At 40.2% G+C, this 57,645-nt stretch overlaps 2 protein-coding genes across 5 annotated transcripts; both read right to left on the reverse strand.

Moving 5' to 3' along the window:
* Nucleotides 1-4,182: 4,182 nt before the first annotated feature.
* On the reverse strand, nt 4,183-50,545 carry LOC114708219 (UDP-glucuronosyltransferase 2B31-like). Of its 2 annotated transcripts, none has more exons than XM_028891456.2 (7): nt 50,504-50,545; nt 14,135-14,912; nt 12,194-12,342; nt 10,078-10,209; nt 8,434-8,521; nt 7,458-7,677; nt 4,183-5,847 (listed from the first exon to the last, which is right to left on the reverse strand). In XM_028891456.2, the coding sequence occupies exons 2-7, from the start codon at nt 14,856-14,858 to the stop codon at nt 5,568-5,570; spliced, it is 1,593 nt and encodes a 530-aa protein (XP_028747289.1). In that variant the 5' UTR covers nt 14,859-14,912; nt 50,504-50,545; the 3' UTR covers nt 4,183-5,567. The 2 variants fall into 2 exon arrangements, with proteins under 2 accessions (XP_028747289.1, XP_028747200.1); XM_028891367.2 differs by lacking the exon at nt 50,504-50,545 and adding an exon at nt 16,302-16,482.
* Nucleotides 26,212-50,591, reverse strand: LOC114708159 (UDP-glucuronosyltransferase 2B31-like). Of its 3 annotated transcripts, XM_037209131.1 has the most exons (7): nt 50,504-50,591; nt 43,942-44,710; nt 41,987-42,135; nt 30,947-31,078; nt 28,718-28,805; nt 27,720-27,939; nt 26,394-26,673 (listed from the first exon to the last, which is right to left on the reverse strand). In XM_037209131.1, the coding sequence occupies exons 2-7, from the start codon at nt 44,663-44,665 to the stop codon at nt 26,394-26,396; spliced, it is 1,593 nt and encodes a 530-aa protein (XP_037065026.1). In that variant the 5' UTR covers nt 44,666-44,710; nt 50,504-50,591. The 3 variants fall into 3 exon arrangements, with proteins under 3 accessions (XP_028747078.1, XP_037065026.1, XP_037065028.1); XM_028891245.2 differs by lacking the exon at nt 50,504-50,591 and having other exon boundaries at nt 26,212-26,673; nt 43,942-44,665; XM_037209133.1 differs by lacking the exons at nt 27,720-27,939; nt 50,504-50,591 and having other exon boundaries at nt 26,557-26,673; nt 43,942-44,665.
* Between the last annotated feature and the right edge of the window lie 7,054 nt (nt 50,592-57,645).

Raw genomic sequence — 57,645 nt, forward strand, 5'->3', positions numbered from 1 at the left:
AGATCTGGATGGATCTCTGCCTCCCAAGTGATAGAATTAAAGTCGTGTGTGCCACCATTTTCTGGCTTCTATATCTATCTAGTGGCTGTTCTGCCTTCTGACCCCAGATAAGTTTATTAGGATGCGCAATATATTGGGGGACACAATATATTACCACACAAGATAGTGCATTTAATTTTATTTTTTGAGGCTATTTTGAAAGGTGTTTTACTGATTTCCTATTCAGTCTCTGTCATTTGAATAAAAGAAAGCTACTGAATTTTGTGAGTTAATTTTTTATCCCACCATTTTGCTGAAAGTGATTATCAGCTGTAGAATTTTCCAGGTTTTATTTTTAGGATCTTTTCTGTATAAAATCATGTCATCTACAAATAAAGATAGTTTGATCTCTTCCTTTCCAATGTATCCCCTTTATCCAACTAAGAGTTAGTAGATATGGAAAGAGAGGACACTCTTGTCTTGTTCTTTATTTTAGTGGCAATGCTTTGAGTGTCTCCACATCTAAGTTGATGTTGGCTGTGGTATTTTTTAAATTCATTTATTATATTAGAGATGTACCTTGTATCTCTACTTTCTCCATAATTCATATCATGAAGGGATGTTGGAGTTTTGTCAAAGAACCTTTCTGCATCTAATGAGATGATCATGTGCCTTTGACTGTCAGTCTGTTTATTTGGTGGATCACATTTATCCATTTATGTATGTTGAACTATCCCTGCATCTCTGGGATGAAGCCTACTTGATCATGGTGGATGATCTTGATGTGTTATTGGATTCTGTTTGCTAGATTTTCTTGAAAATTTTTGAATCTATATTCACAAGGGAAAATTGTTCCCTAATTCTCTCTTTGTTGGGTCTTTTTGTGGTTTGATATTAGAGTAATTGTGGCCTCATACTAAAATGAATCATGCAATTCTCCTTCAGTTTCCATTTTGTGTAATAATTTGAGAAGTATTGGCATTAACTCTTCCTTGAGGAGCTGGTAGACTTCTGAGCTGAATCCATATAGCTCTGGGATTTTTTGTTGGAGACCTTTAATTACTGTGCCTATGTCACTAGGGGTTATGGGTTGGTTCAAATTGATTATCTGATCTTGATTTCACTTTAGTGCATTGTATATATCAAGAAATTTATCCATGTCCTTTAGGTTGGTGCTTTTTTTGTCCATATTGTAGTGCTATGAAATTTCATTTTACAATGCTTAAATCCATTATTCAGCATAGGACTTGAAAATGTATTCTTCAGCTTTATGTCTTGTCAGTTAATTTTGTACTATTGATGATCTTATTTGACATAGAAATGCTTTAATTTTCACAGTAGCTGCCAGGATGCAATGATTTTTGCAAGCTATACAGGGTACATAAAATAAATGTCTAAGCATAATTGTGTCCTGTCAAATTTCTATATGTGTTGCTGACGTCTAAGAACACAGAGAAACACAAAGTGGCCTGACTGCTTCACTGCCTGAGGAAGTGCCTTGGCTTCTCAGAAACTGAAAGGCACAAAGTGCCCCAGGAGCCATGGATTTTAACCTGAAAAACCTATGGTACATGCCTATCAAAACAGATAGACCAGGCCAACTCCATGTGTCCCTGCAGCCAGTGATAGGCTAGCATTAGGGAAGGGAACTGACTGAGTATTTAATCAGGACTTGGGGTCTTGTGTCACAAAGAGCAACAGAAGAAAAACTAGGGTATCTTGGCCCAGAACTGCAGTGAGTTTGTAGAGGATGGAAATGGGACAGAAGGAGTGACTAGGCAGTAGACAGGTCCAAAATCAAGGCTGACAAGGTTAGGTTGCCTATCTGGGTTCCAGCCAAGTGTGTGTAGTATGTGTGGGGTCCCAGGTAGAGAGAGTAGTTCTGCAGGACTTTGGGGATTCACAAAAGAACAGAGATGGGCTAGGGGAAATAGCTAAAGGATTCCCCAAGAGTAACTAGTGGTATTGTGGGTCCAACTCTTCAAATCTTTTAAAATAGTGTGTGTGTGTGTGTGTGTGTGTGTGTGTGTGTGTGTGTGTGTGTGTGTGTACTATAGCACTCTTCTGGTTGGAACAGTAACTGTGGGACTCAGTTATCTTCTTACTGCATGTTGGTCCCAGGGATTGATTGATCTCAGGTGGGTAGGCTTGGAGGAAGGTGCCTTTATCAGATTAGCCATCACAGGAGGCATAATATCATAGAATGCTTTCTATTACTTTAGAAATTTTTTTTGTTACCTTGACACAGGCCAGGAGCATTTGAAAAGAGGAAATCTCAATTTGAGAAAAGGACTATGGAAGAGTGGCCTCTAGGCAAATTTGTGGGGCATTTTCTTGATGATTTATGTTGGGATTCTCAGCTCACTAAAGGTGGTATTAACCCTGGGCAGTTGGTTGTGGGTTACATATGGGAGCTGGGTAAGCAAGCCAGTAAATATTCCTCTGTGACTTCTGTTTCACTTCCCGCCTCCTGGTTCCTTTTTTGACTTCCCTCAGTGATAGGTTAACCAGAGAGCTACGAACAAAAGTGAAACCTGACTTCTCCAAGTTGCTTTTAGTCATGCTGTCATTCACAGCAGTAGAAAGCAAACTAAGACAGAAATTGGTACCACAATTTGTATGTTTCAGGTACTCTAAACGAACAGCACTGATAGACCCAATATACATCCGCCCATGCCTCATTCTAATAATTGCCATTTAGGAAAAGATGAAAGATTTCAGTTTTAGCTTCTGACAACATAGAAGAAGAACTCAAAAGAAGTGTATGTATGACATTTGATTTATATCTATTAAACAGTAATATGTTAGATTAGACTGGTTCAACGTTGTCTGGGTAGTCCAACAGGACCCCTGTGATGACACAAAAGCTGAGAATCTGGTAGTAGTCTACAAGGCTGGAAGTGTCAGCAGTCCCAATCTGGCACTGGTGTACTGGAAGATTCCTGGAGAGTTGTTAGTTTTCAGTCTATAGTGGAATCCTGAAGTTGAATGTATTGATAAACCTGCCAACAATCATGAGGGCAAGCAGTCAAAATCCAAAGTTTCCTTTGTCCACGTTGTTTTCTGTGGGCTGTAACAAGGTGTGGCCCAAACTTAGGGTGAGACTAACTACCTCAGCTAATATGATTAAGAAAACCCCTCATAGTTGTGTCCTACAATTGGGTTTTAGTTGATTCTAAATGCAAATTGACAGTTAAGATTGGCCATCACACATGATTTTCACAATTATAGGTTATGGAGTATTGATCATTATTTCTCTGTATGTGTTGTGTGTATGTCTATGTGCGTGTGTGTGTGTGTGTGTGTGTGTGTGTGTGTGTGTGTGTGTGTGTGTTTGTATATACCTATACCATGTGAGTAGGCATGTGTGTAGATGTAACCAACCGTCTTATTAAATAAGAAACACAGAACCAATGTAAAAGAGAAAGCCAAGAGGTCAGAGCTCAGAGCTAAAACCTTACCCTTACTCCTGTGGTGCTCCTACCTCTCCAAAAGAGAGCTACTTCCTGTGTGTTTGTCTTTAATATAGTCTTTTTGTTCTGCCTTCTCATTGGTTGTAAACCCAAACACACGACTGCCTCGTCACTGCCTGTATGTACAGCCTTCCAGGTCTTAAAGGCATATGTCTCCAATGCTGGCTGTATCCCTGAACACACAGAGATCTACCTAGCTCTGTCTACCAAGCACTGGGATTAAAGGCGTGTGCCGCCGCCGCCGCCGCCGCCGCCGCCGCTGCCGCCGCCACCACCACCATGCTCTTGCTATGGCCTAATAGCTCTGACCCCTGGGCAACTTTATTTATTAACTTACAATGAAAATCACATTTCAGTACAAATAAAATACCACCATACATGTGAATATGTATGCGTGCACTAATATATGTGTATGCAGAAGACAGAGGACGCCCAGTCTCTTGCCTGTTCTCTTACCTGCTATCTTATTCACTAAAGACAGTATATATCACTGAACCTGAGGTTGGCCACTTCTCTTAGGCTGGGTGGCCAGTAAGTTCTGGGATCCACCTTCCCAGGATGTATGTTATAGACATTCCCACAAACATGCCTGGTTTCCGCACATGTGATGGAAACTTGACCCAAGTCCTAATTCTGGCACAGCAAACACTCTAACCACTGAGCTATCTTCCCAGCATATAGTCATTATTTCAAAACATCTTCTATAGAAATACTGAAGTCACAACATAAATGTGAAGAACATAGGTAAATTATATTCTGTAAATATATAAAAAGGGACACACAGACATATACACAGCTACCCACTAAAATAGTGAAAACATACATTTTTGAATTTTTGTTGTGCTATCAAATCATAAAATGGAAAGTTTACATCTGTTCCCAAAGATTAATTATGGTAATGAGGCAATTTCATTATTCTTTTTAAAGGGTTAAGTGGAAACAAAATTCTTTTCATGAGACCAAGTATTTTCTTTAATATTTATTTTTATTTAATATGTATGTGTGCTGAGTCTGAATTGTCTCTGCAACACATGAATGCAGTGCCAACAGAGGCCAGAAGAGGGCATCAGATCCTGTGGAACTGGTGTTACTGAGCATTGTGAACCACTATATGGATGATGGGAATGGAATCTGGGTGCTCTGGAAGAGTAGCTCGTGTTCCTAACTGCCGATCTTATCTCTCTAGCCTGAGTCCAATCTTGGTAGACTCTTAAGTAGAAGGTCATCCAGAGGCTTCGTGCCTAGCATGAGACCAGCACCAATACTGGTCTCCCAAAGACAAATGTAACATCAGGATTTTTACACAGCTCCAATCCTGAACTCTTTACCTAGAAATTCATACTCCAAAGTCTACAATAAGTAAAGTTAAAACTTGTTCCATACTTGCAAAACCATGTTGATAGCATAGAGGGCTTCTTGGCGATCTTGCATCCACAAACAACCTCTGAGCCCCCTTCATTCTTTAGAGTGTGTGTGAGTTTGAAGTGTGTGAATGTGTATTTTACATGGGTGTGCTCATTTGAGAGTTGGGGCGCACCTATAAAATGGCAAGCAACGGGATGTGTGAGTACAACATCCAGTGTTATTTTTCTCCTTCCACACTTTATGAGGCAGGGTATCTTTTGCTCAACAGCAGGCTACTTGGCCTGCAAGCTTGAGGCAACTCTGTTTCTGCCTTGCCTGGTTTGCTTACACTGGGGTTATAGATGCTACTAGAGACAGCTTTCATATGGGTTCTGCAGATCCAAACTAAGGGGGGATGTCTGGACAGACAAGTGTGTTACCCATGGAGCCATCACCTCAGCCATAGTATTGTTTGGCATAACTTTAAAACAGTAAAAATGAATTTCTAAAATTCCTTTGCCTACTCATGTTGACTATTTCAATTGAACTTTGTTTACTTTTCAATTTTATCATTGGCTTGAAATACAATTAAGTGCAGAAGAATTATTAATTCCCTGGGAGAAAAAAAATTCCTATGACTAGACAAAGAAGACTGAAAACCTGTCTCATCACAGGATGAAGGACCCTGCCACCACAGCATCGCTTGCCGGGATACACTGTGTGTGTGTGTGTGTGTGTGTGGGGTCCGTGTGTCCATCCTACCCACTTCAGCTACTCCCTTTTCTTCTTCTTTCCAGCTTTAGCAAACTTCTGACAACAAAAGAGGCAACACTTCATGATGATGAGCATCACAGTCACCACACAGGCCAGCAGGAATCCAAGCACATCCAGAGAGTGGTACTGGAACCAGGTGAGGTCATGTGCTGCCACACGAAGGTGCTTGGCTCCTTTGTTGCGCATGACATACTCAATCCAGAAGACGGCTCTGTCCAGGGGCTTCACTGGCTGATCGTGGTGGATTCTTGATAATCGCATGGCATTCTCCTTATAGCTAAAGATAGCAATATGGAAAACCAATTAGTTTAGTTAAGTGCATCAAGCCTATGGAAGGTTCAGGGAAAGCATCACAAGACTCAGTACATTCCTTATATTAGCTCTAGATACAGTGTGGTTTTGATTGGGACATGTTTGAAAGTTTGCCTCGAGGTTGGCATTTTCTGAAAAATTCTTTCCAAAACCGAAATGGGATATCATTTGGGGAAGTAAATCTTTCCAGCAGAGGAAATATTAGTAAGCTGTTTCAAACACTGCAAGGTGGATGGTTCAACCCAGTCTGAAGATGATCCATTGATGCTTTTGTGAAGATACTGTGCCAACATTCTTTGTAAACTCAATAGAAATGCTATGAATTAATGAAAATGGGTAGCTGGTGAGAAAGCGACATACTTTACACAAAGACGACATAAGGGCTGAGATGCAGCTCATTGTTTGCTTGTCTAGAAAGCTCAAGGGCCTAAATTCCACCGCTAGTACTTCTAACAGAGGCAGAAGCACAGGAATGACAAGGATACAGAGGATGTGGTACTTGTCATTTAATTTTTACCTTTCCACATTCTAATTGTGCCTCTATGGGGCCCTGAGGGTGTGGCGTGTACCATGCAGCATGTGTGGAGGAAAACTTATGGGAGTCAGTTCTCTGCTTTTATAATGTAGCTTCTGGGAATTGAAAGTCAGGCTGACAGGCTGATCAATGGCAGGAGGATGAGTATTACTAACAGAAGTGAATGCTGGAGTCTAATTCAGTACAGTAGCTAGTACATTGAGGGATGATGGAGAAATAAAACGTGGTATGAAAACATAGTTGAATATTATTCAACAATTATAAAGAAGGAAATCTTGTCTTTATAATAATAAGGATGAAACCAGAGGATATTATACTAAGTCATACAAACTAAGCTCTAAATGAAAACACTGTACAATCTCATCACTGTGTGGAAACTGCAGAGTTGATTTCTAGAAGGAGAGTGTAGAACAGTGGTAAGCAGAGTCTAGGAATGGAGAGAGTTTGTGGGGATAGAGAAACATCAGCTAACACATGCATCCTGTCACTGGCTAGCAGGAGAGCACTCTATAGTGAGTCAGTGACTGAATTACAAGTTACATGTCTTCCTGTAACTTGTGGAATGTGGAAGAGGGGACTTTCTACACTGACAAAAATAAAATTATAAATGTCCAAGGAGATGGAAATGGTAAGTATTTTATTTGGTCATTACATATTATACATATATATATATATCTATATACATATGCACATATATGCACAATTATTCTACTTTGGTCAGTGAGTAAGTATTATTTAAACAAACAACAAGAGTTTCAGAAATTTTAGTCATTGACTTGAAATATTTTAAATTTAGCTTCATTATCCCGTTTGTTGATTTGATCATCTTTGGAGAAATTGTGTCCTTTCCATCATCAAATCATTCTAAACTAACTTCTGGTACAGCAAATCAACAGGGGTAGTTTGCAGTCTTGATTGACAGAGTGAGTTGTATATTGTTGTTGTTTTCAAACTTAGACTAATGATCAGATGAATTCTACTGTGACCTTGGAGAGAACCTATCTGGACCAGTGCCACTTGAACAAAATCACTGTACTTACGAAGGGTCATTAGTGACTGTCTTCACTGCACCAACCAAATCTGTACTGGACATTGTGAGAAAGTCCAGTCTAACACCTGCTCCTTTGGTCTTCATACGAACAACATTATCAAACTGGTCTCCAAACAAAGGAATGCCAACCACAGGGATCCCGTGGTGGATTGCCTCATAGATGCCATTGGTGCCACCATGAGTTATAAAAGCTCTGGTTTTAGGATGACCTAGGAAGGGTAGAAATTAAAGGCAAGCATTCATCATGACTCTGAGATAGAAAATGAGAGGCAGGGGAGAAAGGCACAGAAAGGGTTAATATTCATTAGATAACATTATCATAACCTCAGGACTGCACTGAATTCCTCCCATGTCTTAGATCAAGGAACACCACAAGTCCACAGAGATTAAGTGAAGGCCACATAGAGGAGGTGCAGTGTGGAAGCAGAATGATTTTGTGCAATGGACAAAAAGGGCAGAGCTCCTCTCAAGTGCAGCAAACAGCTTGTGCAAGTACAGGCTGTGGTTCAGGAGAGGGTGTTCTCTTAAAGGAACAGTGAAGCCACTACTCTGGATGGGTTGGCTTCACACAGGAGGGTTGGGTGCTCATTGTGATGGAATCAGACTGAGGAAATTTCATCACGGGGTACTATTTCATGTTGTGGGGTCTTGGGAGGAGCATAGTAAATGAAGAGTCATTAATGAAAGAATACCATCCCCACTGGCATTTACAATTGCTTTCCAGTAGGGGAAATGGTCGATGTAAGTTATAGACATAGGAGGTGGAGAGAAAGAAGAAGTGACTTCATGTATCTGAATGGCAAATACAGTAGAGATAAAAATAGATTCTCCCATCTCAAATGTTACTAGAAGAATATTTCCATTAGTTCTTGTATACATTCTCCCCAGGACTAGATCACAGCTGTCATAAATGCATTAGTGTTGACCGGTCATTCCTCATGTCTCAGGTCTTTCCTGATGCTTACCGAGAAGGTCGTTCTGTGGGATCCATTTGTAGAGCCTAGTGTTGGAGCCCAAGGTGTCTGGCTTCTTGCCTTCAAATCGCCAAAGAACCTGTTAAGATGAAGCTAGCCTCTTATTACTTTGATCAAATGTCAAGGTACTCCTGCTAAAATTCTGGATAGATTAGCAATCAATGAAGACAAATGCCCAGTGTCAAAGAGCCAGGAGGTGAGGATGGATGATGGGAATCATAAAGAACTACTGCAGCAAGGATGCAATACTCTTCACTCTCCTGCATTTATTCTCATGTTTATCCAAGTGTCAGCATGCCACCTTAACATTTAATCAACAGCAACTTAGACAAAGGCAGGTCCAGCAATGTCAAGCAGTAGGTAAGAAATGTGTGAATGTTAATTGCAGTTTAACAATACATGAAAGTTACTACTATAAAGCCAATTTTGTTTTTCCAGCATATATTTACAGCACTTTTTATTTTCTAAATTTACTATAGCTGTTGTCCATGGTATCTGAGTTACTTATAATTACTTTTGTCATAGGTATTTTATTGGCTCAGGCCCTTGAAATGTGACACTGTCTAAGCACGTGGTCCCTTTAAGAAGCAAGTCCCCAAGTTACCCCCTTTTCAGCATTAGCAAGCTCAGTCCCAAAGGTGAACTTGGGGGCTGGAAAATTCTCTCCTACCTATGTCTTGGATTAGCAAGGGAAATATACCAGCATAGCCCTATTTTCAGTACAGGTGATCACATTGGCCAAAATTACACAGGAACATAGGACTATGATACAAACCCCATCTTTTGATTTTGCATTTTATTTCTTTTGTCTATTTTCCATTTATTGAAAAGAGATTTTTTTATCCATAAAATATATTTTCATTGTGGATTCCCCACTAACCCCTTCTGGATATTCTTCCACACTCCTCTCATTGAAATCTATGCCTTTTTCTCCTTAGAAAAACAAATAGGCATCTAAATAATAAAATTAAAATAAGATAAAAGAAAAACAAAGAAACCAGAAGAGCAAAAATTCCCTTTTTAAGATAAGGACTTCCTTTTATTTATGTGTAAGTTAGCCCCCCCCCCTGTTCATATGTATGGGATGGGTGTGTAAGTGTCATCTGAGGCCCAAAGAGTGCTCTGCATCCCATGAGATGCAGTTATAGGCAGCTGTGTGCTGTCAGGCATGGGGGCTCAGAACTAAGTTCAGGTCCTCGGGGTAAGCAACACATGCTGTAAAAGATAAGCCACCTCTCACGTCCCACCACTGTCAATTTTGAGTGCCTGCTTACTTACAATTTAATTGCAGTTTGATTACAGTGTGGTGTGTGCAAAGTCCTCAAACATGCTCCAAGAGAACAGAGGAAATATCAAGGCAGATTCTGTGTTTCTGCCTATAACACCTTCCTAACATCAAGTTCACAAACACTTGTTAAGTTTTGTTCTGAACACAATGTTAATAACAAAGTTATTAATCAAAACACCACCTACTATTTGGCATTTGTCCCCTGTATTTCTGTGTCATAGGTGACTTCAGAGATGAGCTAGAGCTATCAAGACAGCTTCAGTTTCACACAGGCGGTTTCTGCCCTCACACCGGAACAGGAATTGACCATCTTAGTGAGGATACAACACGGAGACACTGTATCTCACCTTCTGTGGAATCTGAGCAAGGCCTGCTGCAATCACATTGGCCCTTTCTTCTGTTAGGGCACCCACCATGGACCCCAGGGAAAACACCACAACACCATGTTCTCCAGAAGACTGGACGAAGTCTTCTATTTCCTGTTAATGAAATATCAGCTCATCACTAACAGCAGCAACACCAAATAATGTGCATAGAAACTGACACCAACATTCATAGGAAGATGTAGTTGGAAGTTTTCCTGTGTCCCAGGTGGCTGACAGTTGGGACAAATCTCTCCCACTTGCATCCCCCAAGTAAACACACAGAGGCTTATATTAATCATTACTGCTCAGCCATTAGCTCAGGCTTATAACTGATTAGCTCGTACACTTAAATTAACCCATAATTCTTATCTATGTTTAGCCATATGGCTTGGTACCTTTTCTCAGTTCTGCCTTGCCATCTTGCCTCCTCTGTGTCTGATTGGCAACTCATGACTCAGTCTTCCTCTTCCCAGAATTCTCCTTGTCTGCTTGTCTTGCCTATACTTCCTGCCTGGCTACTGGACAATCAGCATTTTTATTTATCAACCAATCAGAGCAACACACATTCACAGCACACAGAATGACATTCCACAGCAGAAAGAAACTGAGCAGCATTAGAGATGATTAGGGTAGTGGGTGCTTAAAAACTATTCACATCCACATATAAGATGTACAGTTGTAGCCAACTGTAAGGTTACAGTTCTCTGTGTTACACATATTCACACTCATACAAACAGTTCTGGAACATTTTCATCTTAAAAAGCAAGATTTGTTGATATTAAATTCAAGTTCTCTTTCTCCTTCCTCAGTCCCTTGGCCACCAAATACCTGCATTCTGTTTCTATTACTGTGACAAGTCTAGGGAATTTATGTAAGGTATCTTTTTTTAATTTCTGTTTTGTTCATTGGCTAGTTTACTTATTATACTGTCATTAAAGGTAATACCATGCATCTCTAGACCCTAGATTTTAAAGTTTTAGTGATATTTGTTTGTATTTGTATACTATCTAATTTTTATCAGCAATTCTAGTGATATCTAGGTTGCTTCAACCTTTCTTACTGTTTTAATATTGTGAGGAGACACCATGATTAAGGCAATTTATAAAAGAAAGCATTTAATTGGAGGCTTGTTTAAAGTTTCAGAGGGTTAGTTAATGAGCATCATGGTGGGGAGCACCATGCAGGCAGGCAGGCATGGCACTGGAATAGTATCCCAAAACTTAATCTGAACCCTAAGCTGCAGACAGACAGAAAGAGACCAGGCATGGTTTGGCTTTTTGAAACCTCATAGTCTACCTCCTGAGACACATTTTCTCCAAATAAACCACACCTCCTAATCCTTCCTAAACAGTTCACCAACTGGGAACCAAACATTCAAGTTTTTGAGCCTATGGGAGCCATTGTTATTCAAACCCTTAGCACCCATCCCTTCAGGAATAGTGATGCTATGGCCATCCTTGCATTACTGTCTCATAGAGGTCCTCCATTCAGTTCTTTCACATACATACTCAGGAGTGGAATTCATGGACCACAAATCTATTCCTCATTTTGTTAAGAATGTCCACTGTCTTTTCATTCATGTTCTTTGTAACAGATGTTAGTTTCATTGGAAAGAATTTACTTTATGCCGTCAATTTACATTATTGTGTCTGTTACTGCAAATGTGTGTGTGTGTGTGTGTGTGTGTGTGTGTGTTTGTGCAGGAGTGTGTTTTCACTTGTGTGATTGATCAAGAAAGTAAATAGAGCCATTGTGACTTATGAAAATGAGTTTTTCTTTGTTCACACCCATCTATGATTTTCTCAGATCACTTTGTATAGGACTTGGCTTTTGGACCTCTCCTGCATTTAGTACTTTTGTGTTTTTTTACACTCAAATATAAGAAAACTTTTTAAAAACAGATTCTTGCTGAATTAATGTAATCCAAAGGAAATTCTTATCTTGTGATGGAATAGATACGGGTGTTTCTGTAGGCAGCTTTCTTTATCTAAATTCCTGTGATTCTCTGAGTTTGACAACCATTCTGAAGTAATAAAATATAATCACTCTTGCTGAAAATGCAAGGCAAACAGAAGCAAACAAATGGCACTATGTTTACCTTAGGCAGAGGCTTGGCAGGTCTGCAGTGGAGTCCTCCAACAAAATCAAAATTGGGTAAGAGAGGGTGAGGAAATTCCAAATCCCAGTAGGTTCGAATGAGCCATATATCTGCCTTCCCCATCATCTCGGTGAGTGTTGTGGGTCTTCCTGAAGAGGGATCAGAACAGGGAAGGTTTAACCCATGACATAAGTGTCAGGGGAAGATGAATATGCCAGGAAGTCTCCTGAAACACTTTTGATAACATAGCCAGAGTTGTTTACAAGTATGTGGCTGGGATATAAAACACATTTGCATATCTATGTATCTCTCTCTCTTTCTCTATCTATGCATATCTGAGTGTATAATGTTTGACACAAGTTTGTAATATCTGTGTTTCTCATCCTTATGCTTAGAGATATATGACGTCACTGTACAAGTAACTTGGGAAAACATAACACATCTGCAACACACCTTGGAAATTCATGACTACCATATATCTAAATATGCTATTTAAGCATAATCAATGCCATTATCTATGAATCCTGTATGTCATAGGGAAATACTTTTCCCTGCTATTCTCCATCAAGATTTCCCTGTTTAGCTGCTGGAACCTTGATTTGTGCTCCTCTAAGGGAACTGAGATTTTGTGCTGTTTTGCGTTGTTTTGAGATAGTCTGATGGAGTCCAGGGTGGTCCCTATGTTACTATGTAGCCAAAGCTGACCTTGAACTCCACATCCTCTTCCTCCATGTCTCAACTGCAAGGACCAGGTGTGTGCTGTCACGCCCAGTGTACACATTTGTGGGGATTCAGCTTCAGCACTTCATTTGGAGACATATTCTCTCTATATTGCTCTTGCTGATCTACATGATAAGTTCTATTATGCATGAGTTCCTTGTCCTCATACTGCTCTTGATTCCCAATTGACTGTGTAATAATTATGTCTGGGTATGTTTGTTTGCAGATAATAAGGATAACAAGTTTTAAAATATGAAAAGAGAGATGTTTAGTCATTAGGTATATTTTAAAACACTGTAATTAGTAGCCTTTACTTCTATACTTTAATGTTATACATTTTGAACACAATTTCAACACTCCTAATAAATAAACATAGATTCTCCAAAATTTTAAATTCACACATTTTCTGTGCTCATTATATAGACAGTGTATTCACAGCTGTGCAGAAATTTAGCAGGTGAAATGAGAAAATATTTCAAATTATAAATGAGAAAACTAATGTATAAAAGGGAAAAGTTCTCAATGTTGTGTAGATCCCTATGCTAGAGATACTTAATGGTCTTCAGTCTAATGTGCACATCATGAAAACATTGAGTTTGTTTAAAGCTACTGTTTTAGGGACAAGTGAAATGTGTTAAATGGTTAAAGTGTTTAACATGCATGCTTAATGACTTGAATTCAGTCCCCATGCACTTCTGAACACCTGAATTGATCCTGAGCATCCAAATAAAGATGGAGGTAAAAACTCAACAAATCTGAATCTGACATCCACATATGTAACACAGAGCAAAAGCATCCCACCTATGACACAAGTGTTTATGTGCATAGTCATGATAATAAAAGTAATGACAGCAATAGGATGATGATGGTGGTGGTGGTGGTGGTGGTGATGATGATGATGATACTTCACCTGTAAAGCTATCATTTTAAAACATGAGGTAAAAATGTCTTGTGGATATGTTATTTCTTAGAGAAATTCTCAAAACTTTGTTTTGTGGATGTATGCCTTTCTGAAATGTCCTGTGCTAGTCATAGAAAAGGCTTTGCAACTGATATTGGGACATAAGTTTTTCTACAATGCTTTGAATTTGGCAGAGAATTTCACAGAATTTTTACTTAGGAGAGATAAATTCTTCTTGTTGGCAATCCTGTTCTATCAACATCACTTTCAATAACACAGCAAATTTAGAAAGCAACAATCCAAACTAAATAGGCACTTACCCAATACTTGACTGTAAAGCTGATTCCACTTCTTCTCATTAAATGTTTGAAACCAAAGGTCAAAACAAAGCACATAGATTACATTTTGCACCCGCTCCATGAATGTCATTCCATCACTCAATTCTGACATAGCAGGAGGCACATAGGAAGGAGGCAGTGGGAGTCCTCCACTGTACTTTTCATATGTGGATCCAGGAAAGAAGCGGAGACTGTACACAAGTGGTATCTTGAGAATCTCAGCCAGCAGGTCACCGCAGGGTATGAAAGGATCTGCTACTATGACATCAAAGCTTGAATTGTGTAGTTTTGTCATGAGTTCCTTGTTCAAAACCACATCTTTGCAGAGACTTTCAAAATAATCTGAATCTACCCAAACCACTTCTTGCAACATTAAAAAGTATCTCCAAAATGATTGCTTTGGCAATTCATAAATGCATTTCCTGAGTGAGTCCATGTAAAGTTCCTCCAAATCAGCCATGGAAAAGGATGAAGGATATGTCTCAAACTCAATAGCAGATGTGTTCTCGACCTCATAAGAAAGGGAAGCTGAGGGTATCAGAACAGTCACTTCATGTCCCTTCTTCACAAGTTCATCTAGGATTGTCTTTAAGTTGAACCAATGGCTGTATTCCATTGGCCATACCAGTACCTTCCCACCACTCCCAGATCCAAAGAAGCCACTCAGCTGGAGCAGGAGCAGGGCTGCTGTCATTTTCACAGACATCTTGGTTAAATCCAGAGCTGCCTTTCAAATGGCAATCACCCAGCTCTTGTAGATCTAGACAGAGTAATAGTCAATTAGTTAAAGTATAACTTGTACCCACCAAAGCAAAGATAGTCACAGCTTCTGGATGCCAAGTGCAAATACCAGGAGGCAGATGTGAACATATGAAGCGACTCCTCAGTGACCTTGAATGTATAATGTACTTGGAGAAGAGTGGAAAGAAAGAGCTCCCCAACTCTGTCTCTTTGCTTTTAATGTAGCCTCCTTGATAAAGAACTTACAGAAAAGACATAACTGTTGAGTCATATTTTTAAAATATCACAGTTCAGTGGGTCTTCATATGAATGTTGGCAACAGCATTCCTTTACCATACTATTGTATAATTTTAAATAAATGGTTCATAGTTCCATAGTATAACCTCAGGATTATAAACCTGCAATTAAATTAAAACTGATTTTTAGATAGAAGCCCTGTTCTTTTAGACTTTCCAATGGTTCCAGCCAATCGGGATTCTGATTTCTTGTAATTAGACACCCTGGCAGGAGTGAATATATTCTAATGAGACACTCTGCCTCCCTCTTGATTATTAGAGTATTGAGAGAATGAACAATAAGAATTAGAATTTCCCTGGTTACCTTCTGCTGGGAAAAGAATTGTCCGATGCTTTGGGGGTACCCAGGAGGAATCTGTCCTCAAGGGCCATTTACAAGCTAGGGGGGCACTAACATTTCTGAGGAGCATAGGAGCTAAGATAATGATGGGCAAGGGACCACATTATGGCTGGACTGCTTAGCTATGCATATGTCTTGTCAGAATCCCAAAGATGGAGTTAGGCAATGGTGACTGGTTTTCTCTGTCACAGGCTTTGACTTCTGTGTGTCATAAACATCCTTGTTTCTGAGCTTTTTGTGTAGCTGGTATAAAATGGGTGGTGCTTTTGTGACTGGCTTTGATGTTTATAAAGGTTTAAAGTACTGCCATGTTATAGGAGGCAGCCAAGTTTCTTTTATGAAATATTCAATCCATTTTGTAACAGAAAGTCCACACTTCCTCATTTCTAATTAGCTTTAGAAATTAGCTTTGTTCCCAATTTTTGACTACAATTGTTTTTTATTAATATTCATGTACCATATATTTGTCCTGTTCTATATTTTGATATCAATTCTTTCTACAGTCCATGTATCTTTTGCACACATCACCAAGTACATAATCTCTTATTTTCATTATTCCCTCAGTGAGGCAAAATATCATTAGAAAAAGTCCAGGGTGCCTCCTTGCTTAAGCTCCAGTGGTGTCCCACACACAGCACCAAGCAAACCATGAGCTCCTATGTGGGCTCCACCTCAGAGAGCAAGGGCAAGAGGTCTGAGCAAGCTGGGACAGGAAAGGGGGGATGGGTGAAAGCACCATCACGCTCTTGGGCGGAACCCAGTTTACTCTGACCTGTGCTCTCTGGGAGCCCTGCAGTGGGAACCCCCCGGAGTAGGATGGCAGAGTTGCTCCTGAGTGGGCAGCGAAGATAGGGACACCCGTGCAACGCGTAGCTGTTCTTGGAGTGAGCAGAAAAGTGCTGGGCAACAGGGAGTCCAGGGAGCTGGGCAGGCAGGCAGCATGGGCGGAGACTTCTTTCAGGACCTCGCGGGAGTTTAACAGGCTCTGGGCGGGGACCTGGGAAAATAGGGATCCACCCTGCCTGCTACTGAGTCTCTATCCCAATTCCCTGGGAGAAGTGTGTGTGTGTGGATTTGTTCTTACTTCTCTTTGATATGTAACTACAGGAGCCAAATAATCAGGATCTTTAAAGTCTGTGGTAGTGGCAAACTGTTTCCAAGGAGCTGCTCAGATTGCCATCCACAGCACAGTACAGCATATACTGATATTCCCCCTTGCTCTCTACTGTTTCTCTCTTGATTACAAGAAGTTAAGAGGATGAAGCCCTATCTCATTGTGGCTTTCAATTGTTTTGAGCTGAGCCTGAATAACTTTAATGATGTTTAATGATGCTGAACATACTTCCCCATGCATTTTGGCCAGCTGTAGCTCTTTCATGGAAAATGTCTATTCAGATCCTCTGTCCATCTGAATAAGTTTTGATGTGGGTTCAGATTTGTTTATATGGAGTCATGCCATGTGTTTTCCCTTCCACATTATGTACTTATGACCTTTCTTTTAAATCTAAGTTTTTTTGGGGGGGCTGGAGGTATATGGCTTCCAAATGCATTCTCCAGCTTTGTGATTTTTTTCTTTTCAGTACTTTCAATGACGTTTTTTTGATGCAGATAATTTTTCATTTTTATGAGTCCAATTAATGAAGTTTAGCTTAGCTGTTCTTGCTTTTGAGTTCAACAGAAAAACCATTTTCAAATTTGATAACAAATATATTATCACACATTTATCAACATCTTATATATAAGTTTTACCTTTATTTTTTAAAGCATGTTAAATGAACATTTGCATATGGTAAGAGGTGGAGGTCCATTTTCAATTTTTCATGCCAATAGTTTTCTTAGCAGCCTTTAGCTCTTGATAATTAAAGAAAAAACAAAACAAGCAAACAAAAACAAACTCTACAACTCTTCCATGGATAGTTTTGTGATCATTATTAAAATTCTCTATAACTTTAGCACTTTCACACAATATATAATAAAGCATATAAATGAAAAAACACCATCAAGCATTAAGAATAATTTAATGCCAATATGTGAATTAATATCATTATGCGTTCAAAAAAAACTGTAGATGTTACCTATGCCAAAGAACCTAATATATTGATGCAACAGTTGTCTTTTAAATAAAGCTAAAAGCAATCCCAGATCAGCAAACAATTGTGAAATTATTATTTCCCAACACTATACCACTGAAAATGGAGAGGAATCCTAAACACTGTCCATTTTCACTTTGGAGCTTTGGATGACTATTTAAAAAGACTTATCTAAAATAAAAATCTTTTGATAAATGTTACAAGACAATTGGTTAGACAGTTTTTACTTGCCTCCAATTTGAAACATATTCTGAAATAAAGTGATGTGTTTTGTGAAACAACACTTACTTTTTTTTGCAAATTATGCTAACGTAAATGAAGTCAGAAGTGTTTATTATTTGCAAATAAGTACTTTCAAAATGAGAACATCTTCTCATGTTGATAAAAAGAAAACAACATTTATGAAAGTGATACTACATTACTTTTCAAACCAAAGAAACAAAGTCTGTGAATCTTGGAGCTGGGGTCACTCAAAGTCTGAGTGCTGTCAAAAAAGCAAAAGATCTTGAGTTCAGATATCCAACACCCATAGGAAGTGTGCGAGTGTGCCCATGTGCCGGAACACCCAGTGTTGGGTGTCAGAGAGGGATAGATGCTGGTATTACAATGGTATTGGATGCCCATTAAGGGAAAGTTATTTTCTTCTGGTCAAAAGTGTGGAATCTACCTTTGGGTGTGGACAGGCTATTGTCTCCTCCCTTAAGCTTGGTCCAGTTGGGTTACTCAGTCACCTGGCTAAGGATCCACCCCTCAGGAAGACCGGTTCTCCTTAAGCTGAGTTAAAGTGCTGGGAGAAGTAATTACTCCTTTAATGCACTTTTTTCTTCCCAGTATTCCTCTGTCTGTGCAGTGCAGCAGCAGCCATGTGCTTTGCCTGCTGACTTTCCCAGATCCTTACTCAGAAAAGTATAGCTTTTCTGTTTCCTGCTCTTCGTTTTCTTTTTTCAAATACAGTATTTGAAAAAAGCCTGGGCATGCTTTCCTCAACGTTCTGGATTTCTTATTCTAATACTCAAGTTACCTCACCATCCTTCTCCCACGTGGTTGCTTACAAACTGTAGAGTTTATTAGTTTGCCTTCCTTATTACTACCTTTCCCTCCCAATGTTACCACATGGGCGAACACACACACACACACACACACACACACACACACACACACACACTAAAAAGAAATCTGTGTATTTTAGTTTTGCAGGAAAGCAGTTAGAGAAAATAACACAAATTTTTCACAAAGGCAAAACAAAGCAATATTTAATTAGAATTGTTCTTCTCTGCCTTCCATATACATGTCCTGGCTCATGAATACCTCAAAAAGCCCATATTTACAATAACACAATAAAAAATTCAAAATACAGTAAACATCTATATTCTTTTCTAATATAAGAATTCTGGGTTAAAGAATAGATACATTTTCAGTATTATTGTAATATTATCAGATACCCTGGGACTGGAGATACAGGTTGTCATGAGCCACCCAAACTGGGAGCTTCTTATCGTACTCAGGTCTTCTGCAAGAACAGTATGTGCTCTTATTCCTGAGCCATGTGTCCAGCTTTGTTTTCTGGTCATATCAGCTACTGCTGTTTCATAGCCATGGATCATCCCACCATCAGGTTTCCTTTCTAGTCACGTTAGTAAAAATCCAGGAATCCTAAACACCAGGAATACAACATCAAATGGCAGTCATGTCTTAACATTGTGGTAGGGTGTAACACTCATTTGCATTTTCAGCAACAGCTTACACCCACACCACACTAAACTCCTCTTGGGCAGAGGCCACGCCTTACTCATTTTTATATCTCCCCTTCATAGAATGGCTTTTGAATAAAGTCATGTATCTAATTCTATAATCCTCCTGTATATTATGTGTTTCTCCTGGGTAGGATCAAATTCTAAGTGTAAAAACAGGACTGTACTACTCAGGTAGCTAATTCAGACATAACTTGATAGTACTAATCTAGAATGGGAAGAATGCTTCTAGCCATAGTGTGATTTCTGTATGTTGAGGAGACTATTTTTTATTCATTTTTTTTTTAAAGAAAAAGTAGGATTTTATTTTCAAAGTTGCTGAACCTAGGAGCTACATACTGTCAAAACAGTTTAATGCTTACCAAGTTACATGGAAACTAATGTCTCTGACAGACATACTCTGGGATTCAAATGAACTATACTAAATAACCAAATACAAGTGGTCTGTTCATGTAGCTGTTTGAACGTATACTTTATATTTAACTTCTCAACTGGGGCCACCAAGTACAATTCCAATTTAAAAAAAATTAACCGTCACCAAAGAATAGCATGGTTTTTATAGTCCAAGTGGTCGTTTGGAGTGCTTGACCCTTAGAAACTGTCCTTCCTTTGAATTTATAAGAGAAGCTCATAGTTGATACCAGTTTTGGGTCAAAAATCTGTGTCCAGACTGGACATGTAACAAAGGGGGAAACTACTGCTATATTCTGCTAAATGACTATTGCATTAAACTGATTCCTAATGACTAATAGCTATACCAATAGCTTAAAGAATCTCAAGTCTCACCAAGAATCTTTTGGAGTAGATAGTGATTAGTGTAGAGTCCCACAACTGGCTCAGGTACAGAGCATAAACAATGCTAAGTCATAAATGGGACATCTACATCACATACCATCCCTCCAAGGCTCAGGTTATTGCTGAAAAAAGCTAGCAAGAGCTAGAGGTGGTAGATAACTACAAGGAACCTGTGTGCTTCACGTGGCATCTGTACTATGACTCCCATGGATTGTGACAGATTGTGACAGCAAGGTCAAGCCAGAACAAATCTCAGCATGGAGAGGAGAGGTGAACCTGGAGTCCCACCCCTAGCTGGGCAGCTATTAGTAATTGATACTGTTGGGAGAAGAGCCAGATCTTTTATAAGAATATTGCTTGTGGCAAGTCTACCACACTCCAGTGGAAGGCTACATATCCAAGAATATCTGGGCAGCTCACATTGAACTGGAAGGGTGGGGGAAAAGGACACAAACTTGGGTGGCTAATGAGCAGAGGTGAATCTGAACAGTTAGGAGAGAGGTTTAATATAATTCAAACATAGTATACCAACTTCTCAAATAGTAAGACTTTAAGGAAGACTCAATGGGCTCAAGAGATGACTCAGTGGTTAAGAGCAATGACTGCTTTTCCTGAGGACATGGATTCAAAACCCAGTACCACCATGATGACTCTAGTTCTGGCCTCATGGACACCAGACATGCAGGTGGTGCAGAGGTATGCATGTAGGCAAAACAATTTGTGTGTGTGTGTGTGTGTGTGTGTGTGTGTGTGTGTGTTGATTTATTTGTTTGTTTGTTTATTTTTTGAGAATGGGTTTTTCATATAAACATTGGCTGTCCTAGAACTGTCTCTGTAGCCCAGGCTGTATTGAAACTCAGAGATCCACCTGCATCTGCCCTTGGAGTGCTAGGGTTAAAGGTGTGTACTACCACGTCTGGCTACTGTTTTATTTATTTTGTCATTTATATTTTATTTTTACATAAAATAACTTTTTTCTTTTTTTTTTTTTTGGAGACAAGTTTTCTCTGTGTAGCCTTGTCTGTCATGGAACACATTCTGTAATACAACCTGCTCTTGAAGTCACAGAGATCCCCTTCTTTCTGCCTCCAGAGTTCTGGGATTAAAGGAGTGAGCCACCACTTCCAGGCTACATGAAATAATTTTTTAAAGAGTTAAAAAGGAAAAGTTAAAGTTAGCGAGGCAAGCTGGCACACACCTTTAATACCAGTACTCAGGAGGTAGATGCAGGTATGTTTCTATGAGTTCAAGGCTAGCCAGGCCTACTTAGAGGGTTTGAGGATATGCAGAGCTACATAGTGAGAGTCTGTCTCAAGTATACAAGTCAACAATCACAAAGAAGAAGCAGTAAAGGAATAGAAAGAAATAAAAAAGACAGTAATAAACAAAGAAATAAAAGTTTCACTCCAAACCCTGGTCTGAAGTGTTGGCTCTGCAGTTAAGAGCTCTGGTTGCTGTTCCAGAGGACCCGGTTAGAATCCCAGCACCCACATGGCTCTCAGACATCTGTAATACAGTCCCCGTTTCCTAATCCATCTTCTAGCTTCTGAATGCACCAAGCACGCATGTGGCACACACACACACACACACACACACACACACACACACACACACACACGCACGCCGAGAAAACACTCATGCAGCATGGAGAAATAAATAAGATTTAAAAATAGAGACCCAAAATGAAATTTTAAATAGGTAGGCTTGGAGAGGGATTAGAATACCTTATAAAGATGTTTTTATAAAATAAAAACTACAGTATGGAAGTTAATGAGGCAATATGCCTTTAAATTCTAGATGTGCAGAGACTGCAATTAAGTGCTATCCAAGGCAAAAAGAGGGTGTTTGAAGTGAACCTTGGAAAGGGCATGTCACCCTGAACCCACTTGATCTCATCCAAGGTGAACTTTGGTTTCTACTCAGGATTGTTTTGAGTCCAAGTATTGGCAGGAGCTGGAAACTGCTTCAGTTCCTATAATTTTCTCCCTTTGAACAGTCAGTATTCTTTTAACCCTTGCAAGCAATGTTTTCTTTTGGCCAGTGTTGCCTTTAGAGCTAGATCCTGTAACCTGGGCACAATGGCATAAGGTTTCCACATCCATGGAACTCTCTTGGCCAGCTCCAGCTCTCTTCCTTATTTCATGAATTTCTACCATCAGCTTGGTTGTGTTTTTTCAGAGTTAAGACACAGGGGTCACATTCTCTTTTGGGTTCAGAAGGAGCAAGGGCTTGGACTGACCAGCTTTCTCATCTCTCCTTTTGTTGGATACTCTGAACTATTGCAGTTACTCTTCCTTTCTGTCCTTGTCTAAGACTCCCTGGGTAACCTGATCATAAATGATTTTCCAACCTTTTTATTGTGGTGATATTTTGTATATGCTCTAACAAATGAAGCTTGGCTGGAGATCAGAGTGCGTTAACCATAGAGGCCAGACAGTGGTGGCAAACACCTTTAATTCCAGCACTTGAGAAGAGGAAATAGAAGCATCAGGAGTTCAAGGCCACCCTGGGCTACACGAGATTTATTCTTTCTAAAAGAGAAACAGAGACAGGTGGTGGAAGCACATACCTTTAATCCCAACACTAGGAAGAAGGAGACATTAATACAAGGGGGGAGGAGACAGGAGCTCAGCCATTCAGTTTGAGGATTTGGTAGAGGTGAGAAGTCTCTCTAGTGTCTGGTTCCTTTACCTCTCTGGCCTTTCAGCATTTACCCCGATATCTGACCTTAGGTTTTTATTATTAAGACTAATTAGAATTCACACTACACTTTTTGTAAAGTATACAGTCTACTTTACAGGTGTGATGACAGGTGTCCCAGGGCTCACTTCATCTTCACTAACTAGGGTTCCTGCTGCTTCTGAACTCTGAGATTTGAAGTGTTTATGGCTGAAGGGCTCAGCTCTGCATTGATGGTAAGATGGTTTCTAGTTTCAGTGTGTGTGCTTCTCATTCAGGATTTCCTTCTCGTAGTTGATAAACTTGTGTAGCTGGAAGTTTTCCTGTGTCCTACATGGCCCGCAGCAGCTCATAAAATAATCACTCACTTTACAATCTGTTTGGTCTATGGCTCAGGCTTCTTGCTAGCTAGCTTTTTCATCTTAAATTTAGCCATTTCTATTAATCTATGTATCACCACGTGTCTCGTGGCTTTACCTGTGTTCCATTACATCTTGTTCTACTGGTGGCTCTCAGTGTATCCCTGACTCTGTCTTTTTTCTCCCTGAATCTTTCTTGGATTTCCCACCTGGCTATACCCTTTCTTGCCATAGGACCGAGCAGCTACAATATGGTAGCAACACATATTTAAAGCATACAGAAAGACCATCCCACAGCAAAATGTGTTAATTTCACCTGGTGCTCCAGTAGGGTTGAGCTTATGTTTGAACAGAAGACCTCTTGTCTCTTCTGAAATTCAATGCTTACCATTACAGGAGTCCATTTCAGAATGTGTGGATATTTTATTGCAGGGTTAGGGTGGCAATGACATAGATATTTTTGTGATTCTGCACTGCACAAAGCATTTTTCACCTATAACATATGGAGTCACATCATGTGCTAGATAGAGTTTTCTTTTGTCTTGCTCTTATCTGGAGACTTGTAGTTAACTCTGCTGTCTATAAAGTGATAACTATTGTTTTCACTCTTTGCTATTAGAACTTCAAAACTAATCATAGGAACTCTTTTACATCATACAGATAATCTATGTCTTATGTTCTGGGTCGTGAGATAGAATACCCTGGTTTTTCATAGTAAACTCATGTCAACTGCAAACAGAAATCACACTATGCCTTGAAGCATTCTTCCCATTTCTTGAATAGCACTATCAAGTTATATTGGAATCATCTATGATCTCAGATTAGAATAGTCTTGTTCTTACATTTAGAATTTTATCCTACCCATGAGAAACTTAAAGTACATACCCAAATTATAGAACTAGATTCAAAACCATTCATTGAGTGTCCCATTGTGCTATGAAGTGGCAATACATGAAGAAGACACGGTCTCTGTCCAGGATGAACCTAATATAGGGTGGGTGTGAGCTGATACTGAAAGTAGAAATGAGTAATACAGCTTTTCAAGATGCTATGACTTGAGGGCCATTGGCTGTTTTATTCCTGATGTTTAGGATTCCTGGATTTTTATGAACTGGAACAGAAATGAAATTTGATGGTGGTATAAAGACACATGGCTATATCAGAACAATAACTAATATGACCTCAATATAAAGTTGGAGTTGTGTGACTCCCAGATTCATTCTTAATGAGTTTCCTTATTCAGTGCAGGACCATCATGGTGTAGAAGGACTCAACCTGCTGTGGAGAGGACTGAGGGAGACAAGCTCCCTCTCATTCTCCCAGGGTAGACTCTAGAGCAGGGAGAAATGAGGAATTTGTAGATATAAGTATAGAGAATAGACCAGATAGTTAGAAAACACAGGAGGGCCTCGGGAGGGCCTGGGTCTGAACCCACCAGACCCTTCTATCTCTACTAAAGGGTTTTTAAAAGGATTGCCAAGGGGTGGAACAAAAGAGCTCCCCCCCAGCCCAGCCAAGTGCAGACCCTTCCAGATGCCTGGTGACCATGCACATGGATCAGCCATTCCCTAATGCAGCCCTGCTGTGTAAAGCAAGCTCAGATCTCACTGGGAAACCTCTGTGGGTCCCCACAGAGGACCACAGGGATGGCCTCTCCTATATCAGGCCATCTCAATCTGCTGTGTATAAGACCACAAGAATGGTCCAGTAAATCAAGACTCAAATACCAGAGGATGGGTTATGGTGGAAAGCTGGGGGGTGGGAGGAGGGAGGAAAGGGGGATCTGTGGTTGGTGTATAAAATGAATAGAAAATTTCTTAACAATAATAATAAAAGATCAAGAAAAAAGAATCAAAATCCACTCTCACAGACTTGCCTGTAGGCCAGAATTTCCTCACATCTGACTCTAGGCTTTGTCAAGTTAGCAACTGGAGCTAACTAGATGGATCACTAAGTATTTTCTAATTGGATTTGAACCACACTCTACTGGGAAGAACCTGCCACTATAAACCTGATTAAAGGTCCAGAAAATACTAGCTTAGATCCTACTATTGCTATTTTGCTAAATGGTCATGTTGGCAAATTACCTTCTAAATGTCTACTGTAACAGCCATAGTCATATATCTGGCTTGTCTTAGCCTTCATCAAAGAAGCTTTTGTTGTAATGGACACCATTCAACTCAGAGACTTCCAGCTGCTCAAAGGGCTGAGAATGATGAAGTCCATGTCAAGGCACAGGCTACTGCAGAAGAACGTGCAAAGAATGCAAGAACCCAATGATGAAGAAAAATGTTAGGGAACACTTTCTTCTGGACATGTGATGGCTTTTGCCTTCATAAACTCAAAGAATCTATCAGCTGCACAGGACTTGAATAATATCAGGTAGACCAATTTTCATAATAAATGGAGAGCATATCTTAATATTCCTCCCATAAATAAAGAGCTTTCAGCAGTCATAGATTCTAGGAGGTGATGAACCATTACTGTGGGGGTTGAGTGGACACTGGTACATTGGTCATGATGCAGCCCTTTCTTCCAATGAATGCATGCAGGCATCATCTATAGAAAGCACTAACTGGACTTACTGTGGTTGTTAAAAATTACAGGACAGAAAGTTTGTGATTTGGACATATTGGGTGAGATCCAGTGGGGAGCAGAGATGTGATCATGAGGGATCAATTTAATATTTCACTGAAGCAAGGTAAGAAATTCTAAAAGAAGAAATCAAGCAAAATAAACAAAACAAATTATGACTCTTTGCAGGACATTTCACATTGGGAAAATAATATGAGGTTAGTTATTTTGGGACTTAAAAATTGTGATATTCGCCGGGTGGTGGTGGCGCACGCCTTTAATCCCAGCACTCGGGAGGCAGAGGCAGGTGGATCTCTGTGAGTTTGAGGTCAGCCTGGACTACCAAGTGAGTCCCAGGAAAGGCACAAAGCTACACAGAGAAACCCTGTCTGGAAAAACCAAAAAAAAAAAAAAAAAAAAAAAAAATTGTGATATTCTTTTGCATGTGTACTTTATAAGTGAGAGGAAATGGAACTTTTGACAGCTCACATCTACTACAAAAGGCTGAAATAAGAGTGACAGTGTCCAGGTCAGCTGTGACTAAGGGATAAGATGGAGAGCCTGTCTTGCTGGGATGCACTTGGGGAGGTTCATGTGTCCATCTTACCCACTTCACCTACTCCCTTTTCTTCTTCTTTCCAGCTTTAGCAAACTTCTGGCAACAAAAGAGGCAACACTTCATCATGATTAGCATCACAGTCAGCACACAGGCCAGCAGGAATCCAAGCACATCCAGAGAGTGGTACTGGAACCAGGTGAGGTCATGTGCTGCCACACGAAGGTGTTTGGCTCCTTTGTTGCGCATGACATACTCAATCCAGAAGACGGCTCTGTCCAGGGGCTTCATTGGTTGATCATGGTGTATTCTTGATAGCCGCATGGCATTCTCCTTATAGCTGAAGACACCAACATCAAAAACAAATGATTTACTCAAGTGCTTCAAACCTAAGACAGGTTCAGGGAAAGCATCATGAGTTTCAATAAATGCCATAGATTCGTACTACGTACAGTGTGGTTTGATTAGGATATTTTTGAGAGATTTCCTATAAGCTTGTATTTTCTGAGAAATTCTTTCCAAAACTGAAATGGCAAACCATTTGGGTAGAAAACCTTTCCAGCAGCGCAAATGTTCATAAGTCTTTTCTAGCACTGTAAGTGAGGTGGTTCTTAGAGAGAAAGCATGGCCACATTGATTCTCTTGAGAAGAAAAGGTGTCATAATTCTTTGTAATTTCAATAAAAACACTATTGATGATTAAAAATTGGGAACTGGTGAGCATGGGCATACTTTGCATAAGATGACTTCAGGGCTGGGATGCAGCTCATTGATAACTTGCTTAGAAACTATTTCCACCATCAAATTATTCTTAACTAACCTCTCACACACCAGGTCTGTAGGGATAGTTTGCAGTCTTGATTGACAGTAAAAGCCTATTCCACAGTGCTTAAATGGGTTTTATATGGTTGTTTATGTTTTCAAACTTAGACTAATGTGCTAGGAGATGTCTTTCTGTATGCTTTGAATATATGTTCCCATATTGGTTGATAAATAAAGATGTACTGGTCTATGGCAAGGCAGCTTAGATGCAGGCATGAAATACAAGCAGATAGATAGGAAGAAGAAAGGAGAGGAGAGAGAGAGACACCAGCCTGCTGCCCAAGGAACAACATGCCAGGAGACTGGTAAGCCACAGAATACGTGATACAATATAGATTAATAGACATGGGTTAATTTAAGATATAAAAGCTAGCTAGCAAAAGGCCTGCCATAGACTATGCAGTTTGTAAGTAATGCAATCTGTGTGTTTACTTGTCCAAGAAGCTGCGAGACAGTTGAGACACAAGAAAACTTCTGACTACACTAAAGATCAGATGAATTCTACTCTTACCTTGGAGAGAACCTATCTGGACCAGTGCCACTTGAACAAAATCACTGTACTTACGAAGGGTCATTTGTGACTGTCTTCACTGCATCAACCAAATCTGTACTGGACATTGTGAGAAAGTCCAGTCTAACACCTGCTCCTTTGGTCTTCATACGAACAACATTATCAAACTGGTCTCCAAACAAAGGAATGCCAACCACAGGGATCCCGTGGTGGATTGCCTCATAGATGCCATTGGTGCCACCATGAGTTATAAAAGCTCTGGTTTTAGGATGACCTAGGAAGGGGAGTAATTAAGGGTGGGTGTTAATTAAGTCTGAGATAGAAAATGAGAGGCAGGGGAAAAAGGCACCGAAAGAGTAAATATTCTCTAGATAACATTATCATAACCACGGAACAGCACTGAATTCCTCCCATGTCTTAGAGCAAGGAACAGTGCAAGTCCACAGAGATTAAGTGAAGGCCACATAGAGGAGGTGCAGTGTGGAAGCAGAATGATTTTGTGCAATGGACAAAAAGGGCAGAGTTCCTCCCAAGTGCAGCAAACAGCTTGGATAAGCACAGGCTGTGGTTCAGGAGAGGGTGTTCTCTTAAAGGAACAGTGAAGCCATTGCTCATGGTAGGTTGCCTCTGTGTAGTAGGGGGTTGGTTGATCATACTGATGGAATGAGAATTAGGACAAGCAATGCTTCCCAAAATATAGGACTGCCTCATGATGTGGAGTTTTGCGGGAGTTAGTAACTGAAGAGTCATTAATGAAAGAATACCATTCTCACTGGCATTTGAAATTGCATACAGTAGAGGAAAGGGTGCATGTAAAGGTATAGAAATAGGAGGTGAACACAAACATGAAGAACTGTCTTAAGTGTATCATAAGATAATTACAGTGGAGATAAAAATGTATTCTCAAATCTACAATGTTACTGTACAGAATCACATCAATTGTTTATGCATTTTCTCCAGAAGTAGATTACAGTTGTCCTAAATACCATAGTATTGACATTCACTTTCCTGAGCAGTCATTCCTCATGTCTCAGGGATCTTCTCATGCTTACCGAGAAGGTCATTCTGGGGGATCCATTTGTACAGCTGAGTGTTGGAGCCCAAGGTGTCTGGTTTCTTGCCTTCAAATCGCCAAAGAACCTGTTAAGATGAAGCTAGCCTCTTATTACTTCGCTCAAATGCAAGTTACTCTTGTTAGAATTCTGGACAACTTAAGAATCAGTGGATATAAATGCCCAGTCTCGAGGAGCCAGGAGGTGAGGATGGATGATGGGAACCATGAAGAACTACTACAGCAAGGATGCAATACTCTTCACTCTCCTGCATTTATTCTCATGCTTATCCAGGTGTCAGCATGCCACCTTAACATTTAACCAACAGCAGCTTAGACAAAGTTAAGTCCAGTAATACCAACCAGGAGTTAAGAAATGAGTCAAGGCTGGAGAGATGGCTCAGTGTTTAAGAACACTGGCTGCTCTTCCAGAGAAGTATCAATTCAGTATCAAATCTCAGCAGCCACATGGCAGCTCACTACTGTCTGTGTGTAACTCCAGGTCCATGGGAGCAGACATCCTCACACAAACATACATGCAGACCAAACACCAATGCACATTTAAAAAACTGTGATTGTAATTGTAGTTCAACAATCCAACTAAGTTACTAAATACACATTGATTTTTTCAATATTTATTTATAAAAATTTTCCTTTCCAAATTCAATATAAATATTTTTCAATGATATTTGATTTAAATCCTTTATCATCACTTTTATCATAGGTATTTTGTTAGATTAGGTCCCTGGAATATGGCATTGTTTATGCATGTGATCACTTCAAGAGCAAGTGCCCAAATTACCTTCTATTTCACCATAAAGCTACAGTCTCCCAGGTAGACTTAGGGTTGGTAAATCCTAGCCTACCTATTGTTTTGAATATCAAGGAAAACATTTCCATGCATAAGCCCATTGGAATATAGAGGTGGTCACATTTGGCCAAGACCACAAAGGAATATTATGCTATTATACAAATTCTATTTTTTAAAAAAAATATTTTTTCTTTTTCTATATTCTTTTTATTGAAAATAAATATTTTTTCATATAATATGTTCTGATTACATTTTTCCCTCTCCTACTTTCTCCCCCTCCATCCATATCCACACACATTCTTTCTCTCCCTTTAGAAAACAGGCATCTAAAAAATAAGAAGAAAATAAGATAAAAGATAAACAAATACACAAGAATAGCACAAGTTCCATTTTTAAAATAACGACTTATTGTTATTTATGTGTAAGCCAGTGTGTCTGAATGTGTGAGTGTGTATGTGTGGTAGTTTGCATAGGTATGGCCCCATGGACTCATGTGTTTCAATGCTTGGCCTATAGGGAGTGGCACTATTTGGAGGTGTGATATTGTTGGAGGAAATGTGCCACTGTTGGGGGCAGGCTTTGAAGGCTCATATGCTCAACCTATGCCGAGTATGGCACACAGTCTCCTTCTGCTGCCTGTGAATAAAGATGCATAATCTGCCCTTTTTCCAGCACCATGTCTACCTGCATGCCACTGGCCATGATGATAATAGACTAAACCTCTGAAATGGTAAGCCAGCCCCAGTTAGATGTTTTCTTTATAAGAATTGCCGTGGTCATAAGGTATCTTCACAGCAAGAGAAACCCTAAGACAGTATGTGTATACAAAGGTATGGAAAGAGTGTACGGGTGTCATGACAGGCTGGATGGGGGCATTGGATCCCATGGAGATGCAGTTACAGGCAGTTGTGAGCTGACAAACTTGGGGTCTCAGAAGTAAGTTCAGGTCCTCTGGGTGAGCAACACATGCTCTTCAAGCATGAGCCACTTCTGCAGTCCCACAACTGCAAATTTTGATTGCTTTCTTATTGTTAGTGGGCCAGTGCGCTTACTGGTTTTAATTTAAATGTTGTATATTTACACTGTAGTGTGTGCAGAGTCCTTAAGTATCCTCCAAGGTAATTGAGGAAGTAAGAAGGCACATTTTTTGTGCCTATAATACCTTCCTAATATCAACTTCATAAACACTTAAGTGTTTTTCTTTCTGAACACATGTTTATAACAAAGTTATTAATCAAAAACACCACAAACTATTTGGCATCTGTTCCTTGTATTTTGGTGTCTTAAGTGACTTCAGAGATGAGCTAGAGCTATCAAGACAGCTTCAGTTTCTCACTGAAGATGGAAGTTTCTGCCATCACACCTGAACTGGATATGACAGTCTTAGTGAGGATGCAACACTGAGGCACTGTATCTCACCTTCTGTGGAATCTGGGCAAGGCCTGCTGCAATCACATTGGCCCTTTCTTCTGTTAGGGTACCCACCATGGATCCCAGGGAAAACACCACAACACCATGTTCTCCAGAAGACTGGACAAAGTCTTCTATTTCCTGTTAATGGAATATCAGCTCATCACAAACAGCAGCAACACCAAATAACCTGCATAAAAACTGATACCAACATCCACAGGAAGAAACTGAACAGCATTAGAAATTATTAGAATACTGGATGTTTTAAAACTATTCACTGCAATCTACATGCCCTGCCCCCATACCCATCCACCTGAGACCCCAGCCACTTCCTGAGGCTTGGAAACCAACCCCCAGCTCTCATCCAGCCTAGAGGTGAGTGACTCTGTTCATTCCCCAGGAATGCCTTCCCATCTGGACCCCAGTTGACAGACAGTAGGCAGGGGTCCTGCGGGAAGGCCCCCCTTCACCAAGACCTGTCAGTGGACCCTGCAATCTACATGCCCTGCCCCCATACCCATCTGCTCGAGACCCCAGCTAATTGCTGAGGCTTGGAAACCAACCCCAAGCTCTCATTGGGCCTAGAGAGAGAGCTGTCATTGGGCCAAGAATAACCTCAGCAACAGGGAATCTGCCAGCCCTCATTTAGACCAAGAGTGGCGTTCTGAGAAGTAGAATCTGCCACCTCTTATTGGACCAAGAGAGGCTTCCTAAAACATAGAATCTGTCAGCTCTGACTGGACCAAGAGCCCTGATAAGACCAAGAACAGATCCACGAGTCACAGAATCAACTAGCTTGGGTTGATCCCTGAGACACAGAATCTGCCTGCTCCAATTAGACCAAGAGCTAAGATAGGACCCAGATGGGCCCCCTGAGACACAGACACAACAAGCACAGAATGGACCAACAGCAACTCACTCAGACACAGGCACCTCTTATACCTATTAGATGAGGAGATGGGCAGATGTAAAGGCAGAAGTACATACAACAACATAAAGAGCAAAAAACATCACCAGAACCTAGCCCTCCTCCAACAGCAAGACCTGAACATCACAAGGTAGAAGAAGCACAAGAAAGCGACCTTAAGAATAGTATCATGAAGATGCTAGAGGCCCCTCAAGAAAAAATAAAAAATGAAATTGAGGAAAAGACAAACAAAATAGTGAAAGAAATCTATAAAGAAATAGAGGAAAATACAAAAAACTGGAAGAAAGCAATAAATCCCTTAAAGAAAACCATGAAAAAGCAATTAAACAGGTGAGGGAAACAGTTCAAGACCTGAAAAGGGAAATAGAAACATTGAAGAAGACACAAACAGAGGGAAGGCTGGAAATAGAAAATCTGAGAAAAGGAACAGGAAACACAGATGCAAGCATAACCAACAGAATACAAGAGATGGAAGAGAGGATCTCTGGTGTAGAAGATACAATAGAGGAAATGGATTCATCAGTCAAAGAAAATACCAAAGCCAAAAAAGTCATAACACAAAATGTCCAAAAAATCTGGGACACCATGAAAAGACCAAACCTAAGAATAATAGGGATAGAGGAAGGAGAAGCATACTAACTCAAAGGCACAAAAAATATATTCAACAAAATCATAGAAGAAAACTTTCCCAACTTAAAGAAGGAAATGCCTATGAAGAGACAAGAAGCCTATAGAACACTAAACAGACTAGACCCCCCAAAAAGTCCCTTCATCACATAATAATTAAACAACTAAACCTACAGAATAAAGAAAGAATATTAAGAGCAGCAAAGGAAAAAGGCCAAGTGACTTATAAAGGCAAACCCATCAGAATAACACCCGATTTCTCAAAGGAGACTTTCAAAGCCAGAAGGACCGGGACAGATGTAATGCAGACACTAAGAGACCATGGATGCCAGCCTAGACTAATAAACCCAGCAAAAAATAGACTAATAAACCCAGCAAAAAATAGAGTGAACAAGACATTCCAAGACAAAACCAGATTTAAACAATACCTATCTACAAATCCAGCACTACAGAAAGCACTAGAAGGAAAATTCCAACCTAAAGATGTCAGATACACCCATGAAAACACAGGCAATAGATAACCCCACAGCAGTAAACCTAAAGAAGAGAGTACACACACACTACCACCAAAATTAACAGGAACTAACAATCACTGGTCATTAATATTCTTTAATATCAAGGGACACTATTCACCTATAAAAAGACACAGGCTAACAGAATGGTTACAAAAGCGGGACCCATCTTTCTGTGGCACACAAGAAACACACCTCAATCTCAAAGACAGACACTACCTCAGAATAACAGGCTGGGAAATATCTTTCTAATCAAATGGTCTTAAGAAGCAAGCAGGTGTAACCATCCTAATATTCAGCAAAATAGACTTCAAGCTAAAAATCAATCAAAAGATATCAAGAAGGACATTACATACTCATCACAGGAAAAGATCCACCAAGATGAAGTTTCAGTTCTCAACATTTATGCCCCAAACACAAGGGCACCCACATATGTAAAAGAAAACATTACTAAAGCCTAAATCACACATAAAATCCCATACATTGATAGTGAGAGACTTCAACATCCTACTCTCACCAATGGAAAGATCTGCAAAATCGAAACTTAACAGAGAAATAAGGGACTTAACTGATGTTATGACTCAAATGGACTTAATTGACATCTACAGAAAATTCCACCAAAACAAAAAAAAATATACCTTTTTTCTCAGCACCCGATGGATCCTTCTCTAAAATCAACCACATACTCGGCCATAAAGCAAATCTCAACAGATAGAAAAAATGCAAAAAAGAATAACCTCCTGTGTTCTATCAGACCATCGTGGCATAAAGTTAGATTTCAACAACAACAAAAGTTACAGAAAGCCTACAATCTCATGGAAACTTAATAATGCTCAACTGAATTACCAATGGGTCAGAAGAAATGAAGAAAGAAATTAAAGACTTCCTAGAGATCAATGAAAATGAATACACCACATACCCAAACTTACGGGATGCTATGAAAGCAGTGCTAAGAGGAAAATTCATAGCACTAAATGCCTACATAAAGAAGTAAATGGAGAGAAACTCAATGCGATTCTACTAAAATCAGGAACAAGACAAGGCTGTCCACTTTCCCCATACTTATTAAATATAGTAATTGAAGTTCTAGCCAGAGTAATAAGACAACATAAGGAGATCAAGGAGATACAAATTGGAAAGGAAGAAGTGAAGCTTTCACTATTTGCAGATGACATGATAGTATACATAAGTGACCTCAAAAATTTGACCAAGGAACTCATACAGCTCATAAACACCTTCAGCAATATAGGAGGATACAAGATTAACTCAAAAAAAATCAGTAGCCATGCTATATACAAATGATAAACAGGCTGAGAGAGAAATCAGAGATATATCACCTTTACAATAGCCACAAATGATATACAATATCTTGGGGTAAATCTAACTAAACAAGTGAAGGACCTGTATGATAATAACTTTAAGTCCCTGAAGAAAGAAACTGAAGAAGATATCAGAAAAATGGAAAGATTTCCCATGCTCATGGATAGGTAGGATTAACATAGTAAAAATGGCAATCTTACCAAAAGCAATCTACAGATTCAGTGCAATCTCCATCAAAATCCCAACACAATTCTTTACAGACCTGGAAAGAACAATGCTCAACTTCATATGGAAAAATAAAAAACCCAGAATAGCCAAAAGAATCCTGTACAATAAAACAACCTCTGGAGGCATCACAATCCCTTAGTTCAAGCTCTACTATAGAGCTATAGTAATAAAAACAGCATGGCATAAAAACTGACATGTGGACCAATGGAACCGAACTGAAGATTCTGACATTAATCCACACACCTATGAACACACAATTTTCGACAAAGAAGCCAAAAGTATACAATGGAAAAAAGAAAGCATCTTCAACAAATGGTGCTGGCACAACTGGATGTCAGTATGTAGAAGAATGCAAATAGATCCATATCTGTCACCATGCACAAAACTTAAGTCCAAATGGATCAAAGAGCTTGACATAAATCCAGTTACTCTGAACTGGATAGAAGAGAAAGTAGGAAGTAGTTTTGAATGCATTGGCACAGAAGATCACTTCCTAAATATAACACCAGTAGCACAGACACTGAGAGCAACAATTAATAAATGGGACACTTTGAAACTGAGAAGCGTTTGTAGGGCAAAGGACATGGTTATCAAGACAAAATGACAGCCTACAGAATGGGAAAAGATCTTCACCAACCCCACATCTGACAGAGGGTTGATATGCAGAACATATAAAGAACTCAAGGAATTAGACATCAAAATGCCCAACAGTCCAATTGAAAAATGGGCTATAGAGCTAAACAGGTAATTCTCAACAGAAGAATCTCAAATGGCTGAAAGACATTTAAGGAATTACTCAACATCCTTAGTCATCAGAGAAATGCAAATCAAAATGACTCTGAGATACCATCTTATATCGGTCAGAATGGCTAAGTTCAAAAATACTGAAGACAGCTTATGTTAGAGAGGATGTGGAGCAAGGGGAACACTCCTACACTGTTGGTGGGAATGCAAGCTTGTACAGCCATTTTGGAAATCAATATGGTGCTTTTTTAGAAGATTGGGAATCAATGTACCCCAAGACCCAGCTATACCACTCTTGGGCATATACCCAAGGAATGTTCAATCTTACCACAAGGACACATGCTCAACTATGTTCATATCAGCATTATTTTTAATAGCCAGAACCTGAAAACCACCTAGATGACCTTCAACTGAAAAATGGATAAATAAAATGTGGTACATATACACAATGGAGTACTACACAGCAGAGAAACAATGACATCATGAGGTTTGCAGGCAAATGGATGGAACTAGAAAATATCATCCTGAGTGAGGTAACCCAAACACAGAAAGACAAACATGGTATGTAATCACTTATAAGTGGATACTAGATGTAAACCAAAGGATAACCAGACTGCAACTCACAACTCCAGGGAGGCTACCTAGTAAAGAAGACCCTAAATAAGACACAGGGACTGGCCCAGTGATGGAGAAATGGATGAGATCTACATGAGCAAACTGGGGGTAAGGGGGTGGTAATGGAGGGCAAGGGTTAGGGAAAATAGAGTTTAGGGGAGCAGGAGGTCCCAGCTGAATCAGGAACAGAGTGGGAGAACAAGGGAAGAGATACCATGATAAATGAAGACCCCATGGGAATAGGAAGAAACAGAGTGCCAGAAATCCACAAAGATACCTCCACTGTAGACTACTGGCAATGGTCTAGAGAGTGCCTGAGCTGACCTACTCTGGTGATCAGATGGCCGAACCCCCTAACTGTCATGATAGAACTCTCATGCAGTGACTGATGGAAGCAGATACAGAGATCCATGGCCAAGCCCCAGGTGGAGCTGTAGGAGTCCAATCGGCAAGAGAGAGGAGGGATTATATGAGCAAGAAATATTGAGACCGAGATTGAAAAAAGCACAGGGACAAATAGCCAAACTACTGGAAACACATGAACTGTGAACCAATGCCTGAGGAGCCCCCATGGTACTGGACCAGGCCCTCTGGATAAGTGAGACAGTCGATTAGCTTTAACTGTTTAGGAGGCCTCTAGGCAGTGGAACCAGAACCTGTCCTTGGTTCATGAGCTGGCTTTTTGGAACCTAGGGCCTATGCTGAGACACTTTGCTCAGTTTTAGTACAGGGAGGAGGGGACTGGACCTGCCTCAACTGAATCCACCAGGCTGGGCTGACTCCCCAGGAGAGACATTGCCTTGGAGGAGGTGGGAATCGGGGGGTGGATTGGGTGGAAGGCTGGGCAGTGGGAGAAGGGAGGACAGGGGAATCCATGGCTGATATGTAAAATTAAATTAATTATAAAATAAAAATATTAAAAAAGACTAAATAGGCCATGTACCTAGGAGAAAACCAAACAATGACCATAAAGATGTTCTGCTATACAAATACATCAGTGTCTCCCTCAGTCAACATCAGAGAAGATCCCTCCTGCAGTAGATGAGAACAAATACAGAAATGCACACTGGACAATTCGCAGAATGAGAAACCTTGGAACAATCAGTTTTAGATGGGATGTCTTCATCAATCTGCCACCTCACGGTGCTGGGAGCTATGCAGAAGAGGAGGCAGACAGAATGTAAGATTCAGCGAAGATAGATGATACCAAAAAAATTGTCTTCCACGCACAAAAAGGGCTGATGCATGTATGAATTGGCAGAGACTATGGCAGCATGCACTGGGCCTCTGGAAGTTTAGGTCAGACAGAGTTCTAAGGCTAAGCAGAGGATGAGAACATGACCTTGCATCCTTAAACAAGAAGCAAACTCCAATTGACAACCACTTGCAAAAGAAAAATCAGTTTTCTTTAGTGGAGTCTCACTGTGTACACACACCACACTTAAGGGCATGCTCCATGTTCAGCAGAGAAAACCAACACAAAATAAACTCAAGTGTTTTATAGATTATTTATCTAATAAATATTTGGGCACTTAAAAAATAAAAATAAAATAAAACTATTCACATCCACATATAAGATGTATAGTTGTAGTCAGTTATAATGTTACAGTTCTCTGTGTTACACATCTTTACATTCATACAAACAGTTCTGGAACATTTTCTTCTTGAAAAGCAAGATTTGTTGATATTAAATTCAAAGTTCTCTTTCTTCCACCCTGGTCTCTTGGCCACCAAGCATCTTCTTTCTGTTTCTATTATTGTAACCAGTCTAAAGAGTTTACATAAGGCATTCTTATTTTATTTCTGTCTTGTTCATTGGCTAGTTTATTTAATGTACTGTCATTAAAGGTAATACCATGCATCTCTAGATCATAGGTTTTAAAGTTTTAGTGAATTTTTTGCACTTACATACTATCTAATTTTTATCAACAATTTTAGTGATATCTAGGTTGCTTCTACCTTTCTTAGTTTCTGTTCTAATGTTGTGAGGAGACTCCATGATTAAGGCAATTTATAGAAAAAGCAATTAGTTGGGGCTCGCTTAAAGTTTCAGAGGGTTAGTCTATGAACATCATGGTGGGGAGCACACCTTGCATGCAGGCAGGCATGGCACTAGAATAGTATCCCAAAACTCTACCTGAACCATAAGTTGCAGACACATAGAAAGAGACCAGGCATGGTTTGGGTTATTGACACCTTAAAGCCTACCTCCTGTGACAAATTTTCTTCGATTAAGTCACCCCTTCTAATCCTTCCTAAACAGTTCAATAAAGTCTTTAAAGAAGCAGCAAAAGCCGGGCGGTGGTGGCGCACACCTTTAATCCCAGCACTCGGGAGGCAGAGGCAGGTGGATCTCTGTGAGTTTGAGGCCAGCCTGAGCTACCAAGTGAGTTCCAGGAAAGGTGCAAAACTACACAGAGAAACCCTGTCTAGAAAAACCAAAAAAAAAAAAAAAAAAAGAAGCAGCAAAAGTAATATTAAAAAAACACATAAATATGGGAAATACAAAGGAGGTTGGATCTTGTATGTTGCTATGTTAATTTTGAATTTTTTGATTGTTGACATAGGTCAGCTGCTAAGAGACCTGTAATTGAAAGAGGGCATATTGAAATAAACCCACCAAGATACTTAACTTTAAAATGGAAGGAAAAAATATATCTGTCCAATGGGAATCAAAAATGTTTTCCAGGAGAGATTATGATTTTGTTTCCACAGGAAAGGAGAGGCTATGCATTTCTTCCAAGTTAATATGGTATGACTGAGGAAGATCCCCTGAAAAATCTCTGATGGGAATGGAGGTCCCAGATGATCCAACATTTCAGAGCACCTCTGTTGCAGTTCCCTCTGAGTTCTACATCCAGAACAGCTTGAAAGCTGCTGTCACAAAAGACTCCAGTCAGGAATGGACTGTAATTCTAATTTTTCCCAGGGTCCCTCAAAGATTAGCAGCACCCACCAATCAGTGGGAAGTAGTCTAGAAAACTACACCCAAATTCCCAAAATTGTATTTATGAATGTTTGTTTTCATTTAACAGTTGTAGCCCACTAGGTTTCCTAGTGCCTGCACCCAGCAGGACTGCATAAGAGGTTGATTGGACCATGGGTCTATGTATCAGGTGTTTGTAAGGGTCTCCACTTGACTGTAACTAGCAAGCAGGAGGTCTTTTGTGCCACCCCTTGGCATTGTTATAAACAGACCTTTAGAATAAAGTTCAGGGCCCATTTGGATGAGGATCCAGGCCCACCTGAGTCTATCCTGTATTTTCTCTCTGTTTCCCTCCTCTTTATTTCTAACTAAGTCTCTTATCTCTCATTCCTCAAGAGTCCCTGGGGTAAATAAATACAGGGGCTGGTTCGTCATAGATGGTCCATCACAGATGGCACCTGAACAGAGACAAAGAAAAGATAAAAAGGAAAAAAAAACTAACCCAAGGACTTGTCAAAAGGATTGATGGGGTGTTGGGAGTGTAAGCATGGTGGTAAGGGATTGAAAAATGAAGGCAACAGTATTTCATTCTTGGGTGTATAGGTTAGGCAGTGAAATACTGCAAGGCTGCAGCTTTAGATTTCTTTCTATACTCTCTCCTATCTATAAAAATTAAGGAAGGTAGAAAATAGAAAGATTGAGTAAAGAATATAGAAAAGAAAAGGCTTAGGGTAAAGTAGGATAAGATAAGCCGAACTATGGGGCTATGAATGCAAAATCCTGGGGAAGAATCAGACAAAAATCTATCAAAGAAGAGCTTAATGGGAAGCTATCTAGGAGAGAAGCTCCTTTTTTTTTTTTTTTTTTTTTTTTTTTTTTTTTTTTTTTTTTTTTTTTTTTTTTTTTAAATCAGAGAAAGGAAACTTCTGAAACTAATGCTTTTGGTTTGCCTCTTGACCTGAGTGAAGCCCCAAGAGTTTTGCCTCTGGCAATAAGCCACAAACTGAGTGTGAGGACAAACAGACGCAAGGCTCAGGAAATGGGTCAGGGCAAAGATCTAATTAGAGTGGTATACCTGTTAAAAGGTGACTCGGGCATTCTAGCTTAGGAAAGAAAAATCTCCTGTTGCAAAAGGGAAAACCTGTAAAGGGAACTGGAAAGTTTGCTAGCATACCTGAAAAGCTTTCTGGAAATGTAGTATTAATACAGGTTTGAAACAGTGCCTTATTTCATCTAATAGCTGCTCAAAGTGTTTTTGAGCATATGGTATTGAAAATGTTTTAATAAATTAGACTTTTCATGACAGTGAGATACATCTGTTCCTGGAAGCACCAATGTACTCCATAGAATTTGATGGTCACTGTAGAAACTCTGTATGGAGTTTGTTTTCTTTATGGCAAAAGCTAGCCATGTGGGCAAAGAAACTGCCCTTCCTTCAACAGCTGACTGTTCTTGTCTAAACTCTACCGGCAGGACACAAGAAAGGTGACTGCTGTGCTTTGACAAGACAAGGTAGGACAGTCATTCAAATTTCCCTGCTTCACGGGAAAGTCTGTCAGATTTGCTAGGCCTGTGTCACAGAGATGGATGTCCCAATATGACAGAGGAACCTTGGGTGACTTTCCAGGCAGCCAGCTGATTCTGTCACTTGTCACATTTTTGAAAATCACTTGCCTGCACTTCCTGCTTACTCAGGTAATGTTATTTCCTTCTTAGTTCTTTGATGGAATTTCCTTCTTAGTTCTTTGATGGAAGACTAGATAGTTTTAGTTTTTCATAGTTATGATAAAAAGGTAAGTAAGATATAAAACTTTAAACTCACCAAGATGAGATAAATAATAAAACATTTTCTCTAATTTTGTCAAATACAAATGGACTGGATATTGTAACTGTAATTCTTGTTTGATACCTGTTTTTTTTTTTGTTTTTTTTTTTGTATGTAATTTTACTAAGTTAAAGTTGAAACTTTCCTTTTTGACTAGACAGAAAGGGGCAAATGCTGTGGGATAATCCTTCTGTATGCTGTGAATATGTATTTCTCTCATTGGTTAATAAAGAAGCTGCTATGGCCTAGAGCAAGGCAGAATAAAGCCAGGTGGGGCAGCCAAACTGAAAATATAGAGAAGAGAAGGGCAGAGTCAGAGAGAAACAAGCCTCCCCAAGGAGAAGCAAGATGCTAGAGAACATGTAAAACCACAAAGCCACGTGGCAAAAGGTAGGTCAATAGAAATGGGTTAATTTCAGTTGTATGAGCTAGTTAGTAATAAGCCTGAACTACAGACCAAATATTCTGTAATTAAGATAAGCTTTGTATGATTATATGGGACTGAGCAGTCAGGATGAAAGAAAAGCTCCACCTCCATTTACATTTTTGTTACTGTGTCAGTTTGGGAAATGTATGCCTGTATGTATGTTTTCACTTGTGTTTTTGATCAAAAAAGTAAACAGAGCCAGTATGACTCTTGAAAATGAGTTTTTTGGTTCATACTCCATCTATCTACTCTAAAATCACTTTGTATAGGACTTGGCTTTTGGACCTTTCTCTGCATTTAGTATTTGTTACACTCAAGTACAGGAAATTTTTTTTTTTATTACAGAACCTTTTTCAAAAAAATGTTTATTCATTATGTTTACAGTGTTCTGCTTGCATGTATTCCTATAAGGCAGAAGAGGGCACCAGATCTCATTACAGATGGTTGTGAGCCACCATGTGGTTGCTGGGAATTGAACTCAGGACCTCTGCAAGAACAGCCAGTGCTCTTAACCTCTGAGCCATCTCTCCAGCCAGAATCTTGCTGAATTAATTTAATACACATGAAAATCACATTTATTTATTTTTTTTTTGAGACAGTGTTTCTCTGTATAACAATCCTAGCTGTCCTGTAACTCCATCTGTAGACCAGATTGGTCTTGAACTCACATAGATCTGCAAGACTCTGCTTCTCAAGTGCTGGGATTAAAGGCTTGTGCCACCACTGCTGGTTTGAAATTCACATCTTGTGATGGAATAGATACAGGTGTTTCTACAGGCAGCTTTATTAAATTCATGTGACTCTCTGAGTTTGACAATCATTCTGAAGTAATAAAATATAATCACTCTTCTTGAAAATGCAAGGCAAACAGAAGCAAACAAATGGCACTATGTTTACCTTAGGCAGAGACTTGGCAGGTCTGCAGTGGAGTCCTCCAACATAATCAAAATTGGGTAAGAGAGGGTGAGGAAATTCCAAATCCCAGTAGGTTCGAATGAGCCATATATCTGCCTTCCCCATCATCTCGGTGAGTGTTGTGGGTCTTCCTGAAGAGGGATCAGAACAGGGAAGGTTTAACCCATGACATAAGTGTCAGGGGAAGATGAATATGCCAGGAAGTCTCCTGAAACACTTTTGATAACATAGCCAGAGTTGTTTACAAGTATGTGGCTGGGATATAAAACACATTTGCATATCTATGCATCTCTCTCTCTTTCTCTATGTATATCTGAGTGTATAATGTTTGACACAAATTTATAATATGTGTGTTTCTCATCTTTATGCTTAGAGACATACGACGCTCTATGCAAGTAACTTGGGAAAACACAACACATCTGTAACACACCTTGGAAATTCATGACTACCAAAAATCAAAATATGCCATTGAAGTATAATCAATGCCATTATCTATGAATCCTGTTTGTCATAGGGAAACACTTTTCCCTGCTATTCTCCATCAAGATTTCCCTGTTTAGCTGCTCTAAGGGAACTGAGAATTTTGTGCTGTTTTGTGTTGTTTGGAGATAGTCTGATGGAGCCCAGGGTGGTCCCTATGTCACTATGTACCAAAGTTGACCTTGAACTCCACATCCTCTTCCTCCATGTCTCATCTGCTAGGATCCAGGTGTGTGCTGTCACACCCAGTGTATACATGTGTGGGGATTCAGCTTCAGCACTTCATTTGGAGACAGGCTCTCACTATATCACCCTGGCTTACTTCCAAGAGAATTTTGATTATGCCTGAGTTCCTTGCCCTCATACTGCTCTTGATTCCTGATTGATTGTGAAAAAATTATGTCTGTGAAAGTTTGTTTGCAGATAATAAGGATAACAAGTCTTAAAAGATGAAAAGAGAGTTGTTTACTCATTAGATATATTTTAAAACACTGTAACTAGTAACCATTACTTCTACACTTTAATGTTATATATTTGGAACACAATTTGAACATTCCTAATAAATAAATATAGATTCTCCAAAATTTTAAATTCACATATTTTCAGTGCTCATTATATAGACAATGTATTCACAGCTGTGCAGAAATTTAGCAGGTGAAATGAGAAAATATTTCAAATTGTAAATGAGAAAACTAATGTATAAAAGGGAAAATGCTATGTAGATCAATGCTATGTAGATCCCTATGCTAGAGATACTTAATGGTCTTCAGTCTAATGTGCACATCATGAGAACATTGAGTTTGTTTAAAGCTACTGTTTTAGGGACTAGTGAAATGTGTTGGATGGTTAAAGTGTTTAACATGCAAGCTTAATGACTTGAATTCAGTCCCCATGCACTTCTGAACACCTGAATTGATCCTGAGCATCCAAAATAAAGATGGAGGTAAAAAAAAATCAACAAATCTGAATCTGACTTCCACATATGTAACACAGAGCAAAAGCATCCCACCTATGACACAAGTGTTTATGTGCATAGTCATGATAATAAAAGTAATGACAGCAATAGGATGATGATGATGGTGGTGGTGGTGATGGTGATGGTGGTGATGATGATGATATTGATGATACTACTTCACAGGTAAAGCTATATTTTTAAAACATGAGGTAAAATGGCTTGTGGATATGCTATTTCTTAGAGACATTCTCAAAACTTTGTTTTGTGGGTGCATACCTTTCTGAAGGAATGTCCTGTTTTAGTCATAGGCAAGACTTTGCAATTGACATTGGGACATGAATTTTTCTACAATGCTTTGAATTTGGGAGAGAATTTCACAGACTTTTCATCACTGTACTTAGGAGACATAAATCTTTCTTGCTAGCAATCCTGTTCTATCAAGCTCACTTTCAACGACACAGCAAATTTAGAATGCAACTATCCCAACTGAACAGTCACTTACCTAATACTTCACTGTAAAGCTGATTCCACTTCTTCTCATTAAATGTTTGCAACCAAAGGTCAAAACAAAGCACATAGATTGCATTTTGCACCCGCTCCATGAATGTCATTCGATCACTCAATTCTGACATAGCAGGAGGCACATAGGAAGGAGGCAGTGGGAGTCCTCCACTGTACTTTTCATATGTGGATCCAGGAAAGAAGCGGAGACTGAACACAAGTGGTATCTTGAGAATCTCAGCCAGCAGGTCACCACAGGGTATGAAAGGATCTGCTACCATGACGTCAAAGCTTGAATTGTGTAGTTTTGTCATGAGTTTCTTGTTAAAAACTACATCTTTGCAGAGACTCTCAGAAAAGTCAGAGTCTACCCAAAAAAGTTCTTGCAACATTAAAAAATATCTCCAAAATGATTGCTTTGGCAGCTCATAAATGTGTTTCCTGAGTGCATCCATGAAAAATTCCTCCAAATCAGCCATGGAAAAGGATGAAGGGTACGTCTCAAACTCAATAGCAGATGTGTTCTCCACCTCATAAGAAAGGGAAGCTGAGGGTATCAGAACAGTCACTTCATGTCCCTTCTTCACAAGTTCATCTAGGATTATCTTTAAGTTGAACCAGTGGCTGTATTCCACTGGCCATACCAGCACCTTCCCACCACTCCCAGATCCAAAGAAGCCACTCAGCTGGAGCAGGAGCAGGGCTGCTGTCATTTTCACAGACATCTTGGTTAAATCCAAAGCTGCCTTTCAAATGGCGATTACTCAAATCTTGTGGATACAGGCAGTGTAACAATTAGTTAAAGTATAACTTGTACCCACCAAAGCAAAGATAGTCACAGCTTCTGGATGCCAAGTGCAAAAACCAGGAGGCAGAAGTGAACATGTGAAATGACTCTTGATTCTCAGTGACCTTGAATGTATAAAGTACTTGGAGAACAGCGGAAAAAAGATCCCCCCCCCTGTCTCTCTCCTTCTAATGTAGCTTCCTTGATAAAGAACTTACAGAAAAGAACAAAACTGTCGAGTCACATTTTTAAAAATATCACAGTCCAATGTGTCTTCATATGAATGTTGGCAACATCATTCCTTTACCAAACTATCGAATGATACTGATTATACTACTTCACAGGTAAAGCTAGGAATGAATATATTCTAATGAGACACTTCTGCTTCCCCCCTTGATTATGTGACTATTGAAAAAATAGTTGCTAAGAAATTAGAATTTTCCTGGTGTGTAGTGTGAGTTTTCCTGCCTGGCCCACAGTCAGGACAAAGCTTTGTCACCCGCCAGTCCCACAGCCGCTCAGACCCAACCAAGTAAACACAGAGACTTATATTGCATACAAACTGTATGGCCGTGGCAGGCTTCTTGCTAACTTTTCTTATATCTTAAAGTAACCCATTTCTAGAAATCTATACCTTGCCACGTGGCTCGTGGCTTACCAGCATCTTCACATGCTTCTTGTGCTGGCGGCATCTGGCAGTCAGTCCTTCTGCCTTCCTGTCCTTTTATTTCTCCTCTCTGTTAGTCCCGCCTATCCTTCCTGCCTAGCCACAGCCGATCAGGTTTTATTTATTGATCAATCAGAACAACTTGACATACAGACCATCCCCCAGCACAGCCAAGTGCAGACCATCTCAGACACCTGCACTCAGGCCCATGGTCCTAATCATCCTCTATGCGGACCTGCTGGGTAACACCACAAAGAACCCAAGAAGGGCTCCCACAGGACATACAGAACATCCCACAGCACTTCCCCTTTTCTTTTTTTAAAAAGGAAGGTTTTAACTTTTACACATCTTTAAAGCCAGCTTAGTATATTTGGGAATTTGGGCGTAGCTTCTCTTACTACTTCCTGCTGGAGGGGGGCGCAGCATCTCATGGGGACACAAAGAAAATTTCAGGTTCATGGAGTAGTCCGTGAGACTGTATCGTCTGAGCCAGCTGCCTTGAAACAATTCTGGATGTTGGGTCATCTATGGGCCATGGTGTCATCGGAGACCTTTCAGGGGGTCTTGGCTGGTCAAACCTGATGTATCTTAATCTGGAACAAATCCATAGCCTCTGGCTTTCTGTGAAAACAAAATTAGAGTCTCCTTTCCAAAGCAACACATCCTTAGATATAAATTTCAAAATTGAAATACCTTTAAAATATACACATTGATTTAACTGAGCAGTCTTTACAATCACATGTCTTTCTGCAGTTAAAAATCCCAAAGACAATATAATCCAGACTCTCTGTGTGATATCCATCTTTACATGGCTTATTTTTATATTACTTTTACTTTCTCTTTAAAGACTTTATTTTTTTTTTTTTTTTTTTTTTTTATTTTAAGTAAATTTATTTTACAACATCATTTAGTTCAACATAATAGCCACAGATTCCCCTGTTCTCCCACTCTCGCCCCCCTTCCCCCTTCCCCCATCCCACCCCCATTCCCACCTCCTCCAGATCAAGGTCTCCCCTGAGGACCGGGATCGACCTGGTAGACTCAGTCCAGCCAGGACCAGTCCCCCCCTCCCAGACCGAGCCAAGTGTCCCTGCATATGTCCCAGGATTCAAACAGCCAACTCATGCAACAAGCCCAGGACCCGGCACCAACACACGGCTGCCTCCCAAACAGATCAAGCCAAATGACTGTCTCACCCGTTCAGGGGCCTGATGCAGTTGGGGGCCCTCAGCCTTTGGTTCATAGATCCTGTGCTTCCATTCGTTTGGCTATTTGTCCCTGTGCTTTATCCAACCCTGGCTTCAACAATTCTCGCTCATATAAACCCTCTTCTTTCTCACTAATTAGACTCCCAGTGCTCCACCAGGGGCCCAGCCATGGATGTCTGCATCCAGATTCCTCAGACCTTCCTTGGATGGGGTTTATGGCACAACTAACAGGGTGTCTGGCCATCCCATCACCGGGGTAGGTCAGTTCCTGCCGTCTCTCGTCCATTGCCAGCAGTCTTTTCTGGCGGTATCTTTGTGGATCTCCGTGGGCCTCCCTAGCTCTCTGCTTCCTCCCCTTCTCATGTGGTCTTCATTTACCATGGTCTCCTATTCGTTGTTCTCCCTCTCTTTTCTTGATCCAGCTAGGATCTCCCACTCTCTTTCCCTCGACCGTCGCTCTTCATTGTTCCCACTCATGACCAGGCTGTTCATGTAGATCTCATCCATTTCTCCATGTCTTTTTTGGGGTCCCGTTTTCCAGGTAGCCTCACTGGTGATGTGAGTAGCAGTTCAGTCATCCTTGTTCCACATCTAGTATCTTCCTATGAGTGGGTACATACCATATTTGTCTTTCTGAGTCTGGGTCACCTCACTCAGGATGATTTTTTCTAGATCCATCCATTTGTCTGCAAACCGTATGATGTCATTGTTTTTCTCTGCTGAGTAGTATTCCATTGTGTATATGTGCCACAATTTCTTTATCCATTCTTCAGTTGAAGGGCATCTAGGTTGTTTCCAGGTTTTGGCTATTACAAACAATGCTGATATGAACATAGCTGAGCAAGTGCTCTTGTGGTATGATTGAGCATTTCTTGGGTATATGCCCAAAAGTGGTATAGCTGGATCTTGGGGGAGATTGATTCCCAATTTTCTAAGAAAGCGCCATATTGATTTCCAAAGTGGTTGTACAAGCTTGCATTCCCACCAGCAGTGGAGGAGAGTTCCTCTAGCTCCACAACCTCTCCAGCATAAAGTGTCTTCAGTGTTTTTGATCTTAGCCATTCTGACAGGCATAAGGTGGTATCTCAGAGTTGTTTTGATTTGCATTTCCCTGATGATTAGGGATGTTGAGCAGTTCCTTAAATGTCTTTCAGCCATTTGGGTTTCCTCTGTTGAGAATTCTCTGTTTAATTCTAAAGCCATTTCTCAATTGGACTGTTGGTCGTTTTGATGTCTAATTTCTTGAGTTCCTTATATATTCTGGATATCAGTCCTCTGTCACCTGTGGGGTTGGTGAAGATCTTTTCCCATTCAGTAGGCTGTCGCTTTGCCTTGTTGACTGTATCCTTTGCTCTACAAAAGCTTCTCAGTTTCAGGAGGTCCCATTGATTGATTGTTTGTCTCAGTGTCTGCGCTACTGGTGTTATATTTAGGAAGTGATCTCCTATGCCAATGCGTTCAAGATTACTTCCTACTTTCTCTTCTAGCAGGTTTAGAGTAGCTGGATTTATGTTGAGGTCTTTGATCCACTTAGACTTAAGTTTTGTGCACGGTGACAGATATGGATCTATTTGCAGCCTTCTACACGTTGATATCCAGTTATGCCAGCACCATTTGTTGAAGATGCTTTCTTTTTTCCATTGTACACTTTTGGCTTCTTTGTCAAAAATTATATGTCCATAGGTGTGTGGGTTAATGTCAGGGTCTTCAATTCGATTCCATTGGTCCACATGTCGGTTTTTATGCCAATACCAAGCTGTTTTTATTACTGTAGCTCTATAGTAGAGCTTGAAGTTAGGGATTGTGATGCCTCCAGAAGTTGTTTTATTGTACAGGTTTCTTTTAGCTATTCTGGGTTTTTTGTTTTTCCATATGAAGTTGAGTATTATTCTTTCCAGGTCTGTGAAGAATTGTGTTGGTATTTTGATGGGGATTGCATTGAATCTGTATATTGCTTTTGGTAAGATAGCCATTTTTACTATGTTAACCCTGCCTATCCATGAGCATGGGAGATCTTTCCATTTTCTGACATCTTCTTCAATTTCTTTTTTCAGGGACTTAAAGTTCTTGAAAGACTTTATTTTTTTTAAACTTTCTATTTCTTTATATAACTGTCTATGTTCCTTTTCCTCTCTCTTCCAAGCCTATGTACATTTTTACACACATTGTAAAACATTTAAAGTCTTGTTCCATCTGAATCTGTCTTATTGTGAATCTATTGCTTTAAACTGCAGCATTTGTAAGCTGAAACGGTGCTATGGCTGCTGACTCCGCCCACCTCAGCTTCCCAACATGGCAGTGGTCTGTTTACCACCAGCTCTGGGAGCCATCGTGGGTCTGTGCTTTTATCCAAGCACCGTGTAGCCCAGAAACCTTTTTTGTTTTGTACTAGCAAAGGCTAAATCCACCATGCAACTTAATGTGCCACTTGCAGAGGCCTCATTCCCGCCATACAGCACACTAGGAACACACCAGTAGTTCAAACCAGCAAGCTGCCGCTCATTTGAGAGAGATAATTAGGAAGCTGTTTTTAGCTCCGTTTCAGAATCTTTTTTTCAGGTTTTAGGTGGAAACTCTTGCCAACACGTTCGGCGCCATTTGTTGCCAGAGTCTTCCTGCCTTGCCCACAGTCAGGACAAATCCTTGTCACCCACCAGTCCCACAGCCGCTCAGACCCAACCAAGTAAACACAGAGACTTATATTGCATACAAACTGTATGGCCATGGCAGGCTTCTTGCTAACTTTTCTTATATCTTAAAGTAACCCATTTCTAGAAATCTATACCTTGCCACGTGGCTCGTGGCTTACCAGCATCTTCACATGCTTCTTGTGCTGGCGGCATCTGGCAGTCAGTCCTTCTGCCTTCCTGTCCTTTTATTTCTCCTCTCTGTTAGTCCCGCCTATCCTTCCTGCCTAGCCACAGCCGATCAGGTTTTATTTATTGATCAATCAGAACAACTTGACATACAGACTATCCCCCAGCACAGCCAAGTGAAGACCATCTCAGACACCTGCATTCAGGCCCATGGTCCTAATCATCCTCTATGCGGACCTGCTGGGTAACGCCACAAAGAACCCAAGAAGGGCTCCCACAGGACATACAGAACTTCCCACAGCACTGGTGATCTTCTGCTGGGAGAAGAATTGTCTGATGCCTTGGGGGCACCCAGGAGGAATCTGCCTCAAGGGCCATTTACAAGTTAGGGGGGCACAAACATTTCTGAAGAGCCTAGGAGCTAAGATAATGGTGGGCAAGGGGACACATCATGGCTGGACTGCTTAGCTCTGCATATGTCTTGTCAGAATCCCAAAGGTGGAGTTAGGTAATGGTGACTGGTTTTCTCTATTTCTTTTCCTAAAGTGATTACAATGAATAAATATTTTTTTTTTCTGCATTTCACAATTGATTTGGCTCCTTTGATTGGCTTATTTGTGTGTGTGTAAACTGTCTTGTTGGGACACACAGGGTTTGACTTGTGTGTGTCATGAAATATCCTTGTTTCCTTATTCTGAGCTTTTCATGTAGCTGGTATAAAATGGGTGGTGATTTTGTGATTGGCTTTGATGTTTATAAGGGTTTAAAGTACTGACTGTCATGTTATAAGAGGTCGCCAAGTTTCTTTTATGTAATGTTAAATCCATTTTGTAACAGAAAGTCCACGCTTAATCCCTTATTTTCATTATTCCCACATCGAGGCAAAATATCATTAGAAAAAGTCCAGGGTGCCTCCCTGCTTAAGCTCCAGTGGTGTCCCACACACAGCACCAAGCAAACCATGAGCTCCCATGTGGGCTCCACCTCAGAGAGCAAGGGCAAGAGGTCTGAGCAAGCTGGGACAGGAAAGGGGGGATGGGTGAAAGCACCATCATGCTCTTGGGCGGAACCCAGTTTACCCTGACCTGTGCTCTCTGGGAGCCCCGCAGTGGGAACCCCCCCGGAGTAGGATGGCAGAGTTGCTCCTGAGTGGGCAGCGAAGATAGGGACACCCGTGCAACGCGTAGCTGTTCTTGGAGTGAGCAGAAAAGTGCTGGGCAACAGGGAGTCCAGGGAGCTGGGCAGGCAGGCAGCATGGGCGGAGACTTCTTTCAGGACCTCGCGGGAGTTTAACAGGCTCTGGGCGGGGACCTGGGAAAATAGGGATCCACCCTGCCTGCTGCTGAGTCTCTATCCCAATTCCCTGGGAGAAGTGTGTGTGTGGATTTGTTCTTACTTCTCTTTGATATGTAACTACAGGAGCCAAATAATCAGGATCTTTAAAGTCTGTGGTAGTGGCAAACTGTTTCCAAGGAGCTGCTCAGGTTGCCATCCACAGCACAGTACAGCATATACTGATATTCCCCTTGCTCTCTACTGTTTCTCTCTTGATTACAAGAAGTTAAGAGGATGAAGCCTGTGGTTTTCAGTTGTTTTGAGCTGAGCCTGAATAACTTTAAGAGTAATGATGCTGAACATACTTCCCCATGCGTTTTGGCCACCTTTACCTCTTTCATGGAAACTGTATATTCAGATCCTCTGTACATATTTTATGGCTGAATAAATTTTGATGGATGTTCAGTTTTTTTATATGGGGTCATGTCATGTGTTTTCCCTTCCACCTTATGCACTTATGACCTTTCTTTTAAGTTAAGTTCTTTTTTGGGGAATATGACTTTCAAATGCATTCTCCAGCTTTGTGATTTTTCTTTTCAGTACTTTCAATAATGTTTTTGTTTCATGCAGAAAAATTTTCATTTGTATGAGTCCAATTAATGAAGTTTAGCTTAGTTGCTCCTGCTTTTGAGGTCAACAGAAAAACTATTTTCAAATTTGATAACAAATATATTTTCACACTTTTATCAATACCTTTTATATAAGTTTTACCTTTATTTTTTAAAGTATGTTAAATGAACATTTGCATATGGTAAGAGGTGGAGGTCCATTTTTAATTTTTCATGCCAATAGTTTTCCTAGCAGCCTTTAGCTCTTGATAATTAAAGAAAAAACAAAACAAGCAAACAAAAACAAACTCTACAACTCTTCCATGGGTAGTTTTGTGATCATCATAAAAAATCAACCAAATTGCATATTTTTATATTCTCTATTACTTTAGCACTTTAACACAATACATAATAAAGCATACAAATGAAAAAAATACCATTAAGCATTAAGAATTATTTAATGCCAATATGTGAATTAATATCATTATGCGTTCAAAAAAAAACTGTAGATGTTACCTATGCCAAAGAACCTAATATATTGATGCAACAGTTGTCTTTTCTTTTTTTTTTTGGTTTTTCGAGACAGGGTTTCTCTGTGTAGCTTTGCGCCTTTCTTGGAGCTCACTTGGTAGCCCAGGCTGGCCTCGAACTCACAGAGATCCGCCTGCCTCTGCCTCCCGAGTGCTGGGATTAAAGGCGTGTGCCACCAACCCCCGGCAGCTACATCCCCCAGCCTCAGTTGTCTTTTAAATAAAGCTAAAAGCCAATCTTAGATCAGCAAACACTTGTGAAAGTATTATTTCCCAACACTATACCACTGAAAATGGAGATGAATCCTAAGCACTGTCCATTTTACTTTGGAGCTTTGGATGACTATTTAAAAAGACTTATCTATTAATGAAAATCTTTTGGTAAATGTTACAAGACAAATGATTAGACAGTTTTTATTTCCCTAGGGTTTGAAATATTCTGATAAAGTGATGTGTTTTATGAAATGACACTATGTTTTGCAAACTATGCTAAGGTAAATGGAGGAAGTCAGAAGTGTTTATTATTTACAAATAAGTACTTTCAAAATGAGAAAGTGTTCTCATTTTGATAAAAAGAAAACAACATTTATGAAAGTGCTACTACATTACTTTTCAACCCAGAGAAACAAAATCTTTGAATCTTGGAGCTGGGGTCTCTCAAAAACTAAGAGTGCTTGTGAAGAAAGTAAAAGATATTAAGTTCAGATATCCAACACCCATAGTAAGTTTAAAATTGGTCCATGTGCCTGAACCCCCAGTGTTGGGTGTCAGAGAGGGATAGATGCTGGTATTACAATGGTATTGGATGCCCATTAAGGGAAAGTTATTTTCTTCTGGTCAAAAGTGTGGAATCTACCTTTGGGTGTGGACAGGCTATTGTCTCCTCCCTTAAGCTTGGTCTAGTTGGGTTACTCAGTCACCTGGCTAAGGATCCACCCCTCAGGAAGGCCAGTTCTCCTTAAGCTGAGTTAAAGTGCTGGGAGAAGTAATTACTCCTTTAATGCATTTTTCCTTCCCAGAATTCCTCTGTCTGTGCAGTCCAGCAGCAGCCATGTGCTGTGCCTGCTGGATTCCCAGATCCTTGCTCAGAAAAGTGTAGCTTTTCTGTTTCCTGCCCTTTGTCTTCTTCTTTCAAATACCTGTCAAAGCCTGGGTATGGTGATATTTTATTTGTACTGAAATGTGATTTTATTTGTATGTTAATAAATGAAGTTGTCTGGGGGTCAGAGCTAATAGCCAGCCATTGCAGAAACTGGGAGGTGGTGGTGCACGCCATTAATACCAGCACTTGGTAGGCAGAGCTAGGTAGATCTCTGTGTGTTCAAGGATACAGCCAGCATTGTAGACACACACCTTTAATCTCAATACCAACCATAGAAGACCTGGACTGTACAGACAGGCAGTCACTAGGAGGTCATGTGGTTGGGTTTACAACCAATGAGAAGGCAGAACAGAAACACTATAAAAAGACAGACACACAGGAAGTAGGTTTTTTTTTGGAGAGGTAGGACCACCGCAACAGTGAAGGGTAAGGTTTTTAGCTCTTAGCTATTGCTCTGATCTCTTGGCTTTCATCTCTGTATTGGCTCTGTGTTTCTTATTTAATAAGACAGTTGGTTACATCTACACCTGGGCATGCTTTCCTCAATGTTCTGGATTTCTTATTCTAATTCCCAAGTTACCTTCCTATCCTTCTCCTGTGTGGTTGCTTACAAACTGTATAATTTATTAGTTTCCTTTCCTTATTACTACCTTTCCCTCCCAATGCTACCATATGGACGAACACACACACACACACACACACACACACACAGAATTAAAAGAAATCTGTGTATTTTAGTTTTGTAGGAAAGTAGTTAGAGAAAATAACACAAATTTTTCACAAAGGCTAAACAATGCAATATTTAATTAGAATTGTTCTTCTCTGCCTTCCATTTACATGTCCTGGCTCATAAATACCTCAAAAAGCCCATATTTACAATAACACAATAAAGAAATTAAAAATACAGTAAACATCTATTTTTTTCTTTTGTAACATGGAAATTCCTGGTTAAATAATAGATATATATTCAGAATTATTATAATATTATCAGATACCCTGGGACTGGAGATACAAGTTGTCATGAGCCATCCAAACTAGGTGCTTCTTACTGTACTCAGGTCTTCTGCAAGAATAATATGTGCTCTTATTCCTGAGCCACGTGTCCAGCTTTGTTTTCTGGTCATATCAGCTACTGCTGTTTCATAGCCATGTATTATTCCACCATCAGGTTTCCTTTCTAGTCAAGTTAGTAAAAATCCAGGAATCCTAAACACTAGGAATACAACAGCAAATGGCAGTCATGTCTTAACATTGTGGTAGGGTGTAACAGTCATTTGCATTTTCAGCAACAGCTTACACCCACACCACACTAAACTCCTCTTGGGCAGAGGCCATGCCTTACTCATTTTTATATCTCCCCTTCATAGAATGGCTTTTGAATAAAGTCATGTATCTAGTTCTATAATCCTCCTGTATATTATGTGTTTCTCCTGGGTAGGATCAAATTCTAAGTGTAAAAACAGGACTGTACTACTCAGGTTGCTAATTCAGACATAACTTGATAGTACTAATCTAGAATGGGAAGAATGCTTCTAGGCATAGTGTGATTTCTGTATGTTTAGGAGACTATTTTTTGTTCATTTTTTTTTTAAAGAAAAAGTAGGATTTTATTTTCAAAGTTGCTGAACCTAGGAGCTACATACTGTCAAAACAGTTTAATGCTTACCAAGTTACATGGAAACTAATGTCTCTGACAGACATAATCTGGGATTTAAATAACTATATTAAATAACCAAATACAAGTGGTCTGTTCATGCAGCTGTTTGAATGTATAGTTTGTATTTAACTTCTCTACTGGGGCCACCAAGTGTCCGCAGCAGTAAGTTTGCTGCCTTAATTTTAAATGCCCTTTTTTGTCCTGTCCCAGTTAAGTTGTTTGTGTGAAAAATGTGCACTTGGGCTCCGGAGGGTGCTGGGAATCAGTTTCCCGGTGGTTTTTCCTGTTTGAAAAACAGTGTCCGGCTTGCCTCCGGATACAGAGTAACCATTCCTTGACTCCTGCTGTTGGAGGGGGGTATATAAGCCCATGTGGGAAAGAATAAGGAGAACTGCTTCCCTGACGAACTGAAACTGGGTGTCTAGAGTGCTGTTTAATGAAATTGACGTCCCTAGCCAGATTTTGTGCTCCAGCTGTGCGGGTCGCAGCAAGTGGAGGTCACCACCAGGACATGGAAAGAGGGGTAAGTGAATGAGGCTCACCTTCACAAAGGAGAGGGGAGGATTGGATGTAACAGAGTAAAATAGGGTACGTACCATGGGTAATACTGCAAAAGCTCAGTTGGCCACTGAGGAACAAGAATTAAGTTAAGCAAGCAAGGAATAGGAATTAAGTCAAGTAAGCAAGGAACAGGAATTAAGTTTAGCACCACACTCACATTTGTGGACACCATAGCTGAAGCAAGCCCTTGGTTTCTGACAGGAGGAGGTCTGAATATTCCAGATTTGGAAAGATGCTCTTCTGACTGATAAAGTGAAAGTGAAAGAGCAACTTTCAGAGTGCGAGCAAGCATTTGCTAACGCTCAGAAAGTGATGAATGAAATTTGAAGGGGGAAAAGAAAGAGGTTGAGGTCCCTTGTAAAGAGCATATAAGGATTTTTGTGAAAAATTTAATGGATGAGGAAGAAGACGATGATCTTTCCTTTGTCTCAGGTTTAGTAGAGGAGGAAGAGCAGCTAGAAAAAGAGATAGAGGAACTACAACAGAAATTGTGCCCTGCAAAAGTATATTGGCAAAAAAGGGGGTGTGTGTGGCTTGAAACATATCCAGTCACTGAAACTCAGAATCAAGCTGGACAAGTGGTCCAGGAGCATGTTCCTTTAACTTTAAAAGATGATGCCTCAGGGAGAAGCTGAGCCATTATGGAGTTTAGTAAGAAATCCACCTGTGTTACTGCCTGTGAGTATTGATAGCCTTGTTTTTCCTGCTGTATTTTCTTCTAATTGAACAATTGGTACTGCTGCCAGCAATGTAAAACTCCAAGAAGGTTTTGTAAATACTACTTTGCAGTTAAAAAAAAATGCTCTTTGTTTTGAAAAAAAAAAAAAAATAGTACAGCTGGCAAGCAGCTTTCAAGTTTGCCTAGTCCTGAGTAATACTTCTTTGGCAGACTTTGTAGGTAGTTCCAGCATGTCCCATGCTGAGGGTCTCCAAATGCTCCTTTCCCGTTTGTTGTTTGGAATGGTGATGTGGGAGGGGAGGGAACTACTAAACTGTTCAGTTCTAAATTGTAGCTTGAATAATTGCTGGAGTGCAAATTGGTCCCATGCAATGATTGTGAGAATACCTGCATTTGCAGTGATGCCTCTGGAGAGTCCTTCTGATCAGTTTCCGTTGCAATTGAAGAGGACAAGAAGAGACTTTGGCATTACTGCCGCCATTGTTGCAGCTGTAGCTGCATCTGCTGTTGCTGCTACAGCTGCTGGGCTTGCATTATCTCAGACTGTTCAACAGGCTGCCGTTGTCAACACATTATCTGAGAGGGTGGCTGGTGCCTTGGACATTCAGCAAACATTGAATGGACAATTACACTTTGGATTTCTGATGCTTAATCAGCAAGTAGCACTGTTATAAGAACAAATAGATATGTTGTGGATATGCCAACATATGTTATGTGCTTATGGAATGTCAGAAGTTTGTATAACCCCTCATGCAGCTTTTAATGTATCGGCCAAGTTTGCAGAATTGAATGCTTATTTGCGAGGGCCTTGGAATAGGACATTTTTGAACTAAGGATTAATGAAACTAGAGTTGTTCCTGTAAATGGTCATTAATGTCTAAATGTGGGCCCCGGCCCCTGACTGTGAGTGGCTGCGGCCTTGCTTGCCGACCTTGACCAGATGTCCTCCCTATTCAGATTCCCTGCCAGTTTCCTTCTCACCTAACTATCACTGGAGGTTCTTTGTTCATGTATCCTGCATTTGGTGTAAACAGCTTAGATGCAAGAATGTAGAACATTGGGTAGTGAACTTCTGCCCTCCAGGGATCCTCTATTGTGCTGTAAGACTGTATTTTAGGTTTCCTCCCTCTTTCAATAAACGGCATTTGGCATTCGGCATTTCAGCTGTGGCGAATGACTCGCTGTCTCTTGTCTCTATTTTTAATTCACAGCCCTTCGCTCAGACATGGTGAACGGGTATCGGTAACGCGGGCGTTACTGCAACATCTAAAGCTGCTGGGTTGATTACTAGATGGGCAGGGTCTGTTTCCCTCTTATTAATCTGTGCAGGCTATATGGGAATTGGGTTATTTCTGCTATGCCAATGGCAATGCCAGTTCACTCGACACTGACAGGTAACCAAGCAAGCCCTTCTGGCCACGTCACCCTCTGAATCTGCACAAGTGTGGTTACAAATGTTGGACAGATAGTACCCAGAGACGGGCAACTCCTGTGATCCTCATGCGACCTAAGGCAGGGGGCATAAGGGCAGCCCCTGCCCCCATGGATAAGTTTGAGGATTGCAACAGGTGACCTAAGGCAGGGGCTATCTGATCTTCCACAGGCTGTTCTAGCCGATGTGTTCCTTTTAAAAAATAAAAAGGGAGGACATGTTGGCAGCAGTAAGTTTGCTGCCTTAATTTTAAATGCCCTTTTTTGTCCTGTCCCAGTTAAGTTGTTTGTGTGAAAAATGTGCAGTTGGGTTCCGGAGTGTGCTGGGAATCAGTTTCCCTGTGGTTTTTCCTGTTCGGATAACAGTGTCCAGCTTGCCTCCAG

The sequence above is a fragment of the Peromyscus leucopus genome, chromosome 10 (genome assembly GCF_004664715.2).
Source record: "Peromyscus leucopus breed LL Stock chromosome 10, UCI_PerLeu_2.1, whole genome shotgun sequence".
NCBI lineage: Eukaryota > Metazoa > Chordata > Mammalia > Rodentia > Cricetidae > Peromyscus > Peromyscus leucopus.

Bases quoted from the DNA above. Each gene is read 5' to 3' on its own strand.
- LOC114708219 (XM_028891456.2), bottom strand. From the start codon at position 14,858: ATGTCTGTGAAAATGACAGCAGCCCTGCTCCTGCTCCAGCTGAGTGGC. The intron at 12,343-14,134 runs GTAAGTGCCTAT...ATCCCTCTTCAG, and splicing joins GCTTTACAGTCAAGTATTGG to GAAGACCCACAACACTCACC. The intron at 7,678-8,433 runs GTAAGCATCAGG...TACCCTTCCTAG, and splicing joins CCCACAGAACGACCTTCTCG to GTCATCCTAAAACCAGAGCT.
- LOC114708159 (XM_028891245.2), bottom strand. From the start codon at position 44,665: ATGTCTGTGAAAATGACAGCAGCCCTGCTCCTGCTCCAGCTGAGTGGC. The intron at 42,136-43,941 runs GTAAGTGACTGT...ATCCCTCTTCAG, and splicing joins GCTTTACAGTGAAGTATTAG to GAAGACCCACAACACTCACC. The intron at 26,674-27,719 runs GTAAGTACAGTG...TGGTGTCTTCAG, and splicing joins ACAGTCACAAATGACCCTTC to CTATAAGGAGAATGCCATGC.